Source organism: Phyllobates terribilis, unplaced genomic scaffold (assembly GCF_046119375.1).
Source record: "Phyllobates terribilis strain yellow unplaced genomic scaffold, ASM4611937v1 Scaffold_11__3_contigs__length_659146591, whole genome shotgun sequence".
NCBI classification, from domain to species: domain Eukaryota; kingdom Metazoa; phylum Chordata; class Amphibia; order Anura; family Dendrobatidae; genus Phyllobates; species Phyllobates terribilis.
Window position 1 is genome coordinate 107497911 of NW_027362771.1, and position 72089 is coordinate 107569999.

General features: G+C 42.5%; 1 protein-coding gene across 4 annotated transcripts; it reads left to right on the forward strand.

The window, feature by feature from the left end:
* The first annotated feature begins 10448 nt into the window (after window positions 1-10448).
* FAM53C (family with sequence similarity 53 member C) lies at window positions 10449-42038 on the forward strand. Of its 4 annotated transcripts, none has more exons than XM_073651430.1 (5): window positions 10449-10634; window positions 11675-11874; window positions 27602-27659; window positions 37016-37773; window positions 37860-42038. In XM_073651430.1, the coding sequence occupies exons 2-5, from the start codon at window positions 11797-11799 to the stop codon at window positions 38085-38087; spliced, it is 1122 nt and encodes a 373-aa protein (XP_073507531.1). In that variant the 5' UTR covers window positions 10449-10634; window positions 11675-11796; the 3' UTR covers window positions 38088-42038. The 4 variants fall into 4 exon arrangements, with proteins under 4 accessions (XP_073507531.1, XP_073507533.1, XP_073507530.1 ...); XM_073651429.1 differs by lacking the exon at window positions 10449-10634 and adding an exon at window positions 10821-11240; XM_073651431.1 differs by lacking the exon at window positions 10449-10634 and adding an exon at window positions 10909-10954.
* Window positions 42039-72089: the final 30051 nt, after the last annotated feature.

Consider the following 72089-nt stretch of genomic DNA (forward strand, 5'->3'; position numbering starts at 1 on the left):
TAGAACCAAAATTAGAAAAATGTTGTCTCTGTCCAAACATATATGGACCTAACTGTATTTATATGTATTTATTTTCTGGGTGATCACTGCTTCATAGTATACCCTCTTTTTCTTGTTTCGTTATACACTGTATGTAAACACGCATTGACAGTTCCGTGCCGACAGATGTCACTGACAAATGAGCAGCACAGGAAGAGGTGTGGTGACCCACGTCATCAGTCGCTGCACTCAGAGGGCTATTATCGGTCAGTCAATCTGATTGCCTAACAAACAAGCAATCCCTGCATGTGTTGAGGCTGTCTAACAGCCGCAAATCATGCAGACGCACAGACTCGAACATTTTATCTGAGCAAGCCGAAGATACTTGGTTAGGGCTTGAGTGTGCGCGATTAAACCCTTACCCAAGGACATTCGCACATAACTAATTGCAATGCATTGTGCCTACGATCAAAGTGAAAAAAAGTGAAAGTCCCATAGGACTGAGTAAAAAAGTTAATAAAAAGTGAAAATATAAAAAAAAATTACAAAATAATTAAAAAAAAATTATTAAACCAATAAATACACATTTTTATGTAAAAAAAAAATAGTACACATATTTGGTATCACCACGTCCGGAATGTCCCGATCTATTAAAGTGTCACACTAGTTAACTCCATCAGAGAACGCCGTAAAAAAAACAACAAAAAAATAAAGCTTAGCAAACTGCGGTTTTTCATCATATCGCTGAAAAAAAAAGTGGAATAAAAAGCGTTCAAAAAGATGACTGTAAATAAAAATGGTATCTGTGAAAACATCATCTTGTTCCACAAAAAAACAAGCCACCATACAGCTACATCAGTGGAAAAATAAAAAAATTATAGCTCTCAGACTACAGCGATGCAAAAATATATATTTTTTTCTATAAAATAGCTTTTATTGTGTAAAACAAAAAAATTACATAAATGGGATATCGCTGTAATCGTACTGACAAGACGAATAAAGCTAAATTATCAATTTTACCACATGCAAAACCGCATTAAAAAAAACCTAAAAAACAATTTTTGAATTACTGGTTTTTGTTCATTCTGCCTCCAAAAGTTCGGAATAGTAAGCGATCAAAAAATGATATGTGTCCCCGAAAATGGTACCAATACAAATATCAACTCGTCCCACAAAAACACAAGCCCTCACACAACACTGTCGGCAGAAATATAGGAAAATTATAGCTCTCAAAACATGGTGAAAAAAAGCGTTTTTTAGTGTGTGACAGCAGCCAACAGAAAAAAAACTATATCAATCTGGTATTGCTGTAATCGCACCAACCCAAAGAATAAAGTAGTCTAATCACTTATACCGCACAAGGAACGACATAAAAAAATAAATAAAAGTAATTCTTCAACTGCTGTTTTGTTCATTCTGCCTCCCAAAAATCGCAGTAAGGCTCTGCTGACACTTAGGGATCTTTCACACGTCAGTGTGTCCAGTACGTGTGGTGACAGTTTTGACATGTACCGGAGACACTGACACACGTACACCCATTCAAATCTATGGGTCTGCACACATGTCAGTGTGTTTTCACGGACCGTGTGTCCGTGTCATCCATGCGCTGACATGTCCGTTTTTGGGTGACAGCACGGATCACATGGAACCATTCAATTCAATGGGCCCTTGTAAACACGTGCCGCACATGGATGCCATCCGTGTGACACGAAACCGGCGCTTGGAAATCAGTGTACTGTTAGCGCTGTTCCCAAGCGCCGGGTGCTGCCCTCATCATGGTTCCCTGCCAGCGCTGTGATCAGCACCAGCAGGGACAATGATGAGTGTAGTAGCGTCTTCTCCCGCAGTGTCCACCTGTAAAATTAAGAATAAAATAAAATCTTGATTTGTGATCTTGATGCGGCACATGGTTGCCACACATGTGACACACACGGACACACCGGACACGGATATCTCCGGTACCGGAAATATACGGACGTGTAAAACTGGCCTTATCCTGCGCTCTACACTGAGCACTTACACCAGAGTTTCCGTGTAAATCTTTAAAATACGTGATTCAGACGGAAACCCAGGTGCAAAATTCCCTATAATGAGGCAGATGGAGGCACTGTGGACGCGGTCTGGCCTATGATTCGGCGGTGTCCATCTTTTTAGGCGTGCATAAAAGTGCAGTCCGCCACAGTTTTGTGCAACTTTGAAAAGAAAGACACCACTGAACAGAGGCAAGACAGAGTCCAGAGTAACTCTTCTGCCTCATTATAGTGAATGGATCCCTTGGAGGTTTCATCAGAATCACGTCATTTGGAGATTTAGATGGAGACACCGATGTAAGTGCTCAGCGTAGAGCGCAGGATAAACGCGATACATAATGTTATGTAAAATGTTCTCAACAAAAGCTTCAAATCAATCCACAAAAAAAGCAAGTCTCTGCTCAGGTCCGTCATCTGTCAATGGAAATATAGGGGGCTTCCACGTTACTGGTAGTACAAAGGCTCTGTTCTATAGAATTCTACGCTCCCAAATCCTAGTGCCTAAACCACATTTAGCGTCCATGTTTTTGACAACATTATAATTTACAAAATGGGGTCACTTGAAGTGGGTATTCTGCTCTTCTAGCACTTAGGAGCTCTGTATATGGAGTCCGCAAACTATTCTAGGAAAATCTGCGCACCAGGAGGCAAATAGCGCTCCTTCCGTTCGTACTGTACAGCCACATATGGGGCATTTCCACGTTCAGCAGAAATTGTGTGACAAATTTTCATGCAATTTTTACCCAATTCCCCTTGTGAAAATGTAAAATCTGGGTCAAAAACAAAATTTTAGTGGTAAAAATGTAATTATTCTTTCTTCACTGCCCAATGGTATCAATTTCTGTGAGGCATATGTGGTGTTAACATGCTCACCGCACCCCTAGATAAATTCATTGAGAGGTGTAGTTTGTAAAATGATGTCACTTATGGGGGGTTTCTGCTGTTGTGGCACCTCAGGGGCTCTGCCAATGTGACATGGCACCCTCAAACCATTCCAGTAAAATCTGAACTCCAATATCGCACTTCTTCACTTCTGAGCTTTGCACTGTGCTTCAAAAGTAGTTTTTGACCACATATAGATGCTCACCACACATCTAGATACATTCTTTGAGTGGTCTAGTTTCCAAAATGGGGTCACTTGTGAGGGGTTTTCACTGTTTAGATGCATCAAGGGCTCTCCAAATGCGACATGGCTTCCGCCCTCGATTACAGCCATTTTTTAGTTCAAAACGTCAAATGGTGCTCCTTCCCTTCCAAGATTTGCCATGCGTCCAAACAGTAGTTTCCCCCCACATAAGGGTTATCGGTGTACTCAGGAGAAATTGCACAGCAAATTTTGAGGTCCATTTTCTTTTGTTACCCTTGTGAAAATAAAAATCTTTAGGATAAAGTAAAATTTTTGTGAAAAAAGTTAAATGTTTATTTTTTCCTTCCACATTCTATTAATTCCTGTGAAGCACCTGAAGAGTTAATGGACTTTTTGAATGTGGTTTTCAGTACCTTGAGGGGTGCAGTTTTTAGAATAGTGTCAATTTGGGGTATTTTATGTCATATAGATTCCCCAAAGTCACTTCAAATGTGATGTGGTCCCTAAAAAAATGGTTTTGTAAATGTTGTTGTAAAAATGAGAAATTGCTGATCAACTTTTAACCCCTCTAACTTCCTGACGAAAAAAAAAATATGTTTCAAAAATTGTGCTGATGAAAAGTAGACATGTGGTAACTGTTATTTATTAACTATTTTGTGTGACATAACTGTCTGGTTTAAGGGCATTCAAATTTTTTTGCCAAATTTCCCATATTTTCACATATAAACTCAAGTCATATCGAACAAATTTTACCACTATCAAGAAGTATAATATGCCACTAAACAACATTCTCAGAATCACTGGGATCCATTGAAGCGTTCCTGAGTTATTATCTCAAACTGAGACTGGTCAGAATTAAAAAAAAATGAGGCCCGGTCATTTAACCCGTGAAAAACACCAGTTACTTAGCCAATGTTCACAGATTTAAATATTTGCCCACTGCGATGCAGTAATTTATATCCATATGAAACAACTGACAGCGTAAATACCTTTTCCTCAGTATAAACAATGTCTTTATTTGGTATATTACACTACCCATACTGTTGTATTCCATATTAGTATGTCACACTTAAAATGTTAGTGCACCATATAAGTTTTTTTTTTTTTTATTTCTCTATATACAAACCACACAATACTGCACACAACACATGGTGGTCTAAAATTGAAATCTATGAAGTTTGTAGTCCTTCATATGGTGTTAGTTTTTTAATGTTGTCTGCTTCCAACATAGCGTATCTCCTTGAGTCCTATTCAGACATATAGGGTTCTTTTCAATGTAGCAATTACACTGTAAATCTAATTTTATAATTTTTTTGTCTCTTCGATAGTTTTGGGTGATTCATATATATTTCACAATGCTGAACAAGAATATATAAGCCAAAAATATCTATCACGTAGTGTTTTTAAGATATGGCAAATTAAAAATTTTGCACGTCACTACCCCTCGATCGTCATTTATATATATAATAACAGTGTGACTTAATTAAAGTCGTAATGATAAAGACATCATATTGAGCTGTAAACCATATCAGCAGTAAATATAAATGGTCAAAAATGTTTTGCTGCCGATTTTCGTTTATAATCAGCCATTGGCGAATAACCAATCAGATGCCAACAGTAGTCAGACAGCATCGAAGAGCTCCACTTGCCCTGGTATCGTTTCTCCATCTTTGAAATGTCCTGATGAAACTTTTCACCATGTTCATCGCTAACAGATCCAAGATTGTTAGGGAAAAAGTCCTTGTGGGAATGCAGAAAATGTATTTTCAACTACGTTTAAGTTCATCGATTTGAACGCAGAGAGCATGTTTTCCATCAGTTGCACATAGTTTGGCGCTCTTCTATTGCCAAAAAGTTCGATTTTTTAAGGCTGTCCATGCAACTTTTTCAGTGCCTTGGAGAAGGTCAACGAAGTGACCGTCTTTCATTATCTCTCTAATCTGTGGGCCAACAAAAATTCAATCTCTAATCTTTGCATCACTGATGCGTGGAAACTTCTGTCGCAAGTAACAAAATGCCTCCGCTTGCTTGTTCAGTCCCTTAACAAAGTTCTTCATTAGCCCAAGTTTATGCGTAGAGGAGGAAGAAATATCTTTGACGGATCTACAAGCGCATCATGTTTTATATATTTTTTTAGTTTTGCACGTAATGGCCAGTCCTTTCTGCCAAAATGTTGATCTCTCGCATAACTGTCCCATTCACAGAGAAAGCAGCAGTACTTGATATAACCAAGCTGCATTCCAAGGAGAATTGCCAATACCTTCAAATCTCCACATATATTCCAGTTAAGTAGTAACTGCAGTAATGAATGTGGTTCAACAGTAACTGCATGTTTTCATAAGTCTTTCATAGGCACACCATATCCGACTGGTATAGAAGGGATATATATTGCCGTTGTGTAATAAAACTGCATTCAGACTTCTGATGGACGAGTCAATAAACAGTCACCATTCTGTTGGGTAATGTTCACATCCTAGTACACTAAACAAACCTGTGCTGTCATGGCAAAAATCTAAATCATCAACCAGACTGAAGAATTTTGTAAGATCTTCTTCACGACTACGAAATACAGAAATTTTCATCCCTGATGACAACAGATTCCATCCTTGCAGCCTTGATCCCAGTAATACTGCCTGGTTCTTTGATAAGTTCAAATCCCTCACCAGGTCATTCACATCAGCTTGACATAGAAGATGTAGCTCACTGGATGTTGATGGTTCGAAGTCTGGATCAGAAGAAGTCTCCTTTTCTGCCGATACCTCTATTGTTGCTTTGTCGTCATCTTTCTCTAACGTCCATACTTTGGGTGGCTTTGGAACTGGGAGACTATCAGCATGAGGTACTGGTCGCATGGCTGATGGAATGTTAGGATAGTCTATGAATTTCTTAGTCTTTGCTGAAAGCCCTGACACGTTTGTAATACATAAGTAACAATCACTAATGTGATCCCTCTGCTCCCTTCATATAATTGGGACAGCAAACGGCATTGAAGATCGCGATCTTGTTATCCAGAGTCTTAGATTAGCAGAGCAAGAAGTGCAACATTTATGAGGTGCCCAGGACATATCTTGGTCCCCAATTGCACAACCAAAATATAGTTCAAACTAGCTATTGAACCCATTCTACGCCCGGGAGGCGAGCATTTTTATTGGTATATGGTCTCCCATGCTGGTATGTGCTGCCCCCCTCCTTGTATTTGTGCTGCCCCCATCCTGTCCCCACCATCCAATCCTGGTATGCGTGGTATCCCTCACCCCCAATCCTGGTATGCGTGGCACCCCTCACCCCCAATCCTGGTATGCGTGGCACCCCTCATCCCTATCCTGGTGTGTATGGTATCCCTCATCCTGGTATGCATGGCACCCTATCCCTCACTCCCAATCCCGGTATGCGTGGCACCCCTCACCCCCAATCCTAGTATGCGTGGCACCCCTCATCCTTATCCTGGTGTGTATGGTATCCCTCATCCTGGTATGCATGGCAACCCATCCCTCATTCCCAATCCCGGTATGCGTGGCACCCCTCATCCCCAATCCCGGTATGCATGGCACCCCTCATCCCCAATCCCGGTATGCCTGGCACCCCTCATCCCCAATCCCGGTATGCGAGGCACCCTTGACCCCCAATCCCGGTATGCGTGGCACCCCTCACCCCCAATCCCAGTAAGCGTGGCACCCCTCACCCCCAATTCCAGTATGCGTGGCACCCCTCACACCCAATCCCGGTATGCGTGGCACCCCTCACCCCCAATCCCGTTATGCTTGGCACCCCTCACCCCTGTATGCGTGGCACCCCTCATCCCTATCCTGGTATGTATGGCACTCCTCATCACTATCCTGGTGTGTACGGTATCCCTCATCCTGGTATGCATGGTACCCCATCCCTCATCCCGGCATGCGTGGCACTCCATCCCTTATCCCCAATCCCGGCATGCGTGGCACCCCTCATCCCCAGCATGCGTGGCACCCCTCATCCCCAATCCCGGCATGCGTGGCACCCCTCATCCCCAATCCCGGCATGCGTGGCACCCCTCATCCCCAATCCCGGCATGCGTGGCACACCTCATCCCCAATCCTTGTATGCGTGGCACCCCTCATCCCCAATCCCGGTATGCGTGGCACCCCTCATCCCCAATCCCGTTATGCGTGGCACCCCTCACCCTCCATCCTGGTATGCGTGGCACCCCTCACCCCCCAATCCTGGTATGCGTGGTACCCATCACCCCCCAATCCTGGTATGCGTGGTACCCCTCACTCCCAATCCTGGTATGCGTGGTACTCCTCACCCCCCAATCCTGGTATGCGTGGTACTCCTCACCCCACCAATCCTGGTATGTGTGGTACCCCTCACCCCCAATCCTGGTATGTGTGGTACCCTTCACCCCCAATCCTGGTATGTGTGGTACCCCTCACCCCCAATCCTGGTATGTGTGGTACCCCTCACCCCCAATCCTGGTATGTGTGGTACTCCTCACCCCCAATCCTGATATATGCATGGTCCCCTCACCCCACAATCCTGTTATGTGTGGCCCCCTCACCCCTTTCACACTGTACACACATACAAAAAAAATAAACAGTTACAGTGGTGGCCAAAAGTATTGGCACCCCTGCAATTCTGTCAGATAATACTCAGTTTCTTCCTGAAAATGATTGCAATCACAAATTCTTCGGTCTTATTATCTTCATTTAATTTGTCTTCAATGAAAAAAACACAAAAAGAATTGTCCTAAAGCCAAATTTGATATAATTCCACACCAAACCTAAAAAAGGGGGTGGACAAAAGTATTGGCACCCTATGAAAAATCATGTGATGCTTCTCTAATTCGTGTAATTAACAGCACCTGTAACTTACCTGTGGCACCTAACAGGTGTTGGCAATAACTAAATCACACTTGCAGGCATACTGCGATCTCTGGCGCCATACACTCCTCTTACCTGTAACGGCTGGATGCCTGCTTCTGTCTGGAGCCAGACTGCGCGTCACGCATGCGCAGTCTATCGAGGCTTCAGACAGAGACACGCATCCCGCCTTATATTATAGATGCTTTCTTGACGAATGGACTTATGTTTCTTCTCTGACTTTTCAGAGTGTACTCACCACAAATGTACAGAAAGTGTCACGGTTATTATGACACTGACGAGACATTTCAGAGTCGATTTATTAAAAAATACTAGAGATATATATCAAGGAATTGCAATGAGGATCGATCGCAGAACCGGTTATGTTCATGAACTCGAAATTCGACCGGCTACAGCTGACGCCGCATATATAATGATGTCTCTATGGCAACATGCCATGATTATAGACAGGTCTGGGCATGTCTGTTACATGTCCAGACGAGGTTTCTTTATTGAATTTGTACTATATACATGTATATTACATATTTACACTGCAATAACATATTTTTCAAACGAGTTAGGTGGAAAAATTTAAAATTTGCTGTGACAGAAAAATTTTCAAGTAGTTGCTTTAACATATTAGCAATAAATAGTACGTTTCACGGCATATCTCAAAAACTTTACGTGATACAGAAATTCTGATTTCACCTCTGAAATTGGGACCATGAATTCTATATAGAACACCCAAATTCATTCAAGAGACATTTAGACACATTCATTGTCAGGACTAAGAGCTCCACAGACTGAAACGCGTAGTCCCGTGTCCTTTTTATCTCTTTTATTGATATGTTTTTTTCAAAAAAACTTTTTGTTAACAGTTTTTCATTAAAAGTCATGTTTTAAACTTCTAATCATTGGTGGATGCAGGAACCCTCTTGTTTTTTTTTTGTTTCCTCTGGTGTGAGATCAATGGCCCAAAGTCATTTAACCCCTGAAAAATACCACTTATTCAAATCTGTGAAAATTGGCTATTTGCACACTTTGACACCCGTTTTGATGCCCAGAACTCCTTTGGACCAGTAGAGAGTGACCTGAATTTGATGCGGGCAATCACTCTATATGTAATGATGGCATGAGATCAGTAGCCCAACGTCATTTAACCCGTGAAAAACACCAATTACTTATTTAAATCTGTGAAAATTGCCTATTTGCCCACTTTGATGCCCATTATGATGCCCAGCATACATTTGGGCCAGGCGACAGGGACCTGAATTTGATGCAGGCCAACACTATCAGTGTGGAGTGGTGGTGTGAGATCAGTGGCTCAACGTCATTTAACCCCTGAAAAACACCAGTTACTTATTCAAATCGCTGGGACTTTCACTTTTTGCAGCCTAATCGGCTGTATAGCATAGAGAGCAGCAGCTCCCTATGCTATGCAGCCAGTCAGCACTGCACAGGGAGAAGTTACTTTGGTCATGCACTGCGCATGACCAAAGTAACTTCCTGCTGTCTGGTGACCTGGATGTTCTCATGACGACATCGGGTCACCTTGACAACATCCGGGAGAAGCCACAGAAAGCGCGGGACACCAGCAGACCATTCGATCACAGCATTGCGGTGGTTATTGTGCCAGCAGCGGTGCGGGACCGCTCCTGGCTGATTGTCACAGTTGACACCCGGCGGCTATTGCTCCGCACTGCTTGTGTGCGGGTGCGATCATATCACGCGTAATAGTACGTAGCTGATCCATAAGTCCCAGTTACGTACTATTACTGACAGGGTCGTAAAGGGGTTAACCTGTGAAAAACACCAGTTACTTATTCAAATCTGGGAGAATTGGCTATTTGCCCACTTTGATGCCCATTCTAATGCTCCTTTGGGCCAGGATGTAGTGACCTGAATTTGATGCAGGCCATCACTAGTTGTGTATTTGTGGTGTGAAATCAGTGGCCCACAATCATTTAACCCTTTCAATAATGCCCTTCAGTGCCCACTTTGATGCTTTTTTTGCACCAGTTTTATACATTTTGTCGCTGCCTTTAAGAGTAGTCACATCAGGGCACCTCGCTGCATTGTATTTTTTTTTTTATTGTTAAACCTGTAAAAAACAGTAAAATAAGAACTGCCGAATAAGAAACCAACGTCAGTATCGTCTTTCTGGGACAAACACGAGTTCACAAGAGCTCTGCGTCATTTGCAGTCTATGGGACGTCATCTGAATAACAATTATAAGGGGATTCAGGCAGGATTCCCCAACGCAGTGCAGAAATGCAATGTGAACACGGCCTTAGCACTGCACATCACTGCCTGCGCTTCGTGTGTAGAAGGTTACTATAGACTCTATTCAGTGTGCCATGTATAATGCTGTGGGCATGCGGTACCGCACACACTGTGCACACGGCGGCCGGGTCAGGCCTGCAGCAGCCCCCACAAGTTACTGACATGTAGGGACTAATCCAGCGGAAAACTACACTTCCCAGCACGTCCAGCTTCCACACGGAACCCAGACGGACGATGGGGGAGTGTTCCTGGCCTGTGATGTGAGCGGCCAATCCCAGCATGCCGCACGGCCCGCGATACCCGCTCACGATCCCGGTGACACTGCGCCGAGCTGTGGTGACATCACCCGCCTGCTGACCGCGGTAACAGCCAGAGGTGCAGGCTGACCGGAGCCCAGCCGCCTGCCCCGTCTATACTGTAAGATGGTTTGTTCCGCACTAGGGACAGGGCAGTCCATTCGTCTGTGGGGGACACTGACACGGTTACGGCTTGTCTCCCCTGCAGCAGGATCACCTTTGCGCTCTAGATGGCTGACCGGGGCTGAGTAACCATTAAACCGAGCACGCCAGCTACAAGATACAAAGGTTTCAGTTCCTTTTGTACCTTGCTTTGTCGTTCCTAGACCCGGCCGTTCTCCCTATAAAAGTGGTTCGGTCCAGACGGTATTTAAGGGCGCTGCAGGGCCGCTGGTGGCTCAGAGCTGCTCTGGGTCGTAGGGAGGGTCGTTGTTGGGGCAGGTAACGGTAGAGCAGGTGGGGGCGGCGGAGACAAGGTGAAGAGGAGGCGGGCTGATGTGGGAGGCCTCGGCGATGCTCGCTATGTAGGATGCGGCCCGGAGAAGGCGCCGAGCAGGCCATCTCCTGAGGAGGGAGATAAACAAGCCTTTAACTCTTCATGCTCCGGAGCAGGCGCTGCAGTCACTGGGGGGGCCTGTCATCGCTGCCCTCAGCGCAGCATCCTATTCCTGCACGGGCGGAAGATGTCACTGGGCTGACAGGCCGGTACCGCATTCGTGTGGAGGTGGTGAGAGATGCTCTACCCCTATCCTCCTCCAGATCCTGCATCCCCATGTCACGAGAGCGGTGCAATAACACGAGCATGGGGTTGGTTTAGGGCCCACATAAGGTCAACGTGTCTGCATTATTTACTATGCCCCACCAGAGATGCGAGGCTGTCATCGCGCCCCATAGTGCATGATGTAAATAGTGTCAGGTCATTAATGGGCATGTCATCATTCCATCCAGAAGCCTGATGGCAATCATTGAGGTGGTGATTGTGATGCAGATGAGCCCCTAAGCCTGCAGGCCATCTTTCCACCAAGTGTACAGGACTGCTGGTGGCGTGTTATGGGCACTGGCCTCCCCGGGTATCCACTAGTCGAGCAATCATTTCCATCAATGTGTTGCTGCCATGTCCTGTTCTGCCCGGTGGAATGACTGTATGTTTATTTAATGCAGGATGGAATGATGGGGTCATACTGATACCATACTTGTTGGGCCCAGTGAAGACTGGCACTGAGGTTGCCATCATGTCCCATGCTTGTTACTGAGAAGACAAGTGCGAGGCTGGCCTAAGCATCATGATCTCCATGATTACGGAACAATTACAAAAACAAAGTCTGGAGGACCTGAAATGCAAATCGTTCAGCATAAGTCTGGTAAGGTCTTGCAAGTGTGGCGAGTTATGCTGATTCTGTATGTGTTGGTAGTCAAGTACCAGCTAGAGGCTGTGCCAGCCAGGGCATTGTGAGGGCCTTTATAGTATCCAAAAGGGAACATTCATTGACCTGGTGGTAAAGTGCCATAAACTTGGAATCCGTGATCTTCTATGTGAACCTTATTGATCAGGAACGCCTAGCCTAGTATTTAGTAAATCCTTTTACATAAACGTACCAAAAACAGATGTTGCCCGTGTCAATGAGTAGCAAAAAACATGTAATTATTGCGGTGAATCTGTGAAAAATGGATGCATTGTGAATGGTGTCTTTAGGATATCCTTTCTCACACCGTTTGAAATCAATGCGTGAGATGATGAGATTAACTCCTTCAATTGTTTTTCCAAACTTGCAAAGAAACTTTAGAAATGATTATGGGAAATAAATAATTACATATACAAATATTTTTATTTTATTTACTTTTTTTGCCATATGGCCTCTGTAAACATTTTGCATCAATGTTATCTGGGCGGCACTGTATTGATGGTGTATTCTTAGGTTATCAGTATCTGGTCAATGAGGATTTCACTAGTTGCACCCCGACCATCTTTGGTTTTACCTGCATGCCACACTTGGTAGCAACTGAGCTGGGTAGTGTCGGCTCCTCTTATTCAAGTAAAAGGATGTAAATTCATATTGATCCCAGAAAACCAATTTAGGTAAAAAAAAAAAATAAGATTAGAGCCCAAAACAGAAAATGTAAAAGGTATTTTTTTTTAGATAACAGAAAAAAGCACTCTTGGTTTGGCTTAAAAATGCAAACTACTGAGCCAATTGGTGGCCTTAGTCTGCATTTTAGCTCTTAAATTCCAATATAACTATTTTTATGAAAACATGTGCTGTCCATGACAGGGTGTAGGACAGCGTGTCTTGTGAGACATTTAATATTGGGTGAAAATGAGGCCCCCAAATCTCACAAAGTAAGGCTCCTTCCTTCTCTTTTATTTAGGACTTCATTTTAGTCCGTGTTAACATTTATCCTAGTAGCCTGCTTTGCAAACTGAATGTAAATGCGCATTTACAATAACAAGAATATAGCAGAAGAGCTGGAGAAAGTTCTGATTCTCACTGGTTATAGTTCAAGGGGGCTTCCAATTCTATGAAAATTATTTTTTTTTACAAATATCTGACAATGGTATAAAAAAACCAAATAAGTGATACTCTGCTTATCAATGACCTGCTGCTCTCATGTCAGCGTTTCCCTTGCCTGTCTACCAGACTTCCTCCATGGTGACATGGCATCTGCTGACAGCTTCAACATATCACTTGCTGTGACCTTGACACCAGTGATTAGCTGCAGTGGTCACATCTTGACACGCCACACATTATGATTGGAGCTGAGGAAATGGAGACTGGCAGCAGATGCTCAGGACCACAGAATATTGGTAAATTATTACTCCATATGGTTGTATTATACACTGTCGGGTATTTGGGGGAAAATAATCATGGGGGTGGGAAATTCTTAACAACATCTCTTGGAGAACTGCAAAAGGCTTCCTATGGACTGCAAATCCGAAACTGGCTATAGAGTGTTATAAAGGGACCCTATAATGCCGTGTGTAGCTTTAGGAAGGAACAGTTGCTTTCCTACCTGCCCTGCGCTAGTTGCCGATTGATTCTGTCTTTCTTCAGTTTATTCATATATTTGTAAGTTAACTTGATACATTGCATTACAGTTGAATTTTACCTTGTATTGCAACCCAGAGCTTCATTCATAATTCTTCTAGTTGGCATTGAAAACGGCTCACATGTTTGTTTTTTTTATTTTTTTTTTGTTTTTTAAAGGGAACATGACAGTAGATTAATGTTACCTGAACCATGGGTATCATGAATTGGATACTGATTGCTACCGCACATGTTTTACTCTGAAATGCTGTTGAATTTCAGGCAAAAAATACATTGGAATAATGTCACTAGTCCAAGGAACGTCCCAGACAGCTTCTCGCCATCCCACTCCCCTAGACTGATGTCTCTCCTTGTATATATGTGTTCTATACATGCATAGGGAGAGACTATTCAGTCTAGGGCAGTGGAACAGGGAATAGCCAGCTCTTCAGGATATGTTTTCTCTGAAATGCTGCAGCGCTTCAGAGTAAAGCATAGATGGCTGCAAAATACTTGCGCTGCCATGATTAGGACAACACTAATTTTAATGTCAAGTTCTCTTTAAAAGGAATCTGTCAGCTGGTTTTTGCTATGTAATCTGAGGGACAAAACAAGAGCAGAGATAAAACACGCCAGATATAAATACATATATATCCTTTATTGATGAAATTAGTAAAATTGAAGTAGTTAAAAACAAGGGGGAAAGAACAGACGTAAAGTGTATATATATGCATGGAGAGTGGCCATTACGTTACAAAAATGATACCTGGACTGCGTAGTCAAACTATAAATAGAGAGAAATCTAAATGGCTAAGTAGACAAAAGTTAAAAACACACAGCCATCAAAGATTAAGTGATTCTACCATAAATACGTATACACATCTGTAGGGAAATGCACCTGACACGCTTTTCACTAAGGCTATGTGCCCACAATGCAGAAATGCTCAGGATTTTTTTCCTGAGCGTTTCTGCATCTCCCTGGCCGCAAAAAATGCATGCGGATTGTACATGCGTTTTCCTGCCAGGGACATGCGGAAATGGAGCGTTATTCACTGACCTTTCCGCATGAGGATTTACAAGCGCTTTCCAAGCGATTAGCATCACTTGGAAAGTGCTTGACAACTAGGTCACACTATATAAATCCATGCAAACGGCATGGATTTATATAGTGTGACCCGAGAGAATGGTTAAAAATAAAAAAAAATAAAGCTATACTTACCTTCTGATGGCCCCCGAGACTTGCAGCGCTCCTGTGCTGGCTGCCATCAGATCGCGGTACTGAAAAGACCTGCCGTCACATGACTGTGACGTCACCGCAGGTCCTTCAGTCCTGCGCGATTGCCGGCAGCCAGCACAGGGAAGGAGTCCGGGGGCCGTCGGAAGGTGAATATAATCTTTATTTTTTATTTTATTCTTTTTTTTTAATGGTACCTGGGTGTGGATGAGACTCTCCTCTCCTCCACACCCGGGTACCATCCGCACATTAGAACGCGCCAATTACGCAAGTACAGATGCAGTCTTGCTGAATTGGCGCGTTCTAATGCAAGTCAATGGCGGCGAAAACGCAGCACTTCCGCAAAATAATTGGTAATGCTGCATTTTTTTCCTCAATGATAACCCGCAGCGGAAATCTCCGCAGCATGAACACAGCACATGCGGATTATCATTGGAGAACATTGCTGCCCTTCTACCATGCGTTTTTAATGTGTTTCTGCAGCTGCAAAAATGCTGCGGAAACGCATTAAAAACGCATCTTGGGCACACAGCCTAAGGCTTCATCTTGGCTCCAGACTAAGCCTTAGCGAAACTCGCATTGGGTGTGTTTCCCTACAGATGGTTATACTTATTTATGGTTGAATGGCTTAATCTTTGATATTTGCCTTTTCTGGCTGTGTGTTTTTACTTTTGTCTACTTGGCTATTTACAGTAGATGTCACCCTGTTTATGGTTTGTTTCTGACTGCGCAGTCCAGATATCAATTTTTTTTTTGTAACGTAATGGCCACTTTCCATGCATATATATATATATATATATATATATATATATATATATATACTTTACATTTGTTTTTTTCCATGTCCGTTTCGTCTGTTCTTTCCCCCTGTTTTTAACCATTTCACTCTTACTAATGTCATAAATAAAGAATATATATTTATTTATATTTGTCATTTTTTTCTTTGCTCTTGTTTTATCCCTTTTGTGTATGTCTTGAGAGTGACACTACCTGGCTGTCTACTGCCCGGTAGGATTATATAATCTGAGAGCACAATGAGGTAGGGACTGAGACACTGATTTCAGCGATGTGTCACTTATTAGACTGTGTGCTGTTTTTTTCAATACAATGAGTGTTTTATCAGTAGGAGGTTATTACTGCCAGACTAGCTCCTGCATGCCAAGTGGTCTAACCACGCTCCCACCACTGATTAGCAGCTTACTGTCACTATACAATGTACACCGAAAGCTGTGCTGAGTGGGTTTAGCTTTCACAGCTCTGCTTCATGCCACATCTAAAAACTCTACTAGTTTACTGGGTGCAGCAGTTGTTACATTGCTGGAATCAGGGTCTCTTTCCCTACATTATGCTGCTCTTATGAGGTAGCAAAACCCCGGTGACAGATTCCCTTTAAAACATTTTATCAGGGTTCCTATAATGTAGTGGGAGTTGTGATCTCTGACATCACTTTACTGTATTTTGTGTGGTGCAAAAGCTACACTTTCAGGATTCCAAATCACTACTGCAAGCTTTGTGCAGATGTAGCGACTGTAAGGAATGCTGGGAGATCTCCGCTCTGAGGTCTGCAAATTTTTAAATGCAGCTCTGGGCTGTAATACAGGCTCCTGTAATCCATGCAATTCTTCCAAAGCGAAGGGGCTCTTGGAACCTGTCAGGTGAACTTATGTTTAATGTGACTGGTTACCTTTAAATGATAAGCCATCTGCCCCAGAATAGTAACCATCTCTTATAAAGAGGTTTCCATTTAGGAGCATTTGCAGATTTAGCGGTTTGAGTTAGTAATGCCTGTGTGGATGATGATGATGATGATGATGATGATAACCCTTGATGTCCTATAACAGGGGCTGATTAGTAATTATGAATTTGTAGACTAGTTGATCCTTTTGGTTTGGTGCCCAAACACTACAGCCATGGCTCCACTAAATGAAATGGATATGGTTGAAGGAAAGTGACCTAATCTTGTACCCACAGCTTTTCTTGTTGTCATTTATACACAAAATGGCTTCATGTGAGAATATGATTTTGTTTTTTGTTGCTTGTGGCATAAATACCGTATATAACTGCTATAAAACCTAAAATGTTATATTTCCAATAGTTCACTGATCATTGTTTGGTGAACCATTCCCTTTGTACTGAAGTAGGTAGCACTTCAAGTTGGAGAGATCAGTATGAAAGAAAATCTGTTCAACAGTATATTCACACGTGGTCAAAATTGTTGGTACCCCTCGTTTAATGAAAGAAAAGCCCACAATGGTTACAGAAATAACTTGAATCTGACAAAAGTAATAATAAATTAAAAATCTATGAAAATGAACAAATGAAAGTCAGTCATTGCTTTTCAACCCTGCTTCCACAGAATTTAAAAAAAAATTAAACTCATGAAATAGGCCTGGACAGAAATTATGCTACCCCTGAAAATAATGTGACAAAAGGGACATGTTAAATCAAGTTGTGTCCACTAATTAGCATCACAGGTGTCTACAATCTTGTAATCAGTCAGTGGGCCTGTATATAGGGCTACAGATACTCCCTGTGCTGTTTGGTGACATGGTGTGTACCACGCTCAACATGGCCCAGAGGAAGCAAAGGAAAGAGTTGTCTCAGGAGATTAGAAAGAAAATTATAGACAAGCATGTTAAAGGTAAAGGTTATAAGACCACCTCAAAGCAGCTTGACGTTCCTGTGACTACAGTTGCACAAATTATTCAGAAATTTAAGATCCATGGGACTGTAGCCAACCTCACTGGATGTGGCCACAGGAGGAAAATTGATGACAAATCAAAGAGACAGATAATACGAATGGTAACAAAAGAGCCCAGGATAACTTCTCAAGAGATTAAGGCCGAGTGCCCACGTAGCGTTTTTCAAGCGTTTATGCTGCGGAATTTCCGCAGCGGAAACGCTTGTAAAACGCTAGGTAATCCGCACCCCATGGTCCCCAAGGGGATTCCGCATGTTCTATGCACATGCTGCGGATTTTTCCGCAGCGTTTATGCTGCGTACAAAAATCCGCAGCATGTCATTTAATTTTGCGGAAGCGCAGCGGAACTCCCGCCATTGACTTGCATTGAGACGCATATAAACCACGACTGTACATTTTTACAAGCGAATTCTATGCGCGGATGGTACCCAGTTCTGGAGGAGAGAAGACTCTCATCCAGACCTGGGTACCATTCTACCTGTAAAAAAAGAATAAAATAACAAATAAAGTTGTATTCACCTGTCCGGAGGCTTCTTTCTGAATGCCGGCATCGCTTGAGGACCTGCGGTGACGTCAGTCATGTGACCGCAGACCCTTCACCGCTCTGTCTCGCGATATGCCAGCATCCAGGAACCAGACAGGAACGAGCGCTGCAGCCACGCCGGGCATCGGGGGTGAGTATAGCTTTATTTGTTTTCATTTTTACAGTTCACACTATATAAATCCATGCTGTTTGCATGGATTTATACAGTGTGACCTAGTTGTCAAGCACTTTCCAAGTGATGCTATCGCCTGGAAAGCGCTTGTCAATCTGCATGCGGAAACGCATGTGGATCCGCATGTATTCTGCAGGAAAAACGCATGCACAATCTGAATGCGTTTTTTTCTGCCAGGGAGATGCAGAAATGCTGCAGAAATTTTCTGCTTCATTTCTGCATGGTGGGCACATAGCCTGAAGGTGAACTTCAAGCTCAAGGAACATCAGTGTCAGATCGCACCATCCGTCGTTGTTTGATCCAAAGTGGACTTCATGGGAGATGACCAAGAAGAACACCATAAAAAAGCCAGACTTGAATTTGCCAAACTACATGTTGACAAGCCACAAAGCTTCTGGGAGAATGTCCTATGGACAGATGAGACAAAAATGGAAGTTTTTGGCGAGGCACCTCAGCTCTATGTTCACAGATGGAAAAATGAAGCATATCAAGAAAAGAACACTGTCCCTACTGTGAAACATGCAGGAGGCTCTGTTATGTTCTGGGGCTGCTTTGCTACATCTGGCACAGGGCGTCTTGAATCTGTGCAGGGTACAATGAAATCTCAAGACTGTCAAGGGATTCTTGAGAGACATGTGCTGCCCAGTGTCAGAAAGCTTGGTCTCAGTCGCAGGTCATGGGTCTTGCAACAGGATAATGACCCAAAACACACAGCTAAAAACACCCAAGAATGGCTAAGAGGAAAACATTGAACTATTCTGAAGTGGCTTCTATGAGCCCTGACCTAAATCCTATTGAGCTTCTTTGGAAAGAGCTGAAACATGTCGTCTGGAAAAGGCAACCTTCAAACACAAGACAACTAGAGCAGTTTGCTCATGAGGAGTGGGCCAAAATACCTGTCGAGAGGTGCAGAAGTCTCATTGACAGTTACAGGAATCTTTTGATTGCAGGGATTGCTTCAAAAGTTTGTTCAACAAAATATTAAGTTAAGAAGAACCATCATTTCTGTCCAGGCCTATTACTTGAGTTTCATTTAAAAAAAAAAAAAGGGAAGCAGGGTTGCAAAGCAATGACCGACGTTCATTTTCATAGATTTTTAATTTATTACTTTTGTCAGATTGAAGTTATTTATGTGACCATTGTGGGTTTTTCTTTCATTAAACAAGTGGTACCAACAATTTTGACCATGTGTGTAGGCCCCTGAATTCTGTCAGCAATGAGCAAACACTATTTTCATGTAGTGTTTTCCAGATGGACAGGTGAAGTACTTAGTTTGTTTTTCCTGTTTTAAAGAAGCACTCCTCCTATCAAAGTTTTTATCCTCTTTAATATATTGCAGTCATCATATTATATAGCACTGTGTACTTACAATTGCTCATTTTCCCTTCTACCCAGTTAATTCTTCTTTTCCATTAGGTCTATGAATCACGTGATTAAAAACAGACTAGCTGAATCCTTCTAAGCTCTATGCAGAAACAGGAGGTATCTTTACCCTGTATGAATAATCATTAGGGAAGAGTCAGACAGGAATCCCAATGCAATGCTTGGACTGGCTGGTGACTCTTACTACCCAAGGTTGCCGACATGTGTTACTATGCAGCTATCATGCTAGGGTCAGGAGAGCTACTGGTCATTTCAAGTATTTTGTTGTGATCCACGTCTGACTTTTTTCCTTAGAACTACAATTCTACATCACTGTCCTTGGCAGCCCAGCTCCACCCCCTCTTCAACTCCTCTCCCAGCTTCTCCACTCCTTTCCCCTGCCAGGTACTTTCCATTGATGTAAAATTGTAGTTCTAATGATGACTCATGCAGAGTAAAGAGACTTCCTGTTTCTACATAGAGCTAAGAAGGATTCAATCTGAATGGGTAATGGTTAGAGTTGGTGTGAATCAATCTGCTCTACCCACCCGCCTCTTACTTGCCGGTAGCTGTAGTCCTTTTTTTTTTTTTTTTTTTTTTTTTTACTAATCAGCCTGGAGTTACATCATGAATGGGTTGTGGTTTTGCATTAGGTTGGCTACTCAAATACAGATCTGTGAATACCAGCAGGTAAGATGCGGTTCTTACAGCTCCTGTTATGTCGCTGGATCAGGTTGTGCTCATTGATTCACACCAACCATAGTAATAGATATTCATTAGGGATTGTGTAAGGGCCATACTAGAGAGGTCTCGCCATGCTCCCCCTTCAAAATACTTGTTCATAAGCTAACCTAACTTTTATTTTTTTTTTTAATGTTCCTAAAATTAGGTTGTCAGTATATTTTCCAGTGTACACACTAGAAATTTCTGTGACTGTCCCTTTCTTCTGAATTTTACTTTTACTAGTCAGATGAACAGTTGATTATAAGGTGCTAATTGAATGCCTCAAATGGGCTCACACTAGTAGTCCATGTACCATCACGAGCTGATTTTCCGTGTGCATGAAGCCATGTTTTGTAGTTGTTAATCATATCAGTAATTCTTCAGTGTATCCTCAACTTTCTGTTCAGCTTCTGATCCAAAGTGTTCTTTGAACACTGCAGCCAAGTGCATTGCTCACTCTGACAAGTGTGTTGTGTTGGATAACTATTCTTCAAAACTAAGCTATTTTATTTAATGGCGAGTTTAGCTGCAAAATCTACGTGTGTGATATGCAGAATTTGCTGCAAACGTCTCCCTCTACAATGAATGGGGTGAAATTCTGCAACTGAGGTTTGCAAATTGTCTCTTCAGAGAGGAAGAGGACCAGAACTGTAGTGCCACCTACAGGAAGTAGCAATCCTGAAAGTTAGTAGTGACCCTTTAACGAGCCATAGCGTATCCTAAGTCATGTGATAGGGCTCGTTAAAGGGTCACTATTGACTGTTAGGATTGCTACTTCCTGTAGGTGGCACTAGAGTTCTGGTCCTCTTCCCCTCTGAAGCGACAATTTGATATTTCCCAGAGGAGCATTGCGGCTTTAAAAGTCTCCTCACCGTGACATGCTTAACATGTCGCTCTCCACAAGGAGAAATGTTACCCCTTAGATGCAACTCGGATTATAATGCTGACTATTTTATGTTGCACAAAAGAAAAAACTTGGTTTGCAGATGAGATTTGTTAGGATCTCCTCCACTTGATGGGTACTGTAATTTTATTTTATTGTCTATTTTTATTTTACCTTAAATTTGGTAGTTTTGAAGTAAGTAATGGAATTTTATTATATGGGGGGAAAAAGGGTTATAAAATATTTATGTACTGCTGTTAACTTTAATAGATCAGATGTTATGGTCCAATACTCTCTTAAGCGCACCTGTCAGCAGAATTATGCTCAGTAAACTACATTCACTGTCAGGTGGGCGACATTACACTGATTAAAATGATACCTTGGTTGATGAAATCCGTCCTGTGGTTCTTGTGTAATCTTTACTTTCAGTTTGGAGATAATGATATGCTTGTGCTTTGGTGTGGCCTGTGGGGGGTTCTCTACCTGGTGCTCTGCTTACATATTCATGTGTATGCTCTTATGACAGCTCACTGATCGTTCACTGACCTGCCTTGTATTTTACCTAGTCCCGCACTACTAGATGCATTATGTAAAATAGGAGGCAGGTCAGTGAAGGCACAGTGAGCTGTCATAAGAGCTTACAGATGAATATGTAAGCAAAGCACCAGATAGAGTGCACGAGCATATCATTATCTCCAAACTGAAAGTAAAGATTACACAAGAACCACAGGACGGATTTCATCAACCAAGGTATCATTTTAATCAGTGTAATGTCGCCCACCTGACAGTGAATGTAGTTTACTGAGCACAATCCTGCTGACAAGTGCACTTTAAGGGGTTCTCCTTATATGACTTTATTAAATATTATTGTGTGCATTTACTTTTGTTCCTACAAGGATTAAAAGACATAGGGATTTTTTATGCATGATGGGTAATCAAACTGATACTCTTAAGGCAGGGATGTGAAACTCAAATACACAAAAGGCCGAAATTTAAAGCTTGGATAAAGTTGCAGGCCAACCTTGATATTAAATAATTTAAAAAAATGTCTACAATTGAGGAAGTTTTTCCTTATCAAATAGAAAGATGAACTTTTCCATATGGAAACAAACTTACAGGGGTTGTCCCAAGGACAAAGTAAATTTTAATTAATAGATCTTAACATATGATATTATTCCAATATTTTATTCTACGTGAGAGGAGTAAAAAGCATATGGCCCAATGGCTAAAGTTAAATATGTAATAACAAAGGATAAAAAACCTTCAATAATACAGATAATAAAGTATGATGCAAACAAAAGTGCTCCCAAACACGGTATGATACCCCCACAGTGAATTCCTCCATGGTACCCTCCACATGCACATTATGTTGACCCCATCCTAGTATGATTCTCCACCCAGCCCTCCATACAGTATAATGGTCACAAAAAGTGCTCCATACAGTATAATGGGCCCCACATAGTTCTCCATACATTATAATGGGGCCCTACATTGCCTTCCATACAATATAATGGGCCCCACATATTGCTCCATACAGTAGAAGGGTCCCTACATAAAAAAAAATAAATAAATAAATAAATACATAGTAACATAGTTTGTAAAGCCGAATAAAGACTTGCGTCCATCAAGTTCGACCTGTTAGTTCTGTAATTGCTAAAGTTGATCCAGAGGAGGGCAAAAACCCCAAATGATTTGGCCAATCTTCACCTGAGGAAAAATTCCCTCCCGACTCTGAAACCAGCAGTCAGAATAAATCCCTGTATCAACCTACTATTTTATTTTATTTTTAAGTATATGCTAAAATCTGCCTGGTATCTAGAAATGCATCCAGTCCCCGCTTGAACTGGTGTAGTGAATCCGACATTACCGTCTCCTCACTCAGTGAATTCCATATTCTCACTGCTCTTACCGTAAAGAACCCCTTCCTATGCTGGTGCTGAAACCTTTTCTCTTCCAGTCTTAGTGAATGCCCTCTTGTTACCGTAATATCCCTCCTTTTGAACAAATCCCGGGCAAGATCTCTATACTGTCCCCTAACATATTTGTACACATTTATTATGTCCCCCCTCAACCTTCTCTTTTCCAGGCTGAATAGTCCTAGTTTTGCCAACCTCTCTGGGTATTGCAGTCCCTCCATTCCCTTTATTAATTTTGTTGCCCTCCTTTGTACCTTTTCAAGCTCATTTATATCCTTTCTATATATTGGGGCCCATAACTGAGCACAGTATTCCAAGTGTGGTCTGACCAGTGCTCTGTACAGTGGAAGAACAATGTTCTCATCCTTTGCAGCTATACCTCTTCTGATACATCCCATTACCCTGTTTGCCCTTACAGCAGCGGCCTGACTTTGGACACTCCAATTTAGTTTGCTATCAATCAAGATGCCCAAGTCCTACTCCATCTCTGAATTCCCCAATGATTTCCCATTCAGTGAGTACTGGTGACTTCCATTTTTCCTTCCCATATGTATGACCTTACATTTCTCCTCGTTAAACCTCATTTGCCATTTAATGCTCCACCTACCCAGCTTATCCAAATCCCTCTGTAGGTCTGCACTGTCCTCTTTTGTATTAATTGTTTTACATAACTTTGTGTCATCTGCAAATATTGATATTTTACTATTTATCCCTTTGACTATGTCGTTAATAAAGATATTAAATAACATTGGGCCTAGTACAGATCCCTGTGGTACCCCACTAGTGACGCTTACCCAATCTGAGAATATTCCATTTATAACCACCCTCTGCCTTCTATCCTTTAGCCAGTTAGATACCCACTTGCAGACATTTTCCCCCAGCCCCATCATTCTCATTTTGTATACCAACCTATTATGTGGCACGCTATCGAACGCTTTTGAGAAGTCGAGATACACGACATCCACTGGTTCCCCCTGATCTACTCGAGAGCTAACCTCCTGGTAGAAGTCAATCAGGTTTGTTTGGCAGGAGCGATTCCTCATGAACCCATGTTGGTTTGGGATTAAAAGATTATTAGCATCAAGATGCTCCGTAATTGCCTCTTTAATGAAGCTTTCAAAAATTTTGCCCACAACGGACGTCAGACTCACCGGCCGATAGTTTCCGGCGTCACTTTTCGCTCCCTTTTTGAATATTGGCACTACATTCGCCTGTCGCCAATCAAGTGGCACAGACCCAGTCTCAACAGAGTCCTTAAATATAAGATATAACGGTCTGTCTATCACATTACTTAGTTCCCTTAGTACCCGTGGGTGTATGCCATCAGGTCCTGGTGATTTGTTTATTTTAATGTTACTGAGGCGTTTCTGTACCCCAGCTTGGGTTAGATTTGTCATACTTAGTGGAGGATTAAGTTTGTCACTTCTCATTTCTCCTGTTAGTTCTATTTCCTTTGTGAAGGTTGTCGAAAAAAAATTATTTAATAGATTAGCTTTATCCTCATCTTTCTCTATGATTTTGCCTTCCTCACTTTTTATCGGTCCAATATTATCCGATTTAATCCTTTTACTATTTATATACGTAAAGAACAGTTTGGGATTTGATGTACTTTCCCTAGCAATACGTCTGTTTCCTCCTTCGCTATTTTTATTTGTTTTTTACAGGTTCTCGTTTTTTCCTTGTAACACATTAGTGCCTCCTTACTGTTTTCCTGTTTTAATCTCTTGAATGCCTCTTTTTTGCTATTTAACGCCCCTTTTACGTTCTTGTTCAACCATATTGGTTTCCTCTTATTTCTGGCCCTTTTATTCCCATACGGTATATATCTCTCGCACTGAGTATTCACAATTCTTTTGAAGGTTTCCCATTTACTATTCGTATTCCTTTGATTAAGAACTTTGTCCCAGTCAATAAGTTGAAGGTTTTCTTTCAGCTGATCAAACTTCGCCCTCCTAAAGTTTAATGTTTTTGTTGTTCCCTTATTGATGACCCTACTGAAGGGCATTTTGAAGTCGATAATATTATGGTCGCTATTACCTAGGTGCCCCCCTATCTGTACCTCAGTTATTCTATCAGGCCTATTAGTCAATATTAAGTCCAACACGGCCTTCCCTCTCGTTGGTTCCTGCACTAGTTGGGAGAGATAATTATCCTTAATATTTGTCAAGAACCTTTTTCCTTTCTGAGATCTACAGGTTTCTGTTTCCCAGTCCATATCCGGGTAGTTGAAATCCCCCATTACAATCACTTCATTATGTTTTGCTACTTTGTCTATTTGTCCTAATAGCAGATTCTCATTCTCCTCTGTTATATTTGGTGGCTTATAGCAGACCCCCAGTAATATTTTATTATATTTTTTAGTTCCCTCTATCTCTACCCACATGGACTCGACCCCCTCTTCTCCCTCTCCTATATCTTCCCTTAGTCTGGGTTTTAGACATGACTTTACATATAAGCAGACTCCTCCGCCTTTCTCCTGTTTCCGGTCCCTTCTAAATAAACTATAATCTAATAAATTTACCCCCAAGTCTCTGTTATACCTACGATGTCATACCTCTCCTCCGATATAAGCGCCTGTAGCTCATCCGCCTTATTGGTCAGGCTTCTTGCGTTGGTCAGCATGCAAGATAAAACTTTGGGGTTATTTAGCATCCTATTCTTCTCTAACGATCTAACTGTACTATCCCCACCCCCCTCTCCACCCTCATTATATTCACTTCTCCCCTTCCCCCTTGCTTGCCTCACATCCCACCTATTTCCTTGGTTCCCCCCCCCCCCCCCGTCTCTAGTTTAAAAGCTCCTCCAACCTATTAGCCATCTTCTTCCCCAGCACCGCTGCACCCTCCCCATTGAGGTGCAGCCCGTCCCTACGGTAGAGCCTGTAGCCGACCGCGAAGTCGGCCCTGTTCTCCATGAACCCAAACCCTTCTGCCTTGCACCAACTCTTTAGCCACTTATTCACCTCCCTAACTTCCCGTTGGCGCTCCTGTGTGGCTCGCGGGATTGGTAGTATTTCTGAGAAAACTACCTTGGAGCTCCTTGCCCTAAGCTTCCTACCTAGGTCCCTGAAATCATTTTTAAGGACCCTCCATCTACCACTCACTTTGTCATTGGTGCCGATGTGGACCATGACCGCTGGGTCTTCGCCAGCCCCACCCAGTAACCTGTCAACCCGATCCGCGATGTGCCGGACTCGAGCGCCAGGGAGGCAGCACACCGTTCGGCGATCCCGGTCTTTGTGACATATTGCCCTGTCTGTCCCCCTAATAATAGTCACCCACTACCAGAACCTGTCTTGCCTGCCCTACACTTCCCCCCTCCCCCTCATTACTGGAGCATACACTCCCCCGGCGGTCAGAGGGTCTGTCGTGCTCCAATAATGCCGGTTCTGAACCAGCCTTCCTATACTTCTTCCCTCTATCCCTCCTAACTGTTATCCAGCTCCCTGCCTGTTCAGCCTGCACTTCCCCTCTATGCTCCACCCCCAGTGGACCTCTCCCCGTTCCCCCTCTGCTCTGGTCTCTTCATGGCATGGTGTCCTCAGTTCCTCTGCACAAATCCGTACAGCTGGTGCATTGTAATGACGTCATTGCACCCGCTGCGCTGAGACTTCAGACTCCGAGAGGCAACGATGGAAGAGGGAGCATTGGCTGACGCTCCCTCCTCCACAATTGCTTTCAACTGTATCGCCATCTAGGATGCCGATATAGTTGAAAGTGCGATGCCGGCCAGGGCACTCGCCCGGCATCATGGGCCATGGTGTCGCGGGCCAAATATACTCACCCTGTAGGCCATAGTTTGACATATGTGCTCTAAGGGCTTATTCAGACGTCCGTTTTTCTCTTACAAGTGCTATCCATATTTTTCATGGATTGCACTTGTACCCTTGATAGTCTATATTGGGTAGTTCATATGTCTGTATGTGTGTTGTTTTTATTTTGTTTGTTTTTTCTCTCGGACCAAGTGGTCTGCACATAGACATTGGAGACCTGTCTATATTGATCAGGGTGTTACAAATTGGCCAATGCAAGTTTATGGATGCCTGAAGGGGAAAAAAAATAAAAATCTGAAGCACTCAGATGTCATCGTGTGTTGTCCGTTTTACATGGACTGTTTGATAGGACAAGCTTGAGAACCCTCCATCAGTGTTTTTTGATTATTGTTTTTTTGCCTTTTCCACCATCTGAGAGACTGATGAAACTGATGGTGCTAGGACCGCATTTTCATGGGCGAGAAAATCGCTGACATGTGAAAGAGCCCTTAGGATCTAGGAATATATCAAACTTGCACATATTTGCAGGCCTAGAGGGGGAAAGCCTGTTAAAACTGTGGATAGTATGTGTCTGATAATGATGATGTGCCAGCCATGTCATGACCAGATCTTTTCTTTAACTGGATGCGATATAGGAAGGGGCCTGAAGACTATTATGTAATCTCAGTTGTAGGAGAATCTCTTTAATACACTATGGAGACACATTTGGATTGTGAAACCTTTGCAACAGCTCTCACTTATGTTTGTGTCTCTCTTAGCCACTGCCTGATCATCCAGACCCTGAGGGGTGCAGCAGTCCGTACCATTTTGTGACAGGTAAATGAGTGTTTGTGAAGGTGCAGTGGGCATTACTTGCATTTGCCACTTTCCATGAATGATTGTACTATCACAATGGGCAGATGTTTGCATGTGCTGCTCTGCAAAATGGCTGATCTAATTACTGGGCCTCTAAATGGAAAGATTACGTTTGACTGTATGTAAAATATTCCAGAAGATGCCGTGCTGGCTGCACTCCCCTCACATTGTGTAATATTGGAGATGGGGGCAAACCCCACTGGAGCTGACCTCCCAGGATCTACTGGTTGTCAACCACACTCCAGGCACTAAATATGTTTCAAACACCTTTTTTCAATTTTCTCAGTTTTCTTTATCCAAGGTTCTCGCAACATTTAGATAGCATACACTTGAGTACAGCGATATTTCGGGTAATCGACCCTTCATTATGTAATTTAACGGTAGAAAAAAATGGTTGTATCAAGAATCCAAGGTTAGGGGTTGGGTTTCTTAAGGGCAGACCATCTGGTTGACGTTCTGGTTTTCAGTCAGCGGACATAACGCCAAACTTTGGATTCTTGGTGCAGCCATTTTCTTCTACCGTTAAATTGCCTAATGAAGGGTCAATTACCTGAAATATTCTCAACGTCACCGTGCTCAAAACTGGGATCCAAGGGACATCACAGCACTCAACTGTATGACATCTAAATGTGGAGGGAAACCGAGATATTAAAAATTATTCAGAAAACTGAAATAAAGTGTTAAAAGCATGTTAGTGTGCGGTTCCTTTTTAAAAGTATTCTGTTTTGGATGTCAAGTATAACTTCTATATATATTTTTTTTTTTTTTTTTTTTTTTTTACATTCATAAATCTAATCCAAAAATAATAGGTAAAAATTCCTATTAATTGCCATTCCAGGTTACATCAGTCTGCATGTATGTATCCTGTTGCATAACGTATCCTTCACTGTTACTGTTGGTTTTGTGTGCGTCATTTTGCAGCTTTAATTTTTGGGGAAGGATGGACATATTATTATATATGGTATGTATTTATACTTATATGTATGATGGCTCTGTGAGAGGAGGTAGTTGCTGTCTGATATCTGGCCGGTTCTGAAGCTATTCATAGATTGCTCTCATCAATTCATATTAATTTAGTTATAAATAGCAGTTGTGCTTTAGAGGGGCTCTACCGCCTAATCTGAGCGCAGTATAATGTGGAAACAAAGACCCAGATTCCAGTGATGTGGCACTAACTGGGCTGCTTGCTGCAGTTTTGATTTGATCACGGTTTTATCTGCTGCAGATCTGCCAATTCTCTGAATGCTGAGCTCTGTATAACCCCACCCACACTACTGATTGGCAGCTTTCTGCCTATGCACAGTACAATCAGTGGGGGGGACGGGGTTCTACAGAGCTCATGAATGTGGAGGACTACCCGGCAGCAGATTTACTAGTCCTCTAGTGATAATCTGCTGATAAAACAAGGATTTTTATAAAAAATGCAGCAAGCAGCCCAGTTAGTGACACATCACTGGAATCTGGGTCTTTGTCTCTACATTTTTCTGCTCTCTGATTAGGTGCCAAAATCCTGGCAACATATTTTGATCTTTAAATATAACGTTTCTTGAATAAAATTACTAAGTATGTAATACTGCTTGAAATCTACCTATCTTTATTACCGCTTTGTTGTCTGTTCTTCCTGAACAGCGATATCCTCTGTAAAGTAGGTGATCCAAATATAATAGAGGTGGATGTTAAATTTGTAGACAACATGTGTAAGGCCAGTGTGTGTGGTGGTGTGTTTTGTTTTTGTTTTTTTTGCTTTGTTCCGTGCTTTTTGAAAGTCCAGGGCAGGAGTGTCAAGAGATCACGTAACTTTCTTTTTTTTTTTTTTTCTTTTTCTGGGGGGAGGAGGGGGAACGCAGAAAAAGCTGATGCAAACGTCTTCCATATACTGCAGTTTTATAAAAACAGATGTTTTTTAACTCCCCCTTTTTCTTTAAAGAAAAAAGCACAGCAAACGTAATTTTTTTTTTTTTTGCATTCTGTAGAGAGAAAAAAAAACAATAAAAAACCCCCCAAACAAATGGATATGTGCACATTTGACACCTTAAACTTCTGTCTCTTGGAGACATGTGTGCAGATCAGTATTGTGGTAACCTGGAATTTTCTACTCAATAGATTATGCTGTAACACTGCAGCTCACAACAATAATGTGATAATTGATGAAGCGCTTATTAGCTGGGGTAAGCTGTGCTACCGGACTATAAACCCCATTCTTGGCCTCTCCCGCTGACTAGGTTATGGCAGGCTGCTTACAACTCCTCTATCTTCATCTAGTTTTCCGGTGTGGAGGAATGAGCATTAATCAAACAAACGGTTACCTTTAACAGGGAATGAGGAGTTTAATTTTTTTTCCCCACATGTTGATCATATTGAGTTTTTTTTTTTTTTTTTTTTTTTTTTTTTCATAGTTTTGCAGCAATTTAGCAAAATAATGTAATTTTGCAAAAAATAAGCTACACCCCCCCCCCCCTCCCCGAAGTGTTGCAGGTCTAGCTTTACTGCATGAATTGCATAACTGTAGTATTATCAGTATTGCATATATCTGCTATACAAGAGGATTCCGCTCCATACTAAAGACTGGGAAGAAGATGGGACAGTAAATATAGGTTGCTTGGATGTAACAAATGAAAAAAAAAAAAAAAAAAAAAAAGTGGTAAATTCTTGAAGGGGGTTGTCAAGGACTTTGCTATTGATGACCTATCTGAAGAATAGGTGATCCATGTCAGTTCGCTGGAGTCTATCACCTCCCTCTGATCAGCAGTTTGTAGCTCCTGCAAAGGCTGGATGTGCACATTACAACCTACAGAAAAAGGCAGTGCTAAATGCTAGAAACAAATGTGATGTGCACCAAAGTGCATGCAAGAACCAAACCGATACCATTTAACCTGTACTCGGTAATTAATAAACGCAACAGGTAGCGTAAATATCCACGACTCCTATTTGATGTGATGTCACGTGTCGTGCCACTACAATGACGCCGCACCAGGCTGACTAATAAAAAGGAAAGTTGCGGATGCCAGGAGGTAGGAGTCAATCCCCAGAACTCCTGTCAAGCAGCCACTCCTTACTGACCAGGCCACTGAATTGGATACTGCAAATCAGTAGTACCAACCCAAATTATGGTATAAATCTCAGAACTGGTATGGGATAAATAAATATTGATGTATATGAACCAAACCCATCCAATATGGGATCAGAAATATGTATCTGGTAGTATACAGTACAGACCAAAAGTTTGGACACGCCTCATTTAAAGATTTTTCTGTATTTTCATGACTATGAAAATTGTACATTCACACTGAAGGCATCAAAACTATGAATTAACACATGTGGAATTATATACTTAACAAAAAAGTGTGAAACAACTGAAAATATGTCTTATATTCTAGGTTCCTCAAAGTAGCCACCTTTTGCTTTGATGACTGCTTTGCACACTCTTTGCATTCTCTTGATGAGCTTCAAGAGGTAGTCACCGGAAATGGTCTTCCAACAATCTTGAAGGAGTTCCCAGAGATGCTTAGCACTTGTTGGCCCTTTTGCCTTCACTCTGCAGTCCAGCTCACCCCAAACCATCTCGATTGGGTTCAGGTCTGGTGACTGTGGAGGCCAGGTCATCTGGCGTAGCACCCCATCACTCTCCCTCTTGGTCAAATAGCCCTTACACAGCCTGGAGGTGTGTTTGGGGTCATTGTCCTGTTGAAAAATAAATGATGGTCCAACTAAACGCAAACCGGATGGAATAGCATGCCGCTGCAAGATGCTGTGGTAGCCATGCTGGTTCAGTATGCCTTCAATTTTGAATAAATCCCCAACAGTGTCACCAGCAAAGCACCCCCACACCATCACACCTCCTCAATGCTTCACAGTTGGGAACCAGGCATGTAGAGTCCATCCGTTCACCTTTTCTGCTTCGCACAAAGACACAGTGGTTGGAACCAAAGATCTCAAATTTGGACTCATCAGACCAAAGCACAGATTTCCACTGGTCTAATGTCCATTCCTTTTGTTCTTTAGCCCAAACAAGTCTCTTCTGCTTGTTGCCTGTCCTTAGCAGTGGTTTCTTAGCAGCTATTTTACCATGAAGGCCTGCTGCACAAAGTCTCCTCTTAACAGTTGTTGTAGATATGTGTCTGCTGCTAGAACTCTGTGTGGCATTGACCTGGTCTCTAATCTGAGCTGCTGTTAACCTGTGATTTCTGAGGCTGGTGACTCTGATAAACTTATCCTCAGAAGCAGAGGTGACTCTTGGTCTTCCTTTCCTGGGGCGGTCCTCATGTGAGCCAGTTTCTTTGTAGCGCTTGATGGTTTTTGCAACTGCACTTGGGGACACTTTCAAAGTTTGCCCAACTTTTTGGACTGACTGACCTTCATTTCTTAAAGTAATGATGGCCACTCGTTTTTCTTTACTTAGCTGCTTTTTTCTTGCCATAATACAAATTCTAACAGTCTATTCAGTAGGACTATCAGCTGTGTATCCACCTGACTTCTGCACAACACAACTGATGGTCCCAACCCCATTTGTAAGGCAAGAAATCCCACTTATTAAACCTGACAGGGCACACCTGTGAAGTAAAAACCATTTCCTGTGACTACCTCTTGAAGCTCATCAAGAGAATGCCAAGAGTGTGCAAAGCAGTCATCAAAGCAAAAGGTGGCTACTTTGAAGAACCTAGAATATAAGACATATTTTCAGTTGTTTCACACTTTTTTGTTAAGTATATAATTCCACATGTGTTAATTCATAGTTTTGATGCCTTCAGTGTGAATGTACAATTTTCATAGTCATGAAAATACAGAAATTTCTTTAAATGAGGTGTGTCCAAACTTTTGGTCTGTACTGTATGTTGAATGCATCCAACAGTATGTGCTTGGTAACTAAGGCTAGGGTGACGCTAGTCACTACTCCTGGACAAGCCGTGAGGCTGGGTAGTCAAGAGGTCTGAGGTCAAAAGCCAAGAGGGTACATCATAGACAGGGGTGAGACAAAGGTGTAGTCAGGAAACGGTCCGAGATCAGAATTCGAAAAAGATGGCGACAAATCACGACAAAAGGCCTAGGCAAACAGATGGTCAAGATAAATCAAAGGTTGAGCAGCGAAGATCAGACTACCACACAAAGAGCACAGAGCAAACACACACACCTCTAGAGCAAAGCTGCAATTAGCAATGACCTAACATTGCCAGCCAGTTAAATAGACTGGCAATTATTTGGAAAGGAAAACCCCTAGAGGAATCCCAAACACTACACTAACATGCCCCTGCTATCCATAGGGCGGCTGAGCTGGCACTGACAGCCCGACACACCCTCCTATCCATAGGGTGGCTGAGTTGTCACTCACAGCGTCCCTAGGACACAGCGAGTGGTGGGATCGTAACAGCCAGAAAATTACCCACCCAGGTTTTCAATGAGACTGAGGTCTGTGGAGTTTCTTGGCCATGGATCCAAAATGTCAATGTTTTGTTCCCTGAGCCACTTATCACTTTTACCTTGTGCTCCATCATTCTGGAAAAAGCATTGTTCATCACCAAATTGCTCCTAGATTGTTGGGAGAAGTTTCTCCTTGAAGGATGTTTAGATGCCATTCTTTGGTCTTGCGCAAAACTGTGAGTGAGCCCACTTACCTGGATGAAAAGCCTCTCCTACATACAAATGGTCTCCGGGATGCTTTTGTTAGCATGACACAGAACTCATGGTAGCGCTCCCCTTTTCTAAACATGGTATCTAAGCATCTTTCAAGAGCAACTTCTATGCTTTTCCAGCTCTATGGAGCTCTTTGTCTCAAGGCAAAAGTGATAAATATGTGAGTCTGAGAACAAAACATTGAACCTTTGGGTCCATCAACAGGAAACTCGCCAGATCTCAATCCCATTGAGAACCTGTGGTCATTCCTCAAAAACCTGGGGAACAAACAAACCCAGAAATTGTGATAAGCTCCTAGCATTGTCTTAACAAGAATGGATGGTCATCAGTCAGGATTTGTCTCAGAACCCCATATCCATGATGCCAGGGCGAATTGCCGAAGTCTTGGAAAATAAGGGTCAACACTTTAAATACTGAGTCTTTGTATAATCTTGATGTATTTATTAATAAAAGTTTAAGAACTTACAAAATGCTGATGATTGTACTTCAGGAACCGTAGAAGCTTCTGACTAAAATATCTAAACACTGACGCAACAAACTTTGAGAACCAAAATTTGCGTCACTCAAAACTTTTACCCACAACTGTATATTTTCCATCCATGCTAACACTTCATTCTTCGCATCCATCATGTGAAAGTAGAAATTTTTAATAAATCTTTTCTGTATGATTGACTTAGCTCGCTGTGGTGTTCGATTACAGTTCTTATTATACTCTCTGAATAGAGGTAGGGGATGAAGAGTAAGAAGTACAGTAAGGAAATGGGGAGAGGGAGACAGTTTGTGCACAACTTTCTAACACATTTTTACCTTATTCCAAAATCTTGACTCACATCCACACAGCTCAGTATTGCAGTATAATGTCCTCCATGCTGTTGCTGCTACTCACTGTGTGGCTTAAAAAAAAATGAAGAGCAGGAATCCACTGTTTTGTCTATGGGAAAGATCATTGCAGTTAGTCACCTCCCACCAGCTCAGTCCATTAAAGGGGAGTCTGTTGAGAGGGGGAAAATGGTGAAAATGAAGGATAGAAGTCATATAACGGCCAGCTATTTGGGTTATCCCTCTTGTTCACACACAGGTTTCTTAAAAGTATAGTCGTCGTCTGTCCGTCCCCCCCAATCATAGCATCCATATGTGTTTTTGTTCTGGATCCACTTTGAGTGTCATCTCGTGTGTTTGTTTTGTTTTCTCTGTTACACATGCATACTTACTGCTCCATTCAGAGGATTTTAGGACTACATTCTCTCGATTGTTTGGGGTCCAAGTGGGCAGACACACCATCCTGTTGATGGATGATAAATAGATTACTAGGAAAACTTCTTTTAGCTAAATAAATGATGCCATATTAAGTTTTAAACCTGGTCTGAATGTTTGCTAAACTAAACATAAATTTTTATCTTTCGAGAGATCTGCCTTACCCTTTTAGGTTACCTTGGTACAGACTAGATAATATGGTTAAAATGTATTACTGTGGATTCTGGTACTTGTATATAGGTATATACATCATACTACATTGGCATAATTCCTCTAAGAACTCTGAGATCTAAAAGGCTATCAAGGGTCTGAGACTTGTGTTAACCTGTTGAGTGCTACATTGATTTAGACTGGGTGGTACTACTGACCACTTAATCTAGTGGTTTTTTTTTTGTTTTTTTTTTAGAGAGATTTCAGTGGTAGTATTAAAATATTTCTATTGAAATAAATCCAATGGAAGATTTTCAGCCGTTACAACTAAATATGACAATATACCCTTCATACAGTCATGGCCGAAAGTGTTGGCACCCTTGAAATTGTTCCAGAAAATGAAAGCTCTCTGGAGATGGACTTGTAACCTTGAGATTGTTGATATTGTTCAACAATTTTGGTTTTCAAGTCCTCAGACAGTTCTCTTCTCCTCTTTCTGTTCTCCATGCTTAGTGTGGAACACAATGCAGAGATTGAGTCAGCTTCTCCCCTTTTTTTTTATCTGGTTTCAGGTGTGATATTCATATTGCCCACACCTGTTACTTGCCACAGGTGAGTTTGAACGAGCATCATATGCTTGAAACAGTTGTTTACCCACAATCTTGGAAAGGTGCCAACAATTTTGTCCGGCCCATTTTTGAGGTGTGAAATTTATCTCTAATTTGAATATTTTTTTCCTTTTTTTTTTTTGTTTTTTTTTTGTTTTTTTTTGTGTTGATCCAATACACACGAAGGAAATAAATATGAATAACAAAACGTGTAATTGCAATAATTTTCTGGGAGAAATACTTCATTTTGTGGAACATTCGTAGGGGTGCCAACACTTTCAGTCATGCTGTACTTTGAAGACTGATAAAATAGTGTAGTAATTCTAAATTGGCCCTTTGTGCCCATAGACCAGATCAGAAGATTGGTGTATGCTCTGTATAGATAAATTGGGTATAGAACATCCAAACTCTTATAAGCTTGTAGGACCTGTAGCCAGTTTTTGCCCTTATTTTATTCTCGCTGCTCCCCTGAATGTGTGTTTTTTTTTTTATTTATTTATTTTTTTATTATTATTATAATGAATTTAAAATCTGCTATATGGTTCCAGAGATATAGACATTTTTTTTTTCTTTGCCCACATTTATATACCGGTAATCTTTACAAGGGGTTGTCGCTCAGTGTAATGCAGAGCATCCTTCATAAAGATACTCGCAAGATTCTCTGAAGTCGTAACACCTGCTTGGTGAAGACCATAAAAATTGACACTAAAAAGGCCCATGTGTCTGGAAAGATATAGTGGATTTTATAAAAACCAAGAAACAGAATATGTAGTTGAGTATCAGTAATAAAATAAAGGCAAAATCTGACCACTTTTGACCTGGTGACAGAGCCCCTCTTTAAGGCTTATCATTTGGAATGAGGGTTGTTTCTTTTGCAGTCAGCTATGTTTTATTCTGAGACATTTTGGAGAAAACAACTTGGAAAGCTGGCCAGTGGCTAAAGGAAGACACTTTACTAGTCCAGCATGGCCCCCGGATGGCTTCCTACCATCTACTGCTGATTGACAGTTCTCTCCTGTGTGTGTTTATAGAGAGGCTTGTCAGCCATGTGTATTCTGAAATGCCACAGCCAGGCATTGATTCATGCTGGTTTCCTTTAGTTAGTAGGCAATTCAGAGCTCTATCTTTTATTGGATGTTATATGCTACTTCTGGCAAAGCAATTAATTTTCCATGGGAAAGCACAAAAATAGGATAAATGGCTATATCAGTAGAATGTCTTAGAGCGTTATAGGGGATGATTTAGCAGAGGAATTGTTTGGTTTGTTTGTTTTGTTTTTTTGCAAAAGGCTTTTATGGTGGTTTTATAAATAAATTAAAAAAATAAAATAAAAAAAATTGAAGCGCTCTCGTTCTCCGCTGGTCTTTTCTTCCTTTTTTCTCTCTTGACATGCCCAAATTGCTAGAAAAATGCCCACTTAACAGAAGATAAGTTGTATTTGCTGGATAACCATTTTAATTTTACTGCCCACAAATCTATAGGGAGTATCTGAAGTGTGTGTTTGAGAACAAGACCTAGAACTTTAGTTCTAACACACTTTAACATTATTTTGTGTTTTGGTTATTTGATTTGTATCTATGAAGACAGTCATCTTTAACAGCATGTAATTTACTGCAATGTGTTTAGGTCTCCTATTGTGGCATCTAACCTAACACTGTATTTATTTCTTTTCTACAGAAGAGCGCTCCTGGGGGCTTGTCAGTCATTGTCCGCGGATTGAACTTGAAGACGGAATCCGACCTGGTTGCCATCATCTTTCCAGTCTGAGTCTTCATTTCCCTGTTCTTAGTAGAGAGAACTCCCCAAACAGCAGGAGCCCTTCACAAGCACCTGAGGAAGGGAGCTCTGCAACACCTCCAGCCCCACCTACAAAAAGACACTGCCGCTCCTTATCAGTGCCAGAGGACCTATCGCGCTGGAGGCCTATTTGGAGGCCTAGTGGTTCTAAAGTGTGGACTCCTGTTAAGAGGAGATGTAATAGTGGTGGGGTTGGAGCAGTACTGGGAGTGCAGACTCAAAGTCCATCCCAAGGGGTCTCCAGTCTCAGGTTCCAAAATGACCCCAGTGCCTCTTTTCGCTGCATCCAAGCCAACAGTCCTCCCTTCTTTAGCCTGGCTCTGTGCCGGGAGTCACCGTGTCCCTACACCCTTTCCCCAACCACTATATTCTGGGAGAACGCAGAAGGGCCAAGCTGCTTTCCATTGCAGCGCCGGTTTTCCCTCTCTCCTGTACACATCAAGGATGCAGGACGGTTCCTTCCTTCAGCCAGCAGCTCCCCACCTTCCACACCAGAGCTGGTCCGGCGACAGCAATGTTTGCCCCGCAGCCAATCGCAACCTTGTGACCTTGACACAAGGAAATGTGGAATCAAGCGAAGGCACGAGGAAGATGCACGGTGGCATCGTCCTTCTCTGGACTTCTACAAGATGAACCAGGTAACGTGGATTTTGTTTGATGCTAAGCAAAGTCAAGAGTGTTCAATCTATCCAGGTTTTTCATGTACTGTTTTTTTTATTTGCAGAATGCTGGTGCTATGTGTTTCTTGGATAACTTTGATGAAGGCAGCTCTTCTCCTTTTATGGCTTGTCATGGGGAATCTCCTTGCACTTCTGGAAGTCCTGTTACAACTTGCACATTGGCACTTAGTGAAGAAGATATGACTAGGAGGGATCACTCGTCCTGCTCCCAGGCAATGCTCTTCCAGCACGATTTTGCGGACCTGGATTTAAATCTAATTGAAGAGAATTAGCACTCTCAGGAAACATCATACTACAAACGGAGTTCTGTTCGTAAGGTGGACGTATGAATGAGAGTGTCTGGGTGCCTGTTTCAGGCCACCACCAACAGACTTGCACCAAGAGCATTCCACAAACCTTCTAACCTTCATGACAGATAGGAATTGTTTGGGGGAGTAGAGTATAAGGGGGAGAGCCAAAAGTTCCAATCAATTGCTGAAGGATTAGCCTGAGGCAGGATCATCCGTACTCTAAATTTCTCATTTACCAGTGATTCTGCTGGAGTTGGGATATCTCATTACCGTGTTACAAACCTTTACATAAAGGGTGCTGTGGGATTGCTTTATTTTTATATTGATGGCTTTTGGAAGGATGTGTTCTGCACTGCCCCAAGGGGATAACATGCAAATAGAGGCATGTGATTAATTCTTGTCTAAGGTGACTGTTGGGGGGGAGGGTTGGGGAGGATATTAATTAAACTAACAAGGTGGCAAATCTGGTTGTGCCCAAAGGCTAAGGCCTTGTTTTCAAACGAATGCCCCAAGACATGAGCCCAGAGCGTAACAACGGGAACCCAATTCTGTGTGTTCCATAATGAACACCTTTTTAGTTCTCCAATGCATCCTGAGGAAGGCTGACAACAGAACAAAAAAGTGTTGTTTCAATTGTTGTAGGTGTGTTTGTATATTTTGATTTTTTTTCTTTATGAATATTCGCCTGTGGCAAATATTCTAGAAGCGGTATTGAATTTGTTCTTTTAAATTGCTGGCCAGTTAAAAGGGAGCTTCCAGGTCATCCTGAGCCTATTTGTTGTCTGCACTGCCATCCAAGTCTTGCATAAAGTGATCACCCCAATACCTCAGACAGGTGTAAAACCTTTGTCCTGCACATCCCAAATCCTCCTGTACCTCTCATCTAAATGCTATTCACTCTTCAGGAATACGTCCTTTTTTTATTTTTTATTTGCGTGTAACGAAATGTGGGTGGTTGTATCATTCTTCATAACTCCTTTATTCACTAAGACACTGAGCAGTGTGCTACAGATCCATTCAGAGAAACAGTCAGGTTATTATATATTATTTTGAATGTTGTATGAGAACCATACAAGCAATTTAGTGTTACAGCATGGTTTGTTGTACCTTATGAACAGAAAACTGCCTACTTGAGTCTGCAGAAACTTGTCAAAAAATTTAAAACCACTATTTATTTATTTATTTATTTTTTAGTCAATGTTCAGCTCCAAAATGTTATGGTTAAAAATTAAATCATGTTGCGTCTAAAAGATCTGTAACGGAAAGCTTTGCAGAGCAGTGCCACCTCCATGTGACCTGTCTATAATTGCAGTATCCTTATATAGAAAACTAGTTTAGTTTATAGACTCCCTTTAACAGTCTGGTACCTCCTAGAGTGGTACAAGACAAAAACCTGCTGAAAATTGATGTTCATAGAACAATTTTCTATTTAAGAATGTTAAAAAGAAGGAAAAACACCACAAACTTTTTCAGCTTTTTTTTTTTTTTTTTTTCTTCGCTGCTTTACTTTCCATAGAAGTCAATGTAGGGAAGAAACCCTAAAGATGCAATGGATATTGCAAGCTTTAGAAACCTTGTGCAAAGATAAATGATTAAAGAGAACCTACCATGTTGTACATGCAATCCGATCTGTGGACAGCATGGTATAGAGAAGGAGAAGCTGGGCAGAATGATAGTTTTTTGGGAAAAGATTCAGTATAATTTGTATTTTATGCATTGAAATCTCTGGTGGTTGTATGTATGAGTCCAATGGGCAGTCCGACTAGTGATTGATGATCTTTCTTGTATGCAGATGGCTGTCAATCATGGACTAGGACTGCCCACTGGACTCTTTTGCATACAAACACCAGGATTTCAATGAATTGAATGCTGGTATTATATATAATTTTCCAATAAAAATGTATATCAATCTGATCTGCTCTATAACATCCTGCCTGCAGATCAGGTGCCATTTTCAACATGTCAGATTCCCTTTAATAATTGTTCTCTGGTTACAGCTGGCTTCAGCCAAGAGGTATGAATATAGCCAATTCTCTTTTGCCTCAGACTTCTTGTCATGGTTATGTGAATTTGGGTTAAAGTAGGGAAGTAGTAGAATCATTTGTTCTTCTCAGATTCACCTTGTTCAACCTGAGTCGGATGACGCAGCTTAGGGACAGTGTAAAACATAAATGGTTTGATTCCATGCCATAGGTTTTCAGTTTTGTATTGTATTAAACGTATGAAAAACTTCTTGAGAATTTCTCATAAATGACCTGTCCTGGATAAAAAAAAATATTCCCCATAAATCAAATTTGACTGATTTGTTTGATGCATTGCACATTAGTGAAATGTAGTTTGCTTTTTATTTTGTTCTACCCTCTAGAAGCAGGGAATAGTAGTCTTAAAATGCACCTTTTGTTTAAAAAAAGAAAATGCTCCTATGTATATATGGATACTTTTACCATGTAATTTTAAAGGCACGTGATGCTATATACATTATGAACCAACTTAGTTCTCTGTACTGTGCAGTTGTTAGTGGGTACTGCAATGCCATTCCCCTTCTTGTAAGTTGGAGAAAAGTAAGGTAACACATAGCTGCAACCACCTTCATTCTCTGTATTGTTGGGGGTCAGAACCTGGCCACCCCCACAAAAAAACATTATGCCATCACTTACTGAGATGGGAATGCCTCTGTAGGCTGATTCTGTAGTTTTTTTTTGGGGGGGGGGTCTTCTTGCTAACCTGTACTTTTTTTTTTTTTTTTTCCCGTCTGTAACCATGAATACACAGGGGTCTGCTGTGTACACATAAAGGAAGTTAAGAAATAAGCAAAGTTGCGTCCTTTCTAATTTTAGATACATTATCACCTCCTAAAGTCATATTATTTTTGGACTGGGATCTTGTCTTGTACAGCAGACAGGTGTAGGTGCTATTGAAGGGAATTTAAAATCAGAAAATTACATATTTGAGCATTTCTGGGCTTCTTGTTTTATGTAACTATCCATATGAGCGTTCTGAGTATTACGTTTTCAAACTGACGGTGCATACACATTGTGACATTCCCGACTGAGGCAGTGCTGGACCTGAGAAAGGTTGGTAACACCTGAGTTATTATTTTTACCAAGTAGAAGCTAGTGGGGACGAGAAAATTTTGCCAAAAAAAACAGATTTAACAATTAAGGATGAAAAAAGAACGTCATGGATGGCTGTCGGTTCCACCTGCGAGATCAGCAGTCTTTCCCTGTAACACGATTTCATTCAGCAAAAGCAAGACTAACTATATAAATTTGGTGTGTAAATTCATAGAATAAAGAGAACCACATATTTTACATGGCTTAAAGAATCGATGGTGAAATTTTTTTTTCACCCAGTGAATCATATGTACCCTTCAAAATAATTACAATTAAACCTCTAAATTTTTGACCCACAAAAAAAACAAGCTGCCATACAGAGTTGGTTTTAAAAAGTCTCAAGACATGGAGACGCCTAAAATAGTGTACAGACACGTTTCTGACCATTTAATTGCCGTTTAGCACAGCAACCATAAGAAAATACACAGTCTTACACTAGAGTCTTCATGCAGGATAGCTGTGTACCTTCAACATGGGGATCACCTCTACTGCTATGTTCCTCTTCTACAGACTTGAAGAATGAAACTAAAATTGAACGCATAATTCATTAAATGAAAGGGTATCCAGCGTTTTAATTATTTTTACTTTAATAAATTAATAATACACATGAAAATAAGCATATCTAATATTTATCGGAGAAATCTGCTTTCTCCAGGATTGATAATTTATTTTCAATCATATTGTCCCATCACTTAGATGACAGTTGATTAGTGTTGAGTGAGTATGTTCTATTAACCCTTTCGCCGAGTATGCTCGGGTGAGCACCGAGTAGTTACAGCTGCTCGGTGTTATGTTTAAATCACTCCTGTGTGCATGATTTGCAACTGTTTGACAGCTTTATTACATGTGAGGAATGATTGTTTCTTTTGCATTACATGTAATAAAGCTGTCAAACAGTCGCAAATCATGCACACGGGAGTGATTTAAACAGAACACCGAGCAGCTGTAACTACAGTCATGGCCAAAAGTATTGAGAATGAGACAAATAGTCATTTTTCCAAAGTTTACTGCTTCATTTTTTGTAATGGCAATTTGCATATACTCCTGAATGTCAAAGAGTGATCAGCTTAACAGCAATTACTGTACTTGCAAAGTCAATATTTGCCCAGAAAATGAACTTTAACCCCCAAAACACATTTCAACATCATTGCAGTCCTGCCTTAAAAGGAGCAGCTAACATCGTTTTAGTGATTGATCCATTAACACAGGTGTGGGTGTTGATGAGGACAGGGCTGGCGATCAATCAGTCATGATTAAGTAAGAATGACATCACTGGACACTTTAAAAGGAGGCTTGTTCTTAGTATCATTGTTTCTCTTCAGTTAACCTTGGTTATCTCTAAAGAAACACGTGCAGCCATCATTGCACTGCTCAAAAATGGCCTAACAGGGAAGAGTATCGCAGCTACAAAGATTGCACCTCAGTCAACAATCTATCGCATCATCAAGAACTTCAAGGAGAGAGCTTCCATTGTTGTCAAAAAGGCTCCAGGGCGCCCAAGAAAGACCAGCAAGCGCCAGGACCGTATCTTAAAACTGTTTCAGCTGCGGGATCGGACTACCAGCAGTGCCGAGCTTGCTCAGGAATGGCAGCAGGCTGGTGTGAGTGCTTCGGCACGCACTGTGAGGCGGAGACTCTTTGAGCAAGGGCTGGTTTCAAGGAGGGCAGCAAAGAAGCCACTTCTCTCCAGAAAAAACATCAGGGACCGACTGATATTCTGCAAAAGGTACAGGGAGTGGACTGCTGAGGACTGGGGCAAAGTCATTTTCTCTGATGAATCCCCTTTTCGATTGTTTGGGACATCTGGAAAACAGCTTATTCGGAGAAGAAGAGGTGAGCGCTACCACCAGTCTTGTCTCATGCCAACTGTAAAGCATCCTGAAACCATTCATGTGTGGGGTTGCTTCTCAGCCAAGGGAATCGGCTCACTCACAGTCTTGCCTAAAAACACAGCCATGAATAAAGAATGTTACCAGAATGTCCTCCAAGAGCAACTTCTCCCAACCGTCCAAGAGCAGTTTGGCGCCCAACAATGCCTTTTCCAGCATGATGGAGCACCTTGCCATAAAGCAAAGGTGATAACTAAATGGCTCATGGAACAAAACATAGAGATTTTGGGTCCATGGCCTGGAAACTCCCCAGATCTTAATCCCATTGAGAACTTGTGGTCAATCATCAAGAGACGGGTGGACAAACAAAAACCAACAAATTCTGGCAAAATGCAAGCATTGATTATGCAAGAATGGACTGCTATCAGTCAGGATTTGGTCCAAAAGTTGATTGAGAGCATGCCAGGGAGAATTACAGAGGACTTGAAGAAGAAGGGGCAACACTGCAAATATTGACTTGCTGCATTAACTCATTCTAACTGTCAATATAACCTATTGGTACTCATAATATGATTGCAATTATATTTCTGTATGTGATATAAACATCAGACAAACACTAATAAAAACCAGAGGCCAGCAGATCATGTGAAAATATAATTTTGGTGTCATTCTCAAAACTTTTGGCCATGACTGTACTCGGAGCTCGGCGAAAGGGTTAATGGAACATACTCGCTCAACACTACAGTTGATTATTTATTTCTTTTTAAATGTTTTATTTAGAATGGAAGGAGGAGCTGGAGACGGACACATTCTGCTGCAAGCTACATAGAAGTTTGAGCACCAACGGTCATCTATTTTAAGTAATAGAGAAAATTTGTACTCATTGAAAATAGATGTTACCCGTTAATTTAGAAAGAATGATCAGTCCAGCAGCAGAAAAAAAGTTGCTTTCTTTGAATGAATAGAATATACTAATAAAAAAAAAAAAAAATTATATATATCTTTTTTCACATGTACTATTGATTTATGAAGAGAAAATTTGGGATGAAAATGGTAGATACATTACCTCTATGTAGGCCAGTGATTTGAAGTTGAAAACTGCTTAGGAAAAGACTGCAATATCTGCACTTTGGCAGGGAATGGTCTGATATGTGGCGGTGACAATCTTCTTCCCTCTGGGTGCTTCTGCATAACCATTCTGTATTTGTAAGCCATGCTCCTTATATTTATTTTGAGAGGTATTTTTTTTTTTTCTTTCTATGTTTGGTATTTGCAAATTATTTGAAAAAATAACTGGAGAAGAGGTAATTCTTGGCCCACAGAGTTGATGATGCAGGGACCCCTGTTGGGTAGTTTGGCTCTAGTGTTAAAATTGGCTTTAGTTTTGTACAGAAGTGCTAGTTTTCTGTCCATCTCCCACCAACTCATTTGAAGCACCAAACTGTAGTGATAAAAATAAGAATGGAAAACTACTTGTGAGTGACCTGTAATGCATTGTAAAGGCCAAAGGGGAGTAGCTGTGTATTTTGCACTTTGTGGAATTGGGAACTTGGAGGTAAAAGTGGCAATAAAATTCTGTGCTCTACTTGAGTGAAGAAAAAAGTGGGTAACTAGTCCCTAGTAGTGTTGAGCGAGTATGCTCGGGCCGAGCTCAGAGTATTTATAGCTGCTTGGTGATATGGTTGAATCGCTCTCATGTGCATGATTTGCAACTGTTAGACATTCGTCACATGTAATAAAACTGTCAAACAGTTGCAAATCATGCACACGGGAGCAATTCAACCACATCACCGAGCAGCTGTAAATACTCGGAGCTCGGCCTGAGCATACTCGAGCGAGTATGTTCTGTCCAACACTAGTCCCTAGTTAAAGGTTTTCCCTTTTTCTTAGGTGACTATTTCATAAATTCATTTTAAACTTGGGTAAAAACTGCCCAGGTTCTCTTTTTTTACCCATATGTCAAAGGGAAAATGTTGTTCTTGGGCTTATTTATATTTGAATGACTTTTGAAATCTCTGTTTTGGGTAACCCAATTTCAGGATCATTTATGAATTCTTGTCTGAATGAATGCTAGTAACATTTAAGTATAGCTTTTGTTATTCTCCGTTCCTGAGAGATGGGTCTTTTTGTTTAGTGTGACCAATATGATAATTTTTCTATAGTCCCTTACAAAAGGGGGTGTTGCTCACAGGGTAATTGTTCAGTGCAGCTTAAAGGGAATCTGTCAGCAGGTTTTTGATATCTCATCTGAGTGCATCATAATGTAGGTAAAGAAAATCTGAATCAAACGATGTATCGCTTAATTACTGGGTGCAGCAGTACTGACAGAGGTTTTAGATTTAGAATGAAGCCGAGCTGAGAAAGCTAACACCACCCGCACCCGGTTCTCAGTCTACAAAGCCCATAGACTGTGAGCAGCTTATCACAGGAGTGGGAGGATTCTGACTGGTCCAGCAATGTTAATCTATTAGTGATAAATCCTTCAGCGTTTGTAAACAGCACACACTTTGCCAAGTGACACATCCCTGAATTCTGTGTTTCAGCCTCTATCTCCTACTGACTGCTGTCAGATTACATAGCAAAAAACCTGCTGACAAATTCCCTTTTAAAGATACAGCCACAGAAGATCCTGTGAACAATGTCTCCTTTAGTAGAGAATATCACAAAAAAGCAGCTATACTTGCCAATATTGAGTCAAAAAACTAATGTACTACATGATGCTGCAGGCCCCTATGATAAATGGAGGCAGCACAGGTGCAAAATAAAGATTAGACAACCACTCACACACCTACTGTTCATAAGGGTTTGTTGCCTAGTATTACTCCTTGAAAAGGCTTGTATAGAGCACAAGTCACACAGATGTGTAGTGTACCATGCCAATTTACAGCCTATTAGTGACGCTCATATTATTAGATCAGGCAGTCTTCTCTGCACTCTCAATAAATACTCCCCACCTACACTATAGTAAATACATGCAAGAGTAAACCAGCTCACCCAGGCTCCCGGCATGTAAGGAGCGCGGATTCCAATGGACCAGTTATGATACGAAAATAGCAGAAAGATCCAGCTTCATAAAATTTTCAAAATCTATATAGAAAAGTGAATTAAAAATAGCATGGAATTTGCATCCAGAGCTCTGGATACCATGCAATTTTTAATTCACTTTTCTAAACAAATTTTCTGAAGCTGGATCTTTCTGCTATTACGTATACTATAGTACCTGGCTGCATCCTGCAGAAAATGAAAAAATGCATGAGGTATTTGATATTTTGGCCAAAATATGCAAAATTGTGACCAGTTTCAAACTCTAATTTTCTTGCAAGTCCTTATACTAAGACTTAAAACAATTTTATTGAAAAGGATATGAATTCAAAAACATCACAGAAAAAAAAGCCATACTTACCAAGACCTGGTCACAATACTAATGCACAACAGGGTGCAGCCGACCCCCATGATATAAGACTGAGGTTATACATGGTGCAAAATACTGATGGAACGACCATTTGCGTCTACCAATCATGGGGGTGGCTGTCTTGTATTGCTGCACACAGATAAAGACCATAAAATTAGCATATTAGGAACACTGAACAAAAAGGACTAGATCTATGGGCTTATCTGGCCGATTTTAAAATCACAGGGGAGCAGCAGTAATGATAAAAAAAAAAAATAATAAAGTGCTCACTGGTGACAGGTCCTCTTTTAGACTGGCATCTGCAGTTTGTTTTTGCCCGTTTTTTTTATTGTTTTTTAAGGCCTTGCCAGCAACCGAGCAGAATAAGCTGTAGCCACTACTTGAATTAGAATTTTCACACAGACTTTTTTTTTTTTTTTCTAACTTTTGAAGCCTGCCTCATTCAGCCATACTCTACTTGGGTAGAAAAGATAATCCTGTCTGGAACCTCAGATACTTTATCTTCTAGGGCTGGGTAAAAGGCTGGGCTTGAACAGTCTTTCTGTTAATAAATCCATTGGAATGAGCGTACTGCCTGAATATAAATGCTAGTACTCTGTGACCAGTGCTGACTTCTGCTCCGTCCTGCAGGGAACGGATGACTATCCTTTGAGTGTACATATCATCTCCATACTTTTTTTTTTTTTTCTGTTTTAATTTGTTTGGGGCTGAATTTAATTCTTTACTTTGGGTATTTCTATGTTTTATTTAATACCACTTGGTGTGGTGATGAAATGCAGCATTCTAATGTGATTTGTACAGATTCTTTGCTTTTTATAGTTTTCTTGAAGCCATTTAACAAAACAGTGATCTGGGATTCTTTAGACATTATGGCAGCATTACTGACAACCTCTCAATGCCTAAGTATTCTGTATATTTTATTTAAGTTTAAATAGGTCTAAAATTGTCATTGTTTTCTTAAAAACAAAGCTCTGATGCTATAAAGATTAATTTTGATTTAGACACAAAGGTCCTGATTCAGCTAAACAACTATTCCAGAATTTTGAGGAAAAGTTGGAAAATTTTGCACAACACTGAGTTGCGCAAAAAAATTAGACTTTTCAATTTTTCATGCCAGTTTTGCCAAGATGGGTGGGATGCCACAGCTGGTCTAATTAATGACAAGCTATAGCATATCTTACTCCAGTACCTGACTAGAGTAAGATTTGTGGCGAGGCGCACACCACTTGTCAGGCTCTCGTGATTTATTAAGCGACATGCACCTCTTAATTAATCATAAGCGTCTGACTCCAAGACCCTCCTTCCTCAAGTCTGGCGTTGTTCTGTTCTGATAAATCTAGGCCTAAAAATGTTCTGCATAGATGGATAGAAATAATAAAATTCTGTCTACCTGTATTAACTACTAGGGGAAAACCATGCAAAACTGGTTAATTATCCAGTTCAATCTGTACATTGTATTCCGTAAGCTCTTCCTAGTGGTGGGTAAAAGCAGCCAGCATGTGATCATTTAACACCTATGCGCATAGGTGATATAAAGGAGTTGTGCAGGCATTCCCTCCTGGCCAATCTGTATGGAAAGACTCCTTTGCAAGTATTCAGCGATTTTACTGTGCAAAGGGTCTATACATCAGAATAGAAACTGTGCACAATATTTGCTGGCTTTTGTGATGCCTTGGCAAATGTACCTTGTAGCATGCAGCGACCACTCTTTATCTTTCAGCGTCAGATCAGATGAGCGCATATGACTGCAATCCATTTTATCTTATTTTTTTTTTATTTTTTTTATAAAACTAGTTTCAATTATTGTGAAGATATAAAAATAATCCGTGCAGTATGTTGGACCTAAAAGAAAAAAAAATTGACTTGTTAAAAAGGTGGGCATTAACTAGCTAAACATTACACAGACTTGGATGACGCTATGCCTTTATAGGGATAGGGCTGTCATTTAGTGCCACTCTCGGCTATAGAACTGGTGTAACTGCATAGGACATATCCAATAAAAACCTAATTTATTAACTTGTGGCAAAAAACTAATTTCTGAGGAAGCCGTTATGTATCTTGCAAATGTCAATTTCTTCTGTTCTACATTATTTCTAGAATAGAAATTTTAATCTTTTTTTCAATAATTTTGTGTTTTGGTTTTAATGACTTCTCGGATTAACATCTTTAAAAAGTAACTGAATTTTGTGATTTAATTATTATTATTTTTTTAACTGGCACTTGAATTGCCTGCAGATCATTGGGGGTCTGAATTCTGAGACCCCTCTGTCTGAGCATGCGACAGCCCAGAGTATGGTTTCGAATAGCCTATGCTCCTGTTTGCTGGGGTGCATAGTTCTTGAGGGTCTAGTGTGGGATTGGTAGGGGTCCAGGGCCTGTCTGCAGGCAATTTAGGTGCCTGCTAAATCTGAAAAATCAATGGCCATGTTTAGTTACTCTTTAAGGGTTGAATTACAAAATGCTTTAAAAGGAGCCGATGTGCAAGCAGTTTAAAACTAACGCGTATAAGTTGTGGTGCTGTCTAGAGCGACAATTTTTTTTTTCTGCTTTCATCTCTATCCAGGTGTAGTTATTAATAGCTCTAAGTTGGTTACAATAGGCAACACCTCCTTGTACTGATAAATCCGCCAAAGTGTGTCCATTATTGCTGTTGACCTGTCTTTTTTTTAAAATGGCAAGTTACCCTTTCAAAACCTTTTCCTTGGAGTGTTACTCCTGAAGCAGTACTGTTAAAGTTTATCTATTACCTAAACAGCTGGAGCCTATATGTGTATCGAGTCACTATGAAATGTGAGTTTGCAATGAATTGATAAGCTGAATGCTGGCATTGCCTGTGTTATGAACTCAGTGACAGGTTTTTGGTCAACTTAATGGTGCGATGAAAGAGGGCATCCCCTCTGAATCAAAAGCCTAACCTGGGCTCAAGGTGCTGTTGAATAATTGAGGTGGAATTGTTTCACATTTTTGACCAAAAACTAGAATTTTGGCTGTGCTAAGCTTGGTATGATATTTTGCTTTAAAATTGGTCTCTGGAACCATCAGATGCAGCTAAGGGAAACCTGACACTAGGTTTTCCCAATATAAACTACGGCCACCACGTTTCACTGCTTCTTTACCAGCAGTCTAGCAAGCGGTATAGAAGTTACACAGGCCCTATGCAGTGCCCCAAAAATTACCTTTTATTACGCCCAGTCCCGTAATTGCAGTCCTTCATGTGGATGACGTGTCCTCCAATCGCGCTCCTGTACATGCGTACTTTTCCCTGCCCTGCTGAGTGCATGCATCGGCTTTGCTTCCAGGTACTCAGCGCTCTTTGGCCTCTTCCTGCGCATTATAGTACTTTGCGCACCCATCGGCAGGGCAGAGAGAAGTATGCCTGCACAGGAGCATAATGGAGGACACTGTGGATGATGTAGGATGCGTTATCCACATAAAGCGAGAAAGGAGGATGGCGATTGTGAGGAGAGAGGAGGCGTTGAAGGAAGACTAGAGATGCCGACCGGTGGATAATAAATGGTGATTTTTTTATTTTTTATTTTTTTGGCAATGCTGAGGGTCTTTGGGACTTATATACAGCTTGCTAGACTGCTGTTAAAGAGGCGGTAAAGGTGGTGGCTGTAGTTCATAATGGGAAAACCTGGTGGACGGGTTCCCTTTAATTGAACTGAGCACATATATACTGATTCATTCCTAGAGAACCAATCCTTGACACCATTTATTTAGGTGCTCCTGTATGTGTTTACATGGGACATGTCCTAGGAATTGCATACCTAGAATCTGGGGAACCGTTCAATAAATTTCTTTAGTTATTCCTCGAATCTCTTCACATTCTTGTTTTCATCCTGAGATGCCCATTTATAGCCTTTGCAGTCGACGTCTATTCAAAATGCCTAGTGTTCAGCCAGGTATAAGCTTCAAAATATTATACTTTATGTAGCTTTGGTGTTACCATGATAGTATTGTAAATGTAACTTCCTATTTTTATATTTCAAATGTCAGCTTTATTTATATGTAACTTGACTTTTTTTTTTTTTCTTAAGAGAATGTCAAAAGATATTAAATCGGTGGCAGATAAGCTATGTGTCTAATCAAGGTACAGGTTTCTGCTAATGATATAATGTTGTGACAAGAAATTTATTATTGGGAAAAATATACCATAGTATTTTGACCCTACAAATTGGACAGAAAGAAGCCGTTTAATATTGCATTTATGAAAATGTATTTTATTTTATTACTAAAAGGTTAAGGTGGTGATTGCTAAACACTGTCCAACCTACACTGGTCAACCATTTGACCTGATCAATGACTTTTCAGCTGTTCATACATAGCAGCCGTTAACTTATAATATTTTTTTTTTTCAGAGTGCATTACAGATTCATTTTATGTGTATATTGAGAGCTCTCTATAAATGTCCCTAATGTGTTTCCCTCCAAATTATTGGCCTAGATATAATAAGGAATAAAACCAAGATGAATTGAGAAACTGGAGAGTATTTGCTTTAATGAAAATGTTCATTGTAAAATTGGGGCATTACTGCCCTCACTGTTTAATGAAATGAAATAAATTGTTCACTTTATTTGCTAGATTCTTTTTAGACTCCTAGGTGACCCTTGTTACTCATTCTATATTTTGTTTGGGGTGTCTTTACAAATGGCTGATTGTGTTGGGAAAAAATCACTGCAAGCGTGACTCTAAATGGGGCCGTTTCTTTAGAAAGCACATCATTTTACAGAATATTGTCTATACAAAAACTGCATGACATGGCCTTGCCTTATATCTGCTCATTGCTAAAAGCCTTAGTAGCCGGAGATTGGTGGCTAGGGGCAATATGGCATGACATCCACACATAAAAGGCATTATTCGTTTGTGTCACTGTGCAAATACTTCGTAAGTATCCTTAGTCGAAGGCTGGGAGACACTTCTTATTTAAGGCACCTCCACCTGCAGGTATGTGACTAGGCAATGTGTTATGTCCGCAGTCTGCACGCGAGCTAGTTCTCAGGTCCCCTATGCCTGCCAGTCAGTTTACCTGTCCTGTACCTGTCTGCCTGTACTTGCCTTGTGTTCCTGTGTTCCAGCCATGCCCGCCATCACCTGCCTGCCTGTATATCGGCCGTGCCCGCCAGCACCTGCCTGTCTGTATATCGGCCGTACCTGCCGTACCAGTCTGTATACCAGCCATACCTGTCTACACCTGGCGTGTCTTCCAGTACTCCTGCCGTGCCTGCCTTTACTTGTCAAGTCCATCCAGTCTTGGCCGTTCCAACTACCTGCCTCTTTGGGGGTCAGCTGCCGTGTGTTCGAGGTCTGTCGTGGAGTAGCACATGGCGTCCTGGGGTCAGCTGCCGTGTGTTCGAGGTCTGTCGTGGAGTAGCACATGGCGTCCATCTGGAGCCAAGTCTAACCCCACCATCAGGGGCTGTAGCGAAAAGTCAGGTGTTCACCTAGTCACGCCCCTCCAGGCTGTCCACGACACAGTGGTTCCACTACCACGGACGGTACACCGCGTATCTGTGACCACAGGATGACCACTCAAGACGAATCATGAATCTCCTGCAACAGACACAATCTTAGGTACAAATAATTTGGAGCCAGGAGAGAGGGAAGGAAAAAGGAGAAAAGACCAATACATAAGCGATGAGCACACCTAATGCTTATAAAAGTATGTATATTTATTAAAACATAGAAAACACATTAAAAAAATATGATTCCATAAATGACATCCAATAGGTCCACAATAAACCAGACTAGTGCTAAAGTTCTGACATCCCCCAAAGAAATATACAATAGAAAGTAAATAAATATCAAAGAAAATAATGTATACAGAAAATGCCAAAACGATATCCCCCTTGCAGATGGTCACATATATAATCTCTTGAAATGGTATCCATATAGGATTAAGATGATAGACAACATGAGGACCCCTAGTAACCTGAAATACATATAATACTATGCCAGGTAGAACAAGTGGATCACAATAGGAAAAAAGCGGGTGTATAGTAATATGTGGAAGGGAGGTAAGGGGGTTTAAGTCAGAAGGTAAACCTTATACTGAATCCTAAGGGTAGGATAAATGCTGGAGCCATGTAAAGAACATGGCTCTGTCAAAAGCAATAAGAATGTATCACTGTACAGCTTATTGCTGTATAGAGCAGCTTCGTCAGGGAAAATGGCGAAATCTAAGCTAGCTGCAGAACCGCAGTCAATGAAAGCCAATGCTGGCAACACCTGGTTCTTGAAGGAAAAAACTGTATTACGCAGTACTTTATCTGAGGAGAAAAAAGGTACCTGGAAGTCTGGGTGACCTCTTCGATAATCACCCAGACTTAGGCATTTTACAACTTTTCTGTTTGAGGGCTAGTTGGACTGTCCTTTAAAAAATGTCCTGTGAGACCACAGTATAGACAGTCCAAGATCTTGTCTACATCTTTTCTCCACAACTCGAAAACTGGCAACTTCAGCCTGGCAACTCCAACTCCAGCCACCTCAGGTAAATGGTCATGCTCCAGGGAAGTATAACGGGCACCCTGCTGCTCACTACGTGTCTCATGGATTCTATGGTCCATCCGTATGGCCTTGATCATGGCCTCTGTCAAAGAACAAGGGGAATCATAAAGAACCACAGCATCCTTCAGAGTCATGGAAAGACCTTTGCAGAACTGGCACCTGAGAGCTACATCATCCCAGAGAACTTCAGTGGACCATTCCCGAAACTCTGTGTAGTTCTCAGCGATGCAGATCCTCTGTGCCAGGTTCATGATCTTTGCTTCAGCAGCCTGGATCCTGTAGGATTCGTCAGAGATTAAACCAATGGCATCAACAGACTATTCTAGGGCTTGTGGGGAGAAAGAAAATGCCCAGGTCTGATGGCTTCCTCCCAGTAGGGATTTGATTATCCCCACCCGCTGGAATTCATCCCCTGAAGACACAGAGTAAAAAATAGCCTACAGCTCTCCCTGAACACCCTAAACAGTTTTTTCTCTCTCGTAAAATCATCAGGAAGGTTCAGGAGAGACGGTGCAGATATCACAGCCACTGCCGGCAGTGGAGAGCTATGGGAAGTTTTCCTCAAACTAAATATCAGACCCTATAACTAATATTGCAACGGTTCAAGACTCTGGTATTCCTTAGCCGGATCCTGAATCTTTTGCTTCAGAGTCACCACCTGGTCACAGAGCCTGTGAACAGGATTCATACTGACAAAAAAGACAAATGTATAGGTCAGATCTAATGCAACGTTGAGTAGGGGAAGTAAAGGAGCTCTAGGTCATAAGCTAGGAGGGTACGTCATAAACCGAGTGGTGAAACAAAGACGTAGTCAGGTCACAGTCCGGGGTCAGAATTCCAAGAAGGTAGCGGATCAAGACAAAGGGGTTAGGCAAACTTATTGTCAAAGACAAATTCAAGGTCGGGCAACAAAGATCAGAATATAAGAACTCTGAGCACAGAGCAAACACATACCACTTGAGCTACAGAAAGTAGCAACTGGCAGTGTTCTAATCATTGCCAGCCAGCTAAATATCCAGGTAATCACCCATAATGGGTGACAACTGGAGGAAACCCCCACAAGCCCAGCCAGATTGGACAGCTGAGCTGTCATACACAATACGGACAGCTCCGCCCCCCACCTCAGATTGGGCGGCTGAGCTGTCACTCACAATCCTGACAGCTCAGCACTCCCTTGATCCTATAGGGCGGCTGAGCTGTCACTCACCGTATCCTTAGGACACTGGTGGAATTGTGAAACTTTCCTAGATTAAGTTTTGGCCCAGGCCGCAAACAATTAAAAATAGGGTTTCTTGACATCTCCTTAAATAAACTGGGTAGATCCTTTTGTAGGGGGAGAAGGTTTAATGTGAATATAATCCCCAAGGAGAAAGAACAAAAATGGAGATTTTTAAGGGGCAACAATAAGGGGTTTCTGTTTGGAAACTCATCCTTGGACCTAAGAAGCGAGACTGACAGCAACCCCACATTGGAGGTGGGAGGAGGATTAGAACGGTTTCATCAAAACTGGGGAAATATTTAATCAAATCCCTGAAACAAAGGTATAATATTAAGTATAATAAAAAAAATGGGTTGAAACTATAATTTCTTTCCTTCCCCAGGACAAACTCCTCCGCACTATAGGTGGCGAACGAAAAACAGTTGGCCATAAAATTAGAGATCTCTTTTCTTTTACAATAACAAGTTTTCATGCCCTACTCCACTCCAAAGGAAGGTTCGGATTTTTGCGCTCATCTCATAGTAAAGAAACCCAACAGGAAAATGAGAACTATTTATACACTTTTTAAAAGTTTAAACAAATTTCTAAGATCGAGACAACAATGTACATGGTGGATCTGTTATTCCAGGACTATTTAATGGCAATACTGGACATTTAAGACACCTACTACCATATACTAATCCACCGGGACTATTAGAAATTTTTAACAGTAGCTATAATTCATCAAGGAAGATTTTCCCAAATCCAATATCGTGCCTTACCCTTAGGACTCTCAATGGCACCTGTATTTTCACAAAAATACTATCCGAAGTAGTGGCCTTCAAAAGAAAGTAGTGTATCCTCAGAAGGTGCATCAATTAGTGGAGGACTTACTCTCACAAACAAGGGTGACAATAAGAAGGGCCATGCCAATTCTGGGTTTTCTAGGCACAGGGCCCCTCTAGATATCTACAGGCTCAGTTTCTGAGTACCTGGAGGGAGAAGGAAGGTCACCTAGACAGAAATATGACAGGCTCCAGGGCTACGTGACAAATGCTAGATTGGAGGCTGATCGAGCCAAATCTTTCCTTTGGGACTCCCTGCAAGGTGATAAACCCAGTATTAATAACGACTAGTGATGAGCGAGCATGCTCGCTACTGCTCAGTGCTCGCCCGAGCATCTCACTGCTCGAGATGCTCAGCGCTCGCCGAGTATTTCCGGGTTGCTCGGGCGAGAACTCCGGTCCCCTCCTTGCATGTTTGGCGCTCTTTAGAGAGCCAATGAACATGCAGGGATTGCCTGCCATGCACTGTAATGCCGTAGCCATGTTGGTTGTGGGCATTACAGTGATTGGCTGGCCGCACAGCGTCATCAGGTCTATATCAGACCTGGCGCCGCCATGCTCGTCACAGTCACTCCGGATCAGACAGTGTAGGGAGAGCTGCTGCTGTGTCAGGGAGAGATTTGATCGTGTATTAGGTAGTGTAGGGAGAAAAACCGTACGTTACACATATCCATCTTAACAAACAGTCTTTCTGAGGACTAATCCATCTGCAGCGATATCAGGCAGGCAGGGTGTATAGGCAGGCGGTGTATACAGCAGACTGCAGTGCATATAGCACTAGAGGCTCCATTCCAATTCTGCCTTCTGCTGCTGTTAGATATTTCTATACAAAGGCCCAGGTCTCAGGGGCCAGGAATACTTTTCTTTGCATCTTAATCCTCATTATTTGCTTAAAAAGCAATCCAGAGAACACCGTTTTTCTGCGCCATTTGCTTGATTTGGGAGAGGTGCTGCTGCGTCAGGGACAGATTTGCTTGTGTATTAGGTAGTGTAGGGAGAAAAGCCGTATATTACACATATCCACCTTAACAAACAGTCCTTCTGAGGACTAATCCATCCGCAGAGATATCAGGCAGCCAGGGTGTATAGGCAGGCCGTGTACATATAGCAGACTGCAGTGCATATAGCATAAGAGGCTCCATTCCAATTCTGCCTTCTGCTGCTGTTAGATATTTCTATACAAAGGCCCAGGTCTCAGGGGCCAGGAATACTTTTCTTTGGATCTTAATCCTCATTATTTGCTTAAAAAGCAATCCAGAGAACACCATTTTTTCTGCGCCATTTGCTTGTTAGCACAGCAGAATACAGCCAGGTCCTTTCCATATTAGAGCGCTAGAAAACCAGCTATTTAAAACTGGGTTTTCTCCGTCAAACGGATCACATATACGTTGTCAGAAAATACTGCCATTTCTGGCCTCCATTAAAAATTTCCTTTAGTGTGTCATTGAAGCAATTCACGGCAGTTTGCTGTTCAAACTACTTACCTACAGGCCAGGTATTTAAAACTGTGTTTTCTCTATCACACGGATCACATATAAGTTCGCTCCAAACTCAGTCATTTGTGAGCGTGGAAGATACTGTCCTCCATTTAAAATGGGCAAGGCACGTGGCAAGGGACGGGGAACTGGACGTGATGGTAATGGTGCATGCAGAGGCTGAGGACAAGGCCGTGGGCAAGCCGAAATTGTCCCACAACAAACACCCACATCTCGCCTGACCTTCCTGTCCCTATTTCTAGGGGATCGCAGCACACCACTATTGAACCCAGAGCAGTGTCAAAAGGTTGTTGGTTGGATAGCGGATAATGCTTCCAGTCACTTAGCCACCACCACCACCACCCTGTCTTCCACACGGTCAAGTCTCAGTAGCCGTGAGTCTGGACCGCATATTCCTCAACCTGATCCTCCTTCCTCCCACCAGGCCGAGTACCCAGAGACAACTGATCCCACACTTGGACACTCTGAAGAGCTGTTCACTTTTCCTGTTCATAGATTCAGGCCTCTCGCCCGGTCCACTTGAAGCGGGGCAAGAGGAGATCGCGTGTAGCGATGCTCAAATATTTGAGCAGCCACGGTCACACGAAGGCGATGGTGGGAAAGTGTCAAAAGAGGTGGACGATGATGAGACACAATTGCCAGAAAATCAGGAGGAGGACCAGGGTGCGGAAGTGGAAGACGAGGTGGTGGATGATATAGTAACTGACCCAACCCGGCAGGAGGAAATGCAGAGCGAGGACAGCAGCACACAGGGGGAGGGAGGCAGAGCACTCCAACAGGCAGGAAGAAGCAGTGTGGTGGCCGCAGACAGAAGGCAGGCAACCGCTCCCCGTAACACCAACACGAAGGAAGTTGCCAGTACAACTGTTAGGTCTTCCAGAGTCTGGTTGTTTTTTAAAGACTCTGCCGATAACCCCAAAAAGGCCATTTGCACCACCTGCCAGGCCAGCATCAGCAGGGGTGGCAAAACGACCAGCCTGACCACCACCAGCATGATTAGGCACATGGCAGCAAAGCACCCGACTTTGTGGGCCGCACCCCAAGGTCCAGGAACAGTGTCTGCGGGTGGCACCATTGCTTCTTCCGCTGTTGTGCATGCAAGCCAATCCCCTGTCCATGGTGCATGCGAAGACGCCTCCTGCCCTGCACCTGTCGTTGCACACTCTCAAGTAGCAGCATCAGGAAGCAAGTCCATGTACTTGTCCCAGCGCAGCATTCAGTTGTCCATACCCCAGTCCTTGGAACGCAAGTGCAAATATGCAGCCAACGCCCCACAGGCCACACTACTAAATTCTCACATTTCACGACTGCTTGCGCTCGAAATTACGGAAGCATTCCGCAACCTGATGGCGACGGCCGTCCCTCGGTACTCGGTCCCCAGCCGCCACTATTTCTCCAGGTGTGCCGTCCCCGCATTACACAAGCACGTGTCCCAAAACATTAGCCGTGCTCTCAACAACGCAGTTACCTGTAAAGTCCACCTAACCACGGACACGTGGAAAAGTGCTTGTGGGCAGGGACAGTACATCTCGCTGACGGCACACTGGGTTAACATAGTGGAAGCCGGGACCCAGTCGGACCTTGGGACGGAACACGTCCTCCCGACGCCAAGGATTGCGGGCCCTAGGTCAATCGGGGTTGCCCCCACGGTCTACAGCTCCTGCACCTCATCCTCTTCAGCCTCCTCCTCCTCTTCAGCCTCCATCTCCGAAATGACCACATCGGTCACACGCTGGAAACACTGCAGCACGGCCTCGGCCAAGCGGCAACAGGCTGTGCTGAAGCTAATATGCTTAGGTGAAAAACCACACAATGCTGAAGAGTTGTGGACAGCTCTGAAAGAGCAGGCAGATCTGTGGCTCACACCGCTGAACCTACAGCCAGGCATGGTCGTGTGTGACAATGGCCGGAACCTTGTGGCGGCTCTGAGGCGAGGCGAGCTCACACACGTACCATGCCTGGCCCATGTGCTTAACCTCGTGGTTCAGCGGTTTCTCAAATCCTACCCGGAACTGCCGGATCAGCTTGTAAGGGTATGTGCCCACGTAGCGTTTTTCAAGCGTATATGCTGCGGAATTTCCGCAGCGTATACGCTTGTGAAACGCTATGTAATCCGCCCCCCATGGTCCCCAAGGGGATTCCGCAAGTTCAATGCCCATGCTGCAGATTTTCCGCAACATTTTTGATGCGGGGGAAAATCCGCAGCATGTTCATTAATATTGCGTTTCCGCATGCGGAATTGCCTTTGCAATGCAATAAAAAACGCAAGGCAATTCCGCATGTGGAAATCACGCGATAAACGTGTGCGGAATTCCGCATGCGTTTATCCGGGAGAGGACATGGAGAAATGAAGCAGAAAATTTCTGCTTCATTTCCGCAGCGTGGGCACATAGCCTTAAAGTACGCTACAGCTTCCGCCGCCCTTGCAGTGTTTCAGCAGCGTTTGCAGCTTCCGGCTCACAGACTGGTGTGTGATGTCCCCACGCGTTGGAACTCTACACTGCAGATGTTGGGAAGGATTTGTGAGCAGAAGAGGGCAGTTGTTGAGTACCAGCATCAACAAGGCCATCAGTATTCAGTTCAGACTCCACACACAAGATCTCAGGAGTGGACATGGATGTCAGACATATGTACCATCCTCCAAAACCTTGAAGACTCCACCAAGATGGTGAGCGGTGATGACGCCATAATTAGCGTCAACATCCCACTTCTCTGTCTTCTGAAACGCTCTCTGCTCATAATCAAAGAGGATGCATTGCAGGCGAAGCACGATGAGATGGAGCAAGGAACCATACAGGGTGATTACACACAGCCAAGCCTCATCTCATCCCAACGTGGATTGGGTGACAATGAGGAGGAGGAGGAAGGACAGGAGCTAGTTTCATGCACTATAGATGGTGCTACCTGCACAGCTGTCATACCGTCTATTCAGCGTGGATGGCCAGAGGACAGAGAGGAGGAGGAGAGCATGGTCAGTCATCCTCTATGTGAGGACACGGAAGTCTTGCCTGTTAGTAGTCTGGCACGCATGGCTGAGTTTATATTATGCTGCCTTTCCCATGACCCTCGCGTTCTCAAAATTTTGGGTGACAGTCATTACTGGTTGGTGACACTTCTAGACCCACGCTACAAGGAGAACTTTATATCTCTTATTCCTGATGCGGACAGGTCTACAAAAATGGGGCAGTACCAGAAGGCCCTTGTTGCGGAACTATTAAAAAAATTCCTATCTGAAAACGCTGGCGGCAGAGGGCACACTTCTTTGGACAACAAAAGGAGTACAGGCGAGAGAGACACAACTTCAATCCAGCAGAAGCAGGGAAACACTGTCAAAGCTCTGGGAGAGTTTTCTCAGACCCTCCTATCGCACAGGTGCGGGGTACTCTCACAAGGAGTGCAAAGTTTGGAAAGATGCTGAGGGAGTACCTTGCCGACCGTACCAACGTCCTCCGTGATTCCTCTGTGCCTTATAATTATTGGGTATCCAAGCAGGATACGTGGAATGAACTGGCTCTTTATGCCTTGGAGGTCCTGGCCTGCCCTGCCGCCTGCGTTTTATCAGAGCGGGTTTTTAGTGCCGCTGGTGGAATTATAAATGATTAGCGCATCCGCCTGTCAACAGAAAATGCTGACAGGATGACTCTTATAAAAATGAACAAGGGCTGGAATTGGGCCAGACTTCTCAACACCACCGAATGATAGCAGCGTAACATAAACTCAAATCCAGTGTCTTTTCTTGGGAGGTGTATTCCCATGCACCTTTTCACACCCACATATGGGTATTTCCTTTCCTGATTTTGGCTATTTGTTCTTGTCCTCCTCCTTCTCCTCATCCTCCACCACCATATCACCAGGGTGACCGTGGTCCATGATGCAACACCCACATAATTTTTTTAAAGGGTGTTTTATGATGCCCGTAAAAAAAAAATTTTTATACAGTATGTTCATGTATACCCCCCAGGGGTAAATGTTTGTCATCCAATACACTTAGTGCATGGGCATTACAAGTATAGGAGGCCCGCTCCTTTCTAATGGGAACATTTTTTTATGAGGCCCTCCTCCACGTCTCTTCCAAGGGGCATTGAAGTGCCTCCAAATTTTTGGCAGCCCTTGCATTCACTACATAGGCCAACACTATGGAAGACTCTCTCCTTTCTAATGGGAATTTGTCGTTACTGTGGCCCTGCTCTGTGTGTCTTTAAATTCTTAGTGGGATTTTTCCTAAAATTGGTCAGCCGTTGGACTCACTGCATACCCTATAACTGTATAGCAGACCCTCTCCTTTCTAATGAAAACATGTCGTACCTTGTTACTGTGGCCCTGCTCCATGTGTCTTTAAATTCTTAGTGGGGTTTTTCCTAAAATTGGTCAGCCGTTGGACTCACTGCATACCCTATAACTGTATAGCAGACCCTCTCCTTTCTAATGAAAACATGTTGTACCTTGTTACTGTGGCCCTGCTCTATGTGTCTTTAAATTCTTAGTTGTGTTTTTCCTAAAATTGGTCAGCCGTTGGACTCACTGCATAACCTATAACTGTATAGCAGACCCTCTCCTTTATAATGGGAACATGTCGTACCTTGTTACTGTGGCCCTGCTCCGTGTGTCTTTAAATTCTTAGTGGGGTTTTTCCCAAATTTTGGCAGCCCTTGCAGTCACAGCATGGGCATTACCACTATAGGAGACCCGCTCTGAGACCCTCCTCTATGTCTCTTCAAAGGGGTATTGGGTTGCGTCCAAATTTTTGGCAGCCCTTGCAGTCACTGGATACGCAAGAACAGTATAGGAGACCCACTTGTTAATAATGGGAGCAACAAAGCATAGCCGGCTGATGGCTCTCTAACAATAGCTAGGGCCGACTGCTGGCCTTTTAAGAATAGTAAGGGGCGTCTGATGTCCCTATAAAAATAGGCTTTATGACTTTCAGAGTCCCTCCATCATAAATAAAAAAGGATGTTTCTGATGATGTGTCACACACCACATTGCCAGATAAGGTTGTAAAATGTTAAAATGACATTTCCCGGTGAATGCCTTTTGTCTTAAAAAAATAACGTAAAAAAAACAAAACAATAGGATCTTTCTTAAGTATAAAAAACAGCGTCACCAATTTAACCTCAATGTAATCACATTGTTCAGCTCACCTCCTCCTCCAACTCCGAAATGACCACATCAGTCACAAGCTGACAGCACTGCAGCACTGCCTTGGCCAAGCGGCAACAGGCTGTGCTGAAGATAACATGCTTAATTGATGTCAAAGCTGTAACACAGCAGCCTGATCTGTGGCTCTCACCGCTGAACATACAGCCAGGCATGGTCGTGTGTGACAATGGGCGGAACCTGGTGACGGAGAAATGACAGCCGGGGTAGATACGGTTTCCCTCTATGCCAGTCCTTTCACTGAGCTAAAGAATATGGCTGTGGTGAAATACAACTCCCACTGAGAAGCTGTTTCAGATTGAAAAACATTGTGCCCACCTGAGGATTAGATTCTGAGGGCTAACCTTTCTCCCCCACTCAAGAGCCCCATAGCACCTGCAAAGTTAGCGCTATCATGAACTCTCCTGAGGTAGAAGCCAAGGCACACCAGAGGATTCTCTGGTGGGACCGTCCAACCCTGCCGAGAAGCAGTCCTGGCTAATAAAAGTGTGTGGGAAGGTTCCCGGACACTCTATGGCTGCTTTTTTACTGAGGAGGAAGCACACGCAAACAAAGGGAGAACATACAAAGTCCTTGCACATGTTGTCCTTGCTGGGATTTGAACCCAGGATCCCAGCGCTGCAAGGCTTCAGTGCTAACCACTGATCCAATGTGCTTCCGTTCACCCTCTAATATCTAACAGGCTGGAGAAACTTGCGCCTACTGCCACTCTATCTTCAGCTCCTTTGTGAGAAAAATGTATTTAGGCAGTCACTCAGTCTACCAAATAAAATTCCTGAGAAGGAAATTGGGGATGGCTTCGCTACTGGTACTGGGGGCAGTGCTAATACCATGGCGTCGTACCATAGTTTGCTGGAAATATTCCAGGCTGGTAGGAGGCAAGCAAATTACCACAGAAAAGTACCAGCAGTTATGTTCAGGCCACATTTCAAGTGGAAGCAGCTTTAGAGGACTTCCTGAGAGAAATGACACGCAGCGTACATACGGTTTCCCTCTATGCCAGTCCTTTCACCGAGCTAAATACAACTCTCAGCAAAAAAAGTTGTGGACTGGCTCCGTACCGTCCCTGGCAACATTCACCGGTCCACGTGTTTGTGGTTAGGCGATCCTTCCCAGTAAGTGCACTGGGGAGGGCACGGGTAATGTTGTGGGACCCATGCTTGTGGAAGGCGGAGGCGATACCGGGAAATATAGTGGCGGCTGGGGACCAAGTATGGACACCCGGCTGCCGCCGGCATGAGGTTGTGAAAAGCTTCCGCCTCCACGAGCTTAAAAGGCCACATTTCAAGTGCAAGCAGCTGTAAAAAATTTGGCAGTATAGTATTGCAGCCTGTGGATGGGTGGGTGGCTGCCTGCATACTTGCGCTTGCATTCCAAGGAATGGGGTAGGGACAACTGAATGCTGCAGTGGGACAAGGATGTGGACGGTGATTGTTGCAAGTCTGCAACGACAGGTGCATGGCGGGAGGCATCTTCGCATGCGCCAAGGATCAATTATGATGGGCACACTTTTAGGCAGTGACCTGGGAGTCAGAGATGCTTCCAAAGGTCTTCCCCATGCTGTTCCCATGTCTTTTCAGCACTGTATGCATTTGACTGATGTGTCACACACCACATGGCCAGATAAGGTTGTAAAATGTTAAAATGACATTTCCTGGTAAATGCATTTGTTTAGGTTGAAAGCAATGCAAAAGGGCAAAAACGCATCAAAAACGCTACGTGTGAACATAGCCCAAGTTGTGGAGGAGTATTTTTGTTTTTGGTTATTTATTTTGCCATATATACAAGTCATTACCCTGGAAAGGATATTCCTTAACATATTTCCCAGAAAAATCCATTTTGGTTTTGTTTTTGTATGTTTTATTGTGAGTCCGTAAAATTGGCGTAATACTCTGACCACGTTGCTGACAGCAGTGATCTGGGAGTCAGAGATGCTTCCAGGGGTCTTCCCCATGCTGTTCCCATGTCATTTGAGCACTGTTCCCATCGATTTGGGCAATTTTTAGGTCCTCTGCTGACCGCCGAGGTGGAGCCGCCTGAAAAATGCTCGAGTTTCTCATAGACTTACATTGAGCTCATCGCTCGGGTCGTGTACCCGAGTATTCCAATTTGCTCGACCCGAGCAACGAGTACCCAAGCATTTTAGTGCTCGCTCATCACTAATAACGACCTATGCCAGCCCATATGGTTGAGGGGCTCATGAGCAGTCTCACAATGTGCAGGGAAGATGGAAACTGACAGCTTTTCTAAGAGCCTTACAAATATTCCTCCCTCAGTTAAAGGGTCAAAATATCAAAATAAAATCTGACATCACTACAGTGGTAGTGTACCTAAACCACCAGGGAGGTTTAAGTCAGCAAGTTTTAGAATGTTACCAATCAGATCTTGGGTCTCTTAGTAGGCAAAGATCTTTTCAGATTGGCAGTTAATTTGAAGGGGATAGACAACATCTTCGCCCTGTCAGAATCAGACCATGTAGAACACAATTGTGCATTACCGGGGAAGCCTAACAATAGATTTGTGTTAAAAGCAAATGCAAAGACAGTTATTTTTCTCCCTAAATCAGCAGGACCAACCTCTGGCAATAGATCCCCTCAGTTCTCTCCGAGTTGTCTTCCCACCTCTCAGTTTAATACTCAGAGTATTATAGGGGTTGTCCTGTCTGAAATTACAAGTCTGCTGTCTCTCTGTGTGACTGCGGACTTGTAAATCCTCCCAGCGCACGCACTGCACACTGTAAGGATTTGCTAGTATTAGCTCCAAGAACGGCGGTTACGTGACCGCAATTATGCGATCTGCATACTCCCGGCTAGAACCCGACTAGACTAGACTGTTTCCAGCCTCGTGCAGTACACTTGTATTGAGCACGCCACAGTCTAGTCGGGTTCAAATTCAATAGGTCCCAGGAAACAGTACTTCTCTCTTTTTGTGATAATCCTAAATCAGGAAAGGAAAAAGAGTTTAACTGGTGAGACTTGAAGAGATGCGTTATAAAATATATGTCAGTTACGCTTTCTTTTTGACTAAATTACTTTTTCATATAGTTCAAAGTACAAAATAAAGGGAAGATGGCTAGTAAAAGGACAATAGTTAAATGGATTAAACATGCAATTGTGGAGGCCTACAAGCCTTCTTGTAGTTCGGCTCCGTTGGGTTCTTACAGCACACTTCACTAGGGCCATGTCCATGTTTTGGAGAAAGAATTCTATAGAATCTATATGTAAAGCAGCCACATGGTCTTCTCCATCTGCTTTGTACAAACACTACAGATTAGATCTCTTGTCTTCCTCTTATCTGTCCTCTGGACGTAACGTTCTGCAAGTGGTGATCCCACCCAAAAGGATGTTTCCTCTGCAATCTCTCATGGTGCTGTAATGCCTAAAGGGAAAAATGATAATTACACTAACTGGTAATTTGATTTTCCAGAGTCCATGACAGCACACTGACGTTCCCTCCCTTCTTTTCTCTCTTTACATTGGCGGGAGTCATATCAGTTGGGTGATGCCAAAAAAAAAAAATTGTATATAAGCTAACCACATGAAGGTGACTTCTTTTTCAGAAACCACTGAGGAGTGGTGCGAAGCTTTGTATTTTTCTAGCCACAGGTTTACTGTCCTAGGAGGCAGACCCTCTCTCATGGTGCTGGCTCGGGCTCTGGAAAAATCAAATTGCCTGTAAGTGTAATTATCATTTTCTGCACACAAAAAAAATGCAGTTTAAAAAAATGCCTTTTATACTACATGGCAGCAGGGCCTTAATCTGCAATACATTGACACAATCTGCAATCAGTTGATATCACTGATGAGTATTGGAGTCGTGAATACCAATACATACATAATTGTGTCTACCTTTCAAATACAGATCTTTCTTCTGAATCACTTATGGTCAAACTTTTCAAAATTCATACTTTTATATACTACTACTACTGATTATGTGTCACCCTGGCCTGGATGCCACAAATATAATAAAGCTGTGTCTGAGAGCAAGGGGGAGGTTCTCTGGTCAGGGGGACATTAGCATGCAATACCTCCTGTCACAGGCCAGTAGGGGGAGCAGGCTGCCCCTATAAAAGCTGGAACTGGGGGCAGGGTTAGAGTGAACTGGACGACCTGTCTCTGGATTGAGAGGTGTCCCAGAGCAGTGAGGGACAGTTGTATTGCACCCTAAGAGGACGCGTGGCGGTAGGAGAGCCACAAGCCTGGGATAAGAGGTGAAGTGCGCCTGTCCTGGCAGACAAAGAACCCAATTTTCCAGACTTTGGCGTCTGAGGCTGTGAGGACTCCACGTCCTACAGCAGATAACCAGTCCGCAGGGGACTGTATGTTCCTTGGCCTAAGAAGCCCGGAGGCTCCGCCACAGCAGAAGGGACCAGCAGAGCCGTACCAGGCCGGGAGTAGAAAGGAACCCACGTTGCAAACCATACGGGCGAGAGGACACGGTGAGCTCGGGACCGTGGGCTGTTACCCTACCAGGAGGAAATAGCCAGAAGGAGCGCAGAGAGCACGGTAGGCCTACACCTTCACCCTGACCAGGGCCAATTTCCCGTTTGCTCTCAGACGTCCAGGCCCCCCTCCTAGCCGAGCCTGTTTGTGGGTCAGTTCACCTGTTCTAGTAAAGACCCTGGACTGCAACCTGTTGTCTGTGTGCTCCTTGCTCCTCCAGCACTAACGGTACTGGGACGCCCTACACCATCACCCCCATCTTCCATTATACTGCCCTGGGGCCGCACTCTTCCCGTGGGGAGTCACACTATCCCAGCTGCATACATCATCAGCCCCAGCGGTCTACCTGGCAGCGGCGGTCCGCACTGACCACAATCCACTGGTGGCGTAGTCGGACACACCAACAGCGCGTCGCAGACTACCACTGGTCTGACCACCCTGAGCCATGGAACCGGGTAGCCACTACTACCCCCATCATTCCCCTATTGCCCAGATCCGAGTGCCCCACGGCCCAGGGGGCGAGTCAATTACTTTAATAAAAAAGTGGTATCAATTGAATAAATATGTGGCAGTGAAATGCAGTGTGTGTGGCTATGCTGCTTCGATGATCTTCAAACTGCTAAGGCAAACTCTAAGTAGCTGTGACATACATCCTCTACTAGACAGATCTACATTGTAGGGTGTCATCACAAATTTTTCTCTGCATACAGATACAGATTATCTGCTATTCTTCAAAGCAAAAATATACAAATAATGTAATCCTACATACAAATATATCTATGCTGCAAGAATCTTATAGGGGTATTCTAACTATAGAAAGTTTTTCAAATTTACTATTTGTCGAACCAATTATAGAGGTTCGGTGCACAAAGGCGTGGCCAAATATTTAAGTGCACTTTCCCACCTACTATTTTTTCCTCAAATTTCACACCTCTCCTCTCTTATTTGATTGATAGATCTTGCTTCATACAGCCCAAGAAGGGTGGAGATAGATGGAAAACAAGTAGGTAGAAAGATGTATTTAAATGTTTGTCCATGCCATGATGCACCAAATGCCAGTACTTTGTCAGTACAGAATGACTGTTCAAACTGAGTGCCTTTTCGTTGAGCCAGAATTCAGGTGCACATGCCATGCAACTCATTTATTAGATGTTTTAGAAACTTTTTGCACCTTGGTCGACAAGAGGATGTGGCTTATGATTTGTGTAAAAACTTTCAAAAGTTTAGCTGTCTAGTTTTAAGATCGGTTTAGTAAATCTGCCCCATTGTGTTAATGATAGCATATAGAGTGCCTAGAAAAAGTATTCATACCCCGTGAACTTTTCACATTTTTTCACGTGACAAATACAAACTTAAATGTATTTTAGTTGGATTTTATATGATATACTAACACAAAATAGCTAGTATGGTTTTCTAAATATTTTAAAAATATAAATCTGAAAATTGTGATGTGCATTTGCAACTCTGCTCATATAGATACTGAAATTTTTATCCATTTTTCTTTGCAAACTAGCTGTAGCTCAGTGAGATTGGATGGAGAGCATCTGTGAACAGCAATTTTCAAGTCTTGCCACAGAGATTCAATGGGATTTAGGTCTGGACTTTGACTGAACCATTAAAACACATGAATATGCAATATGCTTTGATTTAAACCATTCTATTGTAGCTCTAGCAGTATGTTTAGGGTCATTGTCCTGCTGGAAGGCGAATCTACACTGTATTCAGAATTATTAGGCAAATGCGTATTTTGATCACTTTGATACTTTTTATACATGTTGTCCTACTCCAAGCTGCATAGGCTTGAGAGCCAACTACCAATTAAGTAAATCTGGTGATGTGCATCTCTGTAATGAGGAGGGGTGTTGACTAATGACATCAACACCCGATATGAGGTGTGCTTAATTATTAGGCAACTTCCTTTCCTTTGGCAAAATGGGTCAGAAGAGAGATTTGACGGGCTCTGAAAAGTCCAAAATTGTGAGATGTCTTGCAGAGGGATGCAGCAGTCTTGAAATTTCCAAACTTTTGAAGCGTGATCACCGAACAATCAAGCGTTTCATGGCAAATAGCCAACAGGGTCGCAAGAAGCATGTTGGCCAAAAAAGACACAAAATAACTGCCCATGAATTGAGGAAAATCAAGCGTGAAGCTGCCAAGATGCCATTCGCCATAAGCTTTGCCATATTTCAGAGCTGCAACGTTACTGGAGTATCAAAAAGCAGAAGGTGTGCGATACTCAGGGACATGGCCAAGGTAAGGAAGGCTGAAAAACGACCACCTTTGAACAAGAAACATAAGAAAAAATGTCAAGAATGGGCCAAGAAATATCTTAAGACTGATTTTTCAAAGGTTTTATGGACTGATGAAATGAGGAGACTCTTGATGGGCCAGATGGATGGGCCAGAGGCTGGATCAGTAAAGGGCAGAGAGCTCCACTCCGACTCAGACGCCAGCAAGGTGGAGGTGGGGTACTGGTATGGGCTGGTATCATCAAAGATGAACTTGTGGGACCTTTTCAGGTTGAGGATGGAGTGAAGCTTAACTCCCAGACCTACTGCCAGTTTCTGGAAGACAAGTTCTTCAAGCAGTGGTACAGGAAGAAGTCGGTATCGTTCAAGAAAAACATGATTTTCATGCAGGACAATGCTCCATCACATGCATCCAACTATCTACAGCGTGGCTGGCCAGTAAAGGTCTAAAAGAAGAAAAAATAATGACATGGCCCCCTTGTTCATCTGATCTGAACCCCATAGAGAACCCGTGGTCCATCATAAAATGTGAGATTTACAGGGAGGGAAAACAGTACACCTCTTGGAACAGTGTCTGGGAGGCTGTGGTGTCTGCTGCACGCAATGTTGATCGAAAACAGATCAAGCAACTGACAGAATCTATGGATGGAAGGCTGTTGAGTGTCATCATAAAGAAAGGTGGCTATATTGATCAAAAATTTTTTTGTTTTTTGTTTTTGCATGTCAGAAATGTTTATTTCTACATTTTGTGCACTGATATTGGTTTACCTGGTGAAAATAGACACAAGTGAGATGGGATTATATTTGACTTTTATTAAGTTGCCTAATAATTCTGCACAGTAATAGTTACCTGCACAAACATATATCCTCCTAAGATAGCCAAATCTAAAAAAAACCCACTCCAACTTCCAAAAATATTAAGCTTGGATATTTATGAGTCTATTGGGTTGATTGAGAACATTGTTGTTGATCAATAATAAAAATAATTCTCTAAAATACAACTTGCCTAATAATTCTGCACACAGTGTATGCCCCAGTCTCAGGTCTTTTGCAGCCTCTAACAGGTTTTACTCCATGATTGCTCTGTATTTAGCTCCATCCATATTCCCATCAACTCTGAACAGCTTCCCTGACTCTGCTGAAGAAAAGCATCCCCACAGCATGATGCTGCCACCACCATCTTTGACAGTGGGGATGGTGTTTTCAGGGTGGTGTGTAGTTTTAGTTTCCCGCCACACATAGTGCTTCGCATTTGGCCCAAAAAGTCCTACTTTGGTCTTATCTGACCTGAGCACCCCCTTCCACATGCTAGCTGTGTCCCCTAAATGGCTTTTTGCAAACTGTAAATGGGACATCTTATGGCTTGCTATCAAAAATTTTATTTTTTCTTGCCACTCTTCCATAAAGGCAAGATTTGTTGAGTTTACGAGTAATAGTTCTGTAGACAGATTCTCCCAACCTGGGCTGTGGATCTCGGCAGCTCTTCTACAGTGCTCATGAGCCACTTGCCTAATTCTCTAATTAGTGCTCTCTCTACTTGGGATGTCAGTTTAGGTGGATGGTCATGTCTTGGGAGTGCCATACTCTAATCCATCATCCAAAAATGGAAGGAGTTTGAACAGTGCTCCATGAGATGTTCAAAGCTTGAAATATTTTTTAGAACCTAACCTTGCTATACCCTTCTCCAAAACGTTATCCCTGACTTGTCTGATATGTTCATTCGTTATTTGATCCCTAATGTTCTCAAACAAACCTCTGAGACATTCACATGACAGCTGTAGTCATACGGAGTATAAATTACACACAGGGTAGACTCAATTTACTAATTATGACTTTTTCAGACAATTCGTTACTCAGGATTTTATTTAGGGGTATCAGACTACAAGGGACTGAATACAAATGCAAGTCACAATTTTAAGATTTATATTATTAAATTAATTAGAAAACCATGTATCATTCCCTATATACTTCACAAATACTTGATACTTTACACAGTAGGAGTGAGGGCACTGCTTGCAAGCTTACAATCTGTATGGAAATAAGGAGGACACAATAGGCAAAAAGAGCTCGTCATGTTCCAGCCATCATTATAATCAAAAGGGGTTTTCAAAAATAATGCTGCATGAGACAGTCATCAGCCAGTATGTAAGTACAGTTACCAAGTGCTATTGGATGCATGGAAAATATGGAGACAAATTATTACAAGGGACCAGATTGTGAGGAAAATTTAGAAAGTGGGAACAGGGAAGAGTTAGATTAGTGAAGTGAAGTGACAGGCCTGTCTAAATAGATGTGTTTTTAAATAACGTTTAAAGAGGTGGGGGCTAGATATTAATCGGGTTGTCCAAGGTAATTCATTCCAGAAAGCTAGCGTGGCACGAGAGAAGTCTAGGAGATGGACGTGGGAGGTTCGGATTATGGAGGATGCTGGTCTTAGATCAGTTGCAGAATGGACAACATAGCTAGGGAAATGAGGGAAGAGATGTATGGTGGTGCAAAACTGTGGAGAGCTTTGTGGGTGAGAGAAAAGTTTTATATTGCGCTCTGTGGAGGATGGGTAATCAATGCAATAATTGGCCCCAGGTTGAGACATCGGTGTAGTGACTGGACAGAAAGAAGACCCTGGCTGCTGCCTTCAGGACGGATTGGCGAAGAGAAAATTTGGCAAGACTGATCATTAAAGAGTTGCAGTGGTCCAAATGAGAATAAGTGAAAGCAACTGTAAGAGTTTTTGCAGTTTCAAAGGTGAGAAAGCGTCAGATTCCAGAGATTTTTTTAAGATCCACGTGACATGAGTGAGCAAGTGATTGGATATATGGAATAAAAGCAAGTTCTGTTTCACATATGACCCCAAGACAGTGAGCGCGCTGCTTGGGACTTATGGTTGAAACATCCAAAGCAATTGCAATATCGGGTATAGGTAGGTTAGTAGCAGGAGGAAACATACAGGGTCCCATACTGGCAATATTTTCGGGCCCCCTTGAGGCTCTACCCAGGCTCCGCCCCAGCTCCTCTTCCACCCCTCGAACACTCCACAGTCCCACCGCCCACTCTTGGAAAAACTCCGCTTCTGCACCACATCCTCACCAATGACACATTAACAGTTCACATCGAACACCATATCACATACATAGCCATCAGCTATTTTTTAAGCCATCACCATGGCAAGGTAGACTCTTTTGGCAGGGCCGTACTCTACTCTAACCTAATAAACATTTCTTAAAATATCCAATACTCTTTAGGTATTGGAATAGTATTTATTTTTCTTTAAATGAATGTGTCACATACATTTTTTTTAAAATGACCAATAATACCACATACAAGGGACAAAAACTGCCACATCATGACCAGACCACATATTACCAACACATAATGACTGAATAATACCACATACAAGGGACAAATACAACCACACCATGACCAGACCACATATTACCACAACATAGTAATCAAATAATACCACATACAAAGAACAAAACCTGAAGACCTGAATCCGATTGAGCACATCTGCGACATCATGTCTCGCTCCATCCACCAACGTCACGTTGCACCACAGACTGTCCAGGAGTTGGCGGAAGCTTTAGTCCAGGTCTGGGAGGAGATCCCACAGGAGACCATCCGCAACCTCATCAGGAGCATGCCCAGGCGTTGTAGGGAGGTCATACAGGCACGTGGAGGCCACACACAGTACTGAGCCTCATTTTGACTTGTTTTAAGGACATTACATCAAAGTTGG

Bases quoted from the DNA above. Each gene is read 5' to 3' on its own strand.
- FAM53C (XM_073651430.1), top strand. From the start codon at position 11,797: ATGATCTCCATGATTACGGAACAATTACAAAAACAAAGTCTGGAGGAC. The intron at 11,875-27,601 runs GTAAGGTCTTGC...TGTCTCTCTTAG, and splicing joins AATCGTTCAGCATAAGTCTG to CCACTGCCTGATCATCCAGA. The intron at 37,774-37,859 runs GTAACGTGGATT...TTTTATTTGCAG, and splicing joins ACTTCTACAAGATGAACCAG to AATGCTGGTGCTATGTGTTT.